The sequence below is a fragment of the Mytilus trossulus genome, chromosome 4 (assembly GCF_036588685.1).
Source record: "Mytilus trossulus isolate FHL-02 chromosome 4, PNRI_Mtr1.1.1.hap1, whole genome shotgun sequence".
Lineage (NCBI taxonomy): Eukaryota > Metazoa > Mollusca > Bivalvia > Mytilida > Mytilidae > Mytilus > Mytilus trossulus.
In genome coordinates, this window is record NC_086376.1 from 39,385,881 (window position 1) to 39,457,969 (window position 72,089).

General features: G+C 32.1%; 5 protein-coding genes and 2 long non-coding RNA genes across 9 annotated transcripts; 4 read left to right on the forward strand and 3 right to left on the reverse strand.

The window, feature by feature from the left end:
* Window positions 1-346: 346 nt before the first annotated feature.
* On the reverse strand, window positions 347-1,977 carry LOC134713913 (uncharacterized). Its single transcript, XM_063575195.1, has 3 exons — window positions 1,865-1,977; window positions 1,263-1,490; window positions 347-824 (listed from the first exon to the last, which is right to left on the reverse strand). The coding sequence occupies exons 1-3, from the start codon at window positions 1,922-1,924 to the stop codon at window positions 753-755; spliced, it is 360 nt and encodes a 119-aa protein (XP_063431265.1). The 5' UTR covers window positions 1,925-1,977; the 3' UTR covers window positions 347-752.
* A 1,882-nt stretch (window positions 1,978-3,859) lies between these two features.
* On the reverse strand, window positions 3,860-11,165 carry LOC134713914 (uncharacterized). Of its 3 annotated transcripts, none has more exons than XR_010106422.1 (3): window positions 10,985-11,165; window positions 6,069-6,196; window positions 3,860-4,498 (listed from the first exon to the last, which is right to left on the reverse strand). It is a non-coding gene; the product is annotated as an uncharacterized LOC134713914 (long non-coding RNA). The 3 variants fall into 3 exon arrangements; XR_010106421.1 differs by having other exon boundaries at window positions 3,861-4,498; window positions 10,989-11,162; XR_010106423.1 differs by lacking the exon at window positions 10,985-11,165 and adding an exon at window positions 6,555-6,696 and having other exon boundaries at window positions 3,861-4,498.
* Window positions 11,025-17,394, forward strand: LOC134713916 (uncharacterized). Its single transcript, XR_010106424.1, has 3 exons — window positions 11,025-11,165; window positions 16,549-16,679; window positions 17,282-17,394. It is a non-coding gene; the product is annotated as an uncharacterized LOC134713916 (long non-coding RNA).
* A 216-nt stretch (window positions 17,395-17,610) lies between these two features.
* Window positions 17,611-21,086, forward strand: LOC134713917 (uncharacterized). The gene is made up of 7 exons (XM_063575197.1): window positions 17,611-17,710; window positions 18,055-18,280; window positions 18,879-18,985; window positions 19,294-19,396; window positions 19,735-19,861; window positions 20,147-20,236; window positions 20,708-21,086. Exons 2-7 carry the CDS (start codon window positions 18,242-18,244, stop codon window positions 21,079-21,081), a joined length of 840 nt encoding a protein of 279 aa, XP_063431267.1. The 5' UTR covers window positions 17,611-17,710; window positions 18,055-18,241; the 3' UTR covers window positions 21,082-21,086.
* Window positions 21,087-22,910: 1,824 nt separating this feature from the next.
* On the forward strand, window positions 22,911-25,528 carry LOC134713918 (uncharacterized). Its single transcript, XM_063575198.1, has 4 exons — window positions 22,911-22,988; window positions 23,479-23,536; window positions 24,014-24,214; window positions 25,284-25,528. The coding sequence occupies exons 2-4, from the start codon at window positions 23,506-23,508 to the stop codon at window positions 25,424-25,426; spliced, it is 375 nt and encodes a 124-aa protein (XP_063431268.1). The 5' UTR covers window positions 22,911-22,988; window positions 23,479-23,505; the 3' UTR covers window positions 25,427-25,528.
* Window positions 25,529-33,888: 8,360 nt separating this feature from the next.
* On the reverse strand, window positions 33,889-37,586 carry LOC134713919 (uncharacterized). The gene is made up of 2 exons (XM_063575199.1): window positions 37,356-37,586; window positions 33,889-34,776 (listed from the first exon to the last, which is right to left on the reverse strand). Exons 1-2 carry the CDS (start codon window positions 37,558-37,560, stop codon window positions 34,109-34,111), a joined length of 873 nt encoding a protein of 290 aa, XP_063431269.1. The 5' UTR covers window positions 37,561-37,586; the 3' UTR covers window positions 33,889-34,108.
* Window positions 37,587-63,570: 25,984 nt separating this feature from the next.
* Window positions 63,571-67,503, forward strand: LOC134716603 (multiple inositol polyphosphate phosphatase 1-like). The gene is made up of 4 exons (XM_063579615.1): window positions 63,571-64,331; window positions 65,168-65,289; window positions 66,578-66,693; window positions 67,131-67,503. Exons 1-4 carry the CDS (start codon window positions 63,596-63,598, stop codon window positions 67,501-67,503), a joined length of 1,347 nt encoding a protein of 448 aa, XP_063435685.1. The 5' UTR covers window positions 63,571-63,595.
* The last annotated feature ends 4,586 nt before the right edge of the window (window positions 67,504-72,089 follow it).

Here is a 72,089-nt window from a genome sequence, read left to right on the forward strand (position 1 = left end):
CTTGACAATACATTAACTAGTAATTACTAGTAACACATATGTGAAGTGTTTTGTGTTTTAGACAAGTTATTTTTTCCAAGTCACATGACATACTCATGAATATGATGAATGAACTAACCTGTGGCATGGTAAACTGGTATTTGCTGCTCATTCTTTGTACAACAGTTTGTATTGGTATGACTGTGTGTATCCTACTGTTACTGAAATGAAAGAAAAAATATTGTAATTGCGTACGTGATTTTTTGGCATTTTAGAGAATGTTGAATTTTCATCTACCAACACTATTTGTGCGAAATTCTATTCATTTCCCTTATTTCTTCCCTCCGCTTGCTGTAAATATTCCTGTCATTTCATGCCCGTCTTTTGGTTCGTCCTTTACATAGTAAAATCTTCATTCTTCGTTTTGGCTTTAATATAGTCTCTCTTATCCTTTTTCTTTCTGTTTTTTTTTTACAATAGTTTTTAATTTTGTGATTCACATTTGCCTTGCAGACAGCCAGTCAGACAGTTAACATTTACCGTTTGCACTTTTGATGATCGTGTATTGGTTATTTGCTGACTCAAGACATTTGTTATCGATATTTTGAAAACCTTTTGTCTTTTTGTCATTGTTGCGTATTGGTACATGGAGAGAAAGAGATGTAGGAAAGATGCAAGTGACAGTAAAGTAACAAGAAAATCAAAGGTCAACATACTTCAATGATAATTAACAAATACATATTTGACTGTTCATCAGTTCATATGAAAATTACTTACACGGCTGTTAAATCTTGTGTCCTATCATTCACTTGGAATTCAATCATTTTGACTATGTCTTGTTCAAGCTAAACAAATAGAATTACAAAGGTTATTTAGAAAAGAACTAATGTTAATGAAAATAAAATTAAGGAAAATATTTATCTGTGCAGAATGTTAACATAACCTTAGATTATTACACTATAAGTCGTGAGATCTTATCCTATACTGTGCGAGGCAAACTTATTTACATCCTTTCTTGTACCCAGCACCAAAAAGTTGCCATACATTTTTCAGTGGTAGTTAAGTAAAAACCTTTGGCGTCAAATGATTCTTACTGTGTTTTGGCATTAAGGTATAATCTACATTTATGTGTGTATATTGGGTAGAGACGATCGCTGTTGTTACATCCAATAATTGTTCGACAATAAAGTCATACATGTAAGTTTTATCATTATTCTTAATTGTTATATCAAATAAAATGATTTTTTTTGTCTACTTTGTATTATGATATGGTGCATATTTACCTTTTTGACAGATGATCTTGTCATGGACTCCTGTTCAAGAAGATTTTGGTATTTTTGTTCCGTCCTTTTCGCTTGCTTTAATGTTTCCTGAAGATGTTTCTGAACTTTATTTACTGCTTTTCGTGTTGTGCGTTCTTCATGAGCACTTAAATTTTCTTTTATGTAATCATTTATCTTCTTTGAAGTATCCAACTTGTATGTAACTTTTCTGTTGGCAAGCCAACACACCTGAAATGTTATTTTTTGTTCAAATTCCAGAAATTAGGATGTCTTATTCAAAGCATTTGTTATCATTAGCATACATTTTTACAAGAAAAATGTTAGAAGGTCAAGACATATGATGAATTTCCTATTTAAAAAACAATGAATTATGTCCTTATAAACTTCGCTTAAGGGTGGGTTTTTTGGCGGACGGGGGGGGGGGGGGGGGGTTTGGGGGTTGTATCTGTTAGTTTACTCTTTTTATGGTAACTCTTTAAAGGATTGCATTTGACCATCCCTTTTCTTGAATCTTCAATTTCCCTTTTCTGTTTTATTAAATCTCACATTATTTTTTTAGTATATTTTACGGGGGAGGGGCTAAAGTGAATGATGATTATTACCTTTTGCTGATCCTGCAATTTCTTGTAAATTTGATTGTGTTTTTTAATCTCCTTTTCCATTTCTGTAATCTTCTTTTCACATTGCTTGACAATCTTCTTGTCAAACCTACAACAAATAATGTTAAAATATATTTTAACATGATTTAACGAAATTGTTGATTTCTATCAGTTTTTTAAGTCATCTATAAAATCATTATATATAGAAATATGGAAATGTGGTATGATTGCCACTGCGACAACTATCCACCAAAGTTCAACTCGGAAGTGGGTGTGGGCATTTATAGGCAACCGTAATGCATTCAAACATGAGAAAACCCCATATCGTAAGGTCGGCTATAAAACATGAAAATATAATACAATTCAATTTAGGCCTAAATCGTGAAACAAAATAGTTCCAAAAATTAAAACGAATTAACCTTGAATGGTCGGAAAAATTATAAACTCCCCGACCCCGAGAAAACTAATGATTTAGATCTCACAAGCTAAAACTATTTCTCAACTTAGACTAAGCGAATTCTTAAAATACTTACATTCCATTAAAAAAATAACCTATTCCGTACATCCTTGGAATATATATGGTCATTGTGACATCTGTGGCTTCCATTTCTATTATTTTTCTCTGCAAACTGTTGCTGAATCTTTGCGTGTATCTCTTTTCACGTCGTTGTGAAGGAAAGAGGAGTATGATGGGAAGGGCCGACGTCACAATGAAGACGTCTATCAGTTGGACGTTAAATCAACCCTACAAACTTTGTTAAAAAGACTGTTTTCGCCCTACAGAATACTGTCACTGGGAGTGAGTGCCTATGTACTGTTTTATTAACACAAACTAACGTTTAACTGGCAGTTGTAACCGCGGCTAAACATTTTAAAATGAGACGAATATAAGATATTTATACAAAGGCTTGGAAATATCTAGCTTGATGACTTAGAGAATGGAGATGGGAGGAGAAAACTCATGAGTATTGTCGAAAATCATTTGATTCAATATTCTTATACCTTTTTTGGTTTGCTCATCGTTCAATGCAGTACGGTGACGTATACTAAGTAGTTGATTATAGCTGAAAAAGTTTTGTGTTTGCTCAATTATGCAGGCCGAACGGTGAAATGTACATGTAGTTGACTTTACCGTTTCATTTTGCGTTTGGGTTGTCTCATTGTTGATGGCGGTACTGTTACATTTAGTTTTATAAAGCCGCATCATTTATTATGTGTTGGGTTGTTATCTTATTGAAAAGCATACCATATCTTTTTGTTTTATATTCAAGTAGTATTCATAATTTTGTTTGAAATTATTTTCAAAGACATTTTAACATACCTATGTTGTTGGGTTTTTTTGGTTTTTTTTTATATAAAAACACGTTAAATGTTTGAAACTAGATTTTAATGTTTCGTTTGTTTTTTATTTTATTTATGTATTGAAATTCTGTTCAGGTTGTTCTCTGACTGCTTATGACGTCTTTTTACTAAATCCATTGAATGTTGTATGTGTACTGATTGATATTTTAGTTTTAGATACATGATTTGTTTGTTAGTTGTTATTGGCTTTGAACTAACTGACAGTAATAGTACTCTCAGATCTGTACTTTGATAGTGTCTTTTTTTTTGTTATTAGGTATGACGGATGGATATATACCATTCAACGTCATCTCTGTTTTTTTGTTTGGTGTTTTGCTTTAAATCGTTCTGATGAGCATTTTTCCAACTGATTATTATATTCGGTTTTATGTTGTGCTGTTTCAGGTTAGAGGGATGGTTGAGCGCTCACATACATGTTAACACGTTCGCTTGCATTCTGTGCCCGTCCCAAGTCAATAGCCATTAGTTCAGTGGTTGTCGTTGGTTCATGTGTGTCATAATTGTTTTTTTCGTAAATTTGTTTTTAAATTATAATTTATTGAATTGTTTCTCAATTTTCATGCCACGGCATTTTAAGTATAACGTCTCATGAAACGCGAAAGACGGCCAGAAACAACAACTTTTTTCATGGATCTAAATTTTGAAATCAGATAATAATTTCTTTAGTTATTTTAAGACGAAATTAGCCAAATAAAATCTTCATGATCTTAAAATAAAAAAACAGTATGTTTAGTGATTTTTTAACTCGATGTCTCTGACAATTTTCAAAAAAATAAATTCTAAATGGACAGTAAAGCCGTCCCATCAGTTCAATAATATTAAATAAAAACACATCTCCTGGCAACTAATTACTCCAAATGTTTAGTAGGTACGTAAACAAATTACTCCAACTACTTAGCAGTTATGGAAAGTACTCCAACTGTTTAGTGGTTCTACAAACTACTCCAAATGTTTTAATAGTATTTACGTTATTCTTTGACTATCGAAATGTTCACACATTTATTGGACGACATGTTCACACATTAATTGGACGACATGTTCTGTCTTTAGTTGCACAACCTTGTGTGATGTCGCAATCTCTGCCAGGTTTTACGGTGATGCATTTTAACCATAAACTATTCTGTTCTACTATAGAGGTAGATATTCTTTTTAAAAATTCTGCGTCGGATGTCGCTGTGACATTTTTCTGTCTGTCTAATTCTGTTTTAACTCGCTGCAGGTTTGATGTAAGTTCCCTTATTATATTTTTATTTTCGTTTATACAGCAATCATATCCTAAAAAAGAAAATAAGATTTAAAATATGTGTTTCCTTCGACTAAGTACACAATGTTGTTGTATTGACTTAAGAGAGGGACGAAAGATACCAAAGGGACAGTCAAACTCATTAATCGAAAATAAACTGACAACGCCATGGCTAAAAATGAAAAAGACAAACAGTAGTACACAGGACACAAAATAGAAAATTAAGGAATAAACAACACGTAACCAACCAAAAACTAGGGGTAATCTCAGGTGCTCCTGAAGGGTAATCAGATCCTGCTCCACACGTGGCATCAGTCGTTTTTTACTTACGTGATAACAAATCCGGTAAATAGTCTAATTCGGTAGGTCACATTCATGAAAGGGAAGGGGATTGAAGTTATGATGTAATGAAAATATCCGATATCATTTGTGAAACGGTTATTCCATAACGGTCAACCAACTCGTGATGGTGTCCGTAGAATTTACGATGGGATGGTTTCAACTTCACCATTTGGAACTCTTGAATTAATAGCTTCCTTGTTAGCAGCAACCCTCTATCAAGAAAATCATGAAAGGAAAGCACGGGAATATCGTATAATTGGGAGATATATATCCCGTATGCAGGTGCTGCTGGAATGTTGCTGCTTAGAAATGGAAAGTTCACAATTGGAAAGCTTAAATCATCTCTTTTGTCGTAAAGTTTTGTTTTCAACCGACCCTCATTGTCAATTTCTCGATTAAGTCGAGATATAAGGCCGGCTTAACTGTATCTGTAGTATCCTTTATCTCTAGTTCGATGGGATAGATGCGTTTCACATAGTCATTAAAGGTGGTATGGGTGTTTTTCACTGTCTTGGATTTAAAAAAAAAAAATCTTAGGTCCAGATTTTCAATCAAATTAGCTACATTTGTTGCAGGATTGTAGATAACTAATGTGAATTTGCATTTTAAAGAACAAATTTCTAAGATTATAACTTAGAAATATTATAATTTTACAAGTGTTGATTATTTTTGCTTGATTTTTAATATTTTTAAATTGGCATTTTAAGGGGGGCAACTCTTAAATGGAATTTTGCTATTCTGTCTTTTAGAAGTAAAAAACGCACGGTGTCCCTTTTTTGTTTTTGATATTTTCAAAGAATGGTATTTTATTTTACAATCATATTGTTAAGTTTAGCTGCTAATCACATAATGATGCTTTTTCCTACATATAATCCATACACAATGTGAGCTTGAGAAAATGCATAGTGACCTATTATTTTTATCATATTTTGAACATATATCAATTTTGGCAAATTATAATTAATAAATTCGATCATTTTAGATTTAGACTCCCATACCACCTTAAAAAGATAAAAAAAAAAAGTTGCTTAAATTCTATGTCATTAGTCCTTTAACAGGTGAGTACCTTTGCTGAGTCATTGTTAACCGGTACGGAAAATGTGTTGGAAGAAAAGTGTATGTTGTCTTTCGGATACTAACTAATTTATTTTGTTTGCTATGAATGCCCTTCTATGCATAATTTGACAAATACAAGTAAAAATTGTTCGATTGTACGATTTGATATCATTGTAAAAAAATATATATATAACTATAAATTACCTCTCTTCCAAGCCCAATAGTCCGGCCAGCACAAGTTAAAGTATCGGAAATTGTTCGTCGCAATCCCTGGAACAAGTACATAAAGTACGATAAGTATAACGAATAAAGGTCCCTGAAGACTTGGCATTCTGTAAAAAAAATCACATTGTTACAATTTGTTTGGGAAAATTTGCCCTTGAAGTAAATGCGCAACAACAGTTCTTGCATGTGTTTGTAAAACTTTTTGGTTGCATGTGTATATTAAGATTTTTCTTTCTCTTTCGTCATTTGGAATATGGGAATAGCAATTCTCTATGACATGCGGGTAATAAAAAAAAAACCTACAAGGCGTTTTAAACATTCCAACATTTATCATTATTAAACAGTAAATTTACAGAAAATGAAAATACCCATGATATTTCAAGACAGCACAAAATTGACAAATTGGTTGTATCAGTTGATGTTTCCTTTATAAATCAGATCAAAAGAAAAAAAAAAACGAATTACCTTGGTTTGCGATCTGTTCCAAGTCAAATTATATAATAATCTAAGTGTGGAATTTATAAAATCCAAATGCTATATATCCATATAAATTGCACAATTACTTCCGAAACTTACATCATCATTATCATATGAAGATAAAAACCCAATGAAACATAAGAATTTGTGGAAAATCCAAACTTCTCAAAATCACGAGTAAGATAAAACACTGAGAAATAGATAAATAAAACAATACTGTGCGGGTCTGGAGAGGGTTTATAGAGAAGATAACGATTGACAAAAGGTGCAGAATGAAGGGTCAAACAATTATAATAGAGAAAAAATAACCAAAATTTAAGAAAATGGAATTATGGGGTGCAAACATATATAGAATAGAGAATAATGGGCAAAATAGATAAAGAATAAAAAAAAAACATGGTAAAAAAAAAAGAATAAAGAAATTAGGAACCGCCATATAGACCCTCTAATATAGACACAATCATCAGAGGCTTAATTCTGATTAATTTACCCTTTGTTTTGTAATTGCTTATCAAGTTTATTTCTCAAGACTAGGGATAGTTTATATCGTTGTAGATGCTTTATATCAGCAGACAATGTAAAAAGTGGTTGTGTTTAAGATTTTTAATTAAAATATCTGACCTGATTTTATACACTGTTTAGCTTTTGAATGAAAGGGCGTATTTAACAATTCACTATGCCTAATGTTTTATAGTTTTGAAGCATGATTCAACAATAAAACACATCTCAATGACATCTCAATAGCGATCATAGTAAAACGAGTACTTCAAATTTTATATCCGAAGTTACAGTTTAATCTGTTCAGCAGATTATAGTAGTAAGGGCCTGTTAGAATATATAGACAATAACTGTTTAGTGTCTTTAAATATCAGCTGTATTTGTACGAGGCTACGAGACAAGGTGTATGCGAGCTTTAAGCGAGCTACTACACCTGTTTCGAGCCGAGTACAAATACAGCTGATATTTAAAGACCCTAAACAGTTATTGTCTTTATCCTGCAATTAATTCTGTATATTTTTTGTGTTTTGAAAGCCACAAAACTTACATATTTAGCATTTATTTTCTATTTGTAATCCCTTGAGGCCCGCGTAGTAATATCAAAATCACACATTACGCTGAAACGGGTTCGAAAAAAAAAAAAAGAATCTCGATTGGTCAACAATAATACATCGCTCAAGGTGAATAATTATCTTTTATAACATAACAAGTTAACCACTTATTTCAACAGTAAAAACAAATAACAAAACATTGTCAAATTTGAAACAGAAGTGTACGAGTTGTCCTACGCTTCAGACTTGACATTCACCAAACATGCATGCTGAAATTGACATGGTTGATTTTGTAACACAATCATACACGTTCAATACACGTTCAAGTTTTGAAATCGACAATTGTCATCGTCATTGGAATGCAACTGGAATACACATTCTGAGGTCACACAGGTTCAAACAGTACTCTTAGTCCGGCAGTGGGCGGAGCTTTAAAGCGATATCTGTATAGTATACAGATACAGCATATCGATATCTGTAGGGCTGTATCTGTATAATAGGACACCCAATTGCAGGTTAAAAGATAATTCATACAGTTCTTCGGCTGTTTCGGTTCTAATACATCCTTGACATTCAAATATTCGGCTTTGAGCGTTATTCATGAAAGAAAATCACAAGAAACACTTCTGACACATTTTATATCTTTATATAGAGTTGTTTTAAAATTTAAAAAAAATCTTGTTAAAATTATTTTCAAACTTTATTTTCAAATTACATGTCAGAATTGGCCATGGTTTAAATATGTTGGTGCTGAGAACGTGTCAAAAAAAGTTCACACTAAATATTATCTGTCTCAAGATCTTTCAATTTTAAAGTGAAACTTTGGTAACATATAACTACGGAAGCGTATTAGCGCCACACATTTTTTTTTTTTTTCCCTATGTTTGCGTTATAACGCAAACCTTTGCGTTGTAACGCAAACCTTTGCGTTAAACGCAAACATTTGCGTTATAACGCAAATCTTTGCGTTACAACGCAAAGGTTTGCGTTTGCGTTATAACGCAAAGGTTTGCTTTATAGGTTTGCGTTATAACGCAAAGGTTTGCAAAGGTTTGCGTTATAACGCAAACATAGGGAAAAAAAAAAATGTGTGGCGCTAATACGCTTCCGTATATAACAATATCGATTGATAAAAGGAAGATGTTCTATAAAAAGTGGGACGTAGTACTATGGTGAAATCAGGTATTACAAAATAATGCATGAAATGTGGCATGGTATTATTGGTTGCAAAATTTTGATATTTTTTATTCAAATGCAATATTTTTAATTTAATTGGTACATTTTTTCATTTAAATGCAATATTTTTATTCAAATGGTATAATTTGTCTCGTAGGTATTTTTTTTTATATAGTGGTAGCACCCTAGTTCTAGGCAAACAGATTAGAGAAAAAAACATAAACAACAAACTGTTCATAGATACCAGGTTTTACATTTTGAATGTGTGCCAGAAGCGCCTACAAAAGACTCATTAGTGACGCTCGAATCCAATAAAAGATTGAAAAGCCAAATGAAGTAAAAAGTTGAAGAACAGAGGACCAAGTCTAAAAGTTTAGCAAAATACAGCTTAAGAAATCTATTCATGCGGTAGAAAAACCTTAGTATTTAAAAAAAAGTGTTGGAAACCGTTAATTTATAAATAGGACCCTTGGATAAGTATGCACCTATGAATCTTGACTTGACGAGGAATCTCGTATGCATGTAGCCTCTAAGCCTTCATTCTCACTATATATATATATTTTTTTACGGCGGATGACCATGAGGGCATTCCGATGTATTGTTGCCGGCCCACAAACATTTTACTCAAGTGACTTGTGTTTTTGACTGATAACCAAACGTATTTCGTAAAATTACGCGGATATTATCGAGTGTAAAATAACATTCCTTATCGCTTATTATACAATAATTTCATTACTAAAGATTCAAGAACATAATTTTTAAGAACATATAAAATGGTATGAAACTGTTTTGTCGTGAGAAATGTATATGTCAATTCCGAAAGTTTGTGTTAACGCTCGTGAAAATATAGTAAAAAGAATGATTTGCAATAAACGCGTGAAAATATGAATGACTACTCAAATCAAAATTATTAGAAAAATGAAATATTACAGAAGAGTGTCCATAAAGTCATAGGAACTTAGGAACTTACAAGTTACAAGTGTATACATGTTCTTCATATACAGAAAAACGTGAAAATAATTGAAATTAATAGAAAACGAAAACATTGCGGATTTGGGAAAAAAGGGGGAGGGCAAAAAAATATTGTCCTGTCCCCAAGTACCTTTGACTGTACTGTCCTATTATTAGAATTCTGAATAGTAGAATAGAATGATAGAGAAACGAATGAAAATTATATATAACTGTTATACAAATATTAATATAATTCATGATAACAAACCAGAGTATACTGATAATAAAACTAAATTAAATGATCATACCGCTGCAATATCAATTATAAAGAGTTAATTACAGTGAGGTTGAATTCCCTGTCATTTGTTTATCATCCGCACACCAACTTGTCTCATGAAAAAATATGTACCATAACCTTATCTTCAGTTATACAAACTGTAGAAATGTACCTTGATTGAAGTCAATACGCTATTGTTTCAATTTGTTATGTATTATAAAAAAAACCATAAACATGTATGATTTATGATAATGTACTTTCCCCTGTGTCTCATACAGTTTAATTATATCCTGTTATTTTATAGAACATCTGTTAAAAACCGCAATAGAGTTTTTTTGACGATTAAATACTAAATTGTACTAATTAATAAATCTTGTATTATTTTAATTTAAGTTTCTTGTGTACAATTTGGAAATTAGAATGGCGTTCATTATCACTGAACTAGTATATATTAGTTTAGGGGCCAGCTGAAGGACGACTCCGGGTACGGGAATTTCTCGCTCCATTGAAGACCTGTTGGTGACCTTCTGCTGTTGTTTTTTTTCAAGGGTCGGGTTGTTGTCTCTTTGACACATTCCCCATTTCCATTCTCAATTTCAAACTTAAAATGCCACAAACAATATAGTTATATATCCCATTTTCGAGACCCATGTTGAAACAATAACGCTTTTACACTGTACAACTTCGTGACAAAAAAATCCGTCATCTACATGATCTTTCATATATCTTCTTTAGCATTTTACCTTCAAAGGCTGCAGACATGAAACTAAACTGGTTTTGGCTATTCAAAAAATGTTTTTAATCGAAAACTGTAAGCTTACATACATGTAACATTAAAAAATATACCCTATATCATCATCACGGGTTGATGATACAGAACAACGTTTTTTTCATTGATTTTCCTTCCCATAAAACTAATTCATATTGAATTCAATTCTAAATATAAAATAAAACGAAATACTCACTAACTCGAATAATTCAGCGCCCTCTTACGGTCTGGAATATAACGACTGGATTATTCAGGTTTAATTCTAACTAACTTCTTGACACGTACTTCAAGAAAACAGGATATTCACAAACGTTACAGACCAGTTGTATGGTATACTGATAAACATTGTATGGTGGAGTGGAATGGAATGATTCAAGGTTAGCACCTTTGTACGGTACATTTCTTGATTTCTGTAGATTTTGCAGAATTTTACGTTTATGAAATTAAGTAAAAATTTTCAGTTATATTCAAGAAAGAGTGTGTTTGTTTTGTTATATATTTATTTACTCCTTCAATTTTTTTTTTAGATAAATGCCCTCAAAACTTTCAGAAAGTTTGTTAATAAACACTAAAGATGAACTTAATGGGGGAAAATGTTACTTAAATAATGTAATAATGAGTAAAATTTCAAAATTTGCTCTACTTCTTTTTTAATTTGAAAGAAGTTATCATCTCGTTTTACACACACAGATGAAAGGACAAAACTCACTGAAGGAGAACAGTATCTACGACTACGAATTGACCAAATACAACCTTAGTAAATACATACTATAACATTTAGCGGAATTATTTTCAGACATCCGATTGACTTGTTGCATAATTGTATAAAACTATAATGATTAAGTTTATATCTGATGCACTATATATATATAATTATATATCATATCAATTTGTCAATTTGCCTGTTATTAGTGTCATAAATGTGAATATTATTCTACATGAGCAAAAGTACAACTGGGCATAATGTTAAACATTGTACGGTCTACTAGAGTACGTTTTTACAGTACATATACAACGATACAATGGTAGACGTACACAAATGATTTGTTTTTACTATACAAGAGAGAATGGCTTTTGAAAACATGAACTTTGTTCCAATTCAATTTAGATGATCTGAAACAATATTTAAGATAACTTTTTCTAAATTTATTTAAGAAGTGAACATATATTTGAATAAATATGAATGATAAACGGCATAGATAGTCTAGAACACTTATCTTCACATCCTTATCTTTTCCGCGATATTGACACAAATCGACGATTTTAAGGTAGAATTTTTAAGAAAAATTAATATTTCGATTTTCAAATTGTAAACTTTCCCTTTCTCACCAATAACATACCCTATCCAATGCTCCATTGTGAAGGGTTTACATACATTAACTTATACACAACGCTCGTGCAGGGACTTTCTATACTCCCTGGCTCGTGCTATACGAAATTCGTCAAAAGCTAAGTTTCCCTATTGTTAAATTTTGAGTGTGGTTTCGCATGGTTGATTATTCGTGAATATCACCACATGATTAACCTGTCGATGCACCACGTGTCGCTCCTTCTGGAGTTCCCGATATGTCATTAATTTTTGTTTGCTACCTTGATTTGTCTGTTTGGTCGATTAATGAGTTATAATGATAAAAATTACTGTTTCCTGATAGTCACAATCGCAAAATTCTTCCAGGGTTGAAATCAACATCGTAGCAGCTACGTAGCGGCTATGTAGCGCAGTGGCGGATCCAGAAGGGGGGGGGGGGGGGGGTCCGGGGGTGCGCACCCCCCTTTATTTTGACCGATCAATGCATTTGAATCGGGACATATATTTTGCACCCCCCCTTTTGCCCTGGGCTAGCACCCCCCTTTCGAAAATTCCTGCATCCGCCACTGTAGCGGCTACGTAGCTGCTATCTATATACATGTAACATCTAGTATATAGCTACACGTTCAATAGTCAAAATCTATGTAGCATTACGTAGCTGCTACGATATTAAACTTAACCCTGGATTTATGATAAAGCGACCATGTTGATAAAACTAAAGCCATTGAGCGCTTTTTCTTTTTCTTGAATACGAGACACTTTCGCAAGAAATACAACAATCAAGAAGAAGAAGATACACAAGGTGCCGTCATATCGGAACTGATTTACCTGGTTTGCGTTTAATATAGTAGCGGCTACGTAGTGCTACGTAGAATTTGACAATAGAACGTGTAGCTATAGACTAGTTGTTACATAGCTATTGATAGCAGCTAAGTAGCCGCTACGTAGTTGCTACGATATTGAACTCAACCCTGCTAACCATTATATAAACATAAACGATCATGTTCTCCTAATTAAATTTGCTCATTTAAGGAAGAAAGATGTCAAAATGATGATGATGGTGAAATGAAAAATTATCGTACAGTTGTTGCTTTGCCTTTAATTTGAATAAATGTAGTTGGTAATATTCGTTACCGCAACACTAATTATCAAAGGATACAAAACAATGACATTTAAAAAAAAAACTGGCTACCCTCTATTCTCATTATTCTCTGCATAGATTTGAACATTAGAATTTCAAAACGAGCTATCCTATGTCATGCATATATTCCAGACCATACGAGTATTTGGACCGTATACGTATACTCGTATGGTCCGAACATACGCGTACGGTCGGACCGTATGACTATACGCGTATGGTCCAGTACGAGCTGACCATACATGTAATTGGATCATATGAGTTAAATTCGAACAAACGTAATGACGTTACAGTCCGTATTGTTGACATTCATCTATTGCCTCTTTTCATTTCAGTTCCTGAGTACTAGTATTTTCTGCGGCGTTTTGTTGAAAAATAAACAATGAAACACAACAACATTAATAGATGACGTCGCCATTAACGCGTCACGAACCCCATATGAAACTTACTAACCCCATACGGTCTCATAGGGGGTCACCACGTGACGGCGTTTAACCAATCACAACGTGATAATTCATCTGTGGTCCGATAAGTTAAATTTAAAGCTTTATTTTTTCCATATGCATATGGAAAAAATAAAGACATATTCGTCTAACGGGATCAAAATGTACAGGAAAAACTGGTGCTCATGCACTGACCATTTATTAAGTGCATACGCAGTGGAAAAAGTTAATAGAAGAAATCGGAAAAGTTCAAGAGACACCGAACGATATCCGCATGTCAACGACGTTGTAGTCGCAACATTGTGACGTTGTCCAGCTGAGGTACCTTGGCGACGTTCAGTATAGTTGTCGCTTTAGTAGTAAAGAGAACGACGTTTATAGTAGAACTTAAAAAAAAAAATAATAAAAAAATCTACTATTCTTAAAGATGGAGAGTATTTCAATTTCAAGACTTGACTTAATCTTGAAGCAGTTTATTATGTATGTATTTAGTTACCATTAATATGTGGTTATTAACTTTATAAGTTTGTATTTTGATATAATATTCTTCAAAGACTAAAGGCGAAAGAAATGAACGTAGTTTAGCATGGTTTTCGAAGTAGAATGTACCAGAGGCTTCAAATAAGATAATAATGTTTTACTCGAAAAAAAATGATCATTGATAGTTATACAGCTTATGATAAAAAAAACCACCGGTAATTGAAACATCTAAGACTAGCTTCTTTAGATAGTAATTTAATAATGGCTGTCTCAAAACAATATACAAATAATGCTGTAGCAACGTAACGTAATAATAAGAGTTGCGGATGTGTATGATGTGAGTTCCCGGGTTAATCTGGATACTACCGTCCTCCTTAACTTATAAAAAAATAGAAGTTTGAAATTAAATAAATAAAAAGTATTTCACTTTGTTTGTGTTGTCTTTGATTAGCAGTCTGTATAAATTCACGTGTATTTCATATCATTGTCAGTTTATCTCCGTGACATAATGTAGTCATTAAAATTTTCTGGTACCCTACGTTCGCGTTGGGGTCTCTGATTTGACAATTGATTTAAACTTTGTTCATTGTTAATATTATTCTTTTGTTCTGTATTCCTTAGCAGTTCCTCTCTCCAATTTGCCCCCTCCCGCGCCTGTCTTGCGGGGGCCCATATTCTTCTTCTTTTACCAGTTTGTTTGCTATTTTAAATTTACTAGCATCCCTACGAATCTCTCTTTCATCTGATACTCTTCTTGCACCTATGGTTGAGCCATTTACTACAAAAACTACATAGAATACTGGCTCATATGCTGTTGTCCGTTTGTCTCTCTTGTTTTGTTCCAATAACACATACTCGCCTATCTTTAAATTGTGTTTTCTGGTGTTTCTGTTCTCAGCTTGATGTTTTATTTTGTCTTTGTAAGATTTGTCTTTTTCATTAATTCTTTTATCATCTTTGTTTGTTCTTGGAATACATCCTAATTTAGTTCTGACTCGTCTTTTCATGAGTGCTTCATATGGTGGTACATCTGTTGCTGGATGAGGTGTGGAACGACATCCCACAAGCATTTCATGTACAGCTATTGCACTATCCCTGTTTTGTAAATTTGCTATTTTTTCGGTCTTGTTTAATACTTTCATGAAGGCTTCGGCTTCTCCATTAGCTCTCGGGTGTAAGGGTGTAATTTTATGGTGTTCAAATCCTTGTTCTGCGGCAAAGTTGGCGAATTCAACAGAATTAAATGGTGGTCCATTATCACTTTCTAGCCTTCTTGGAATTCCATGTGTCGCAAAGATCCTCATAAGTTTATCTTTTGTTTGTTTGCAAGCGGTTGTGTTTACTTTTTCTACTTCAGGATATCTTGTTCTTTTATCAATTACCACTAAATTATAGTGTCCATCTGGATATGGTCCTCCAAAATCTACAGATACAACTTCCCATGGATTTTCTGGTATTTCTGTCATCTTCAATGGTTCTTTTCCTTGTTGTTTTGTTGTTACTTGACATTCAAAACAGTGTTTAATGTTGTCTTCAACCATAGCATTCATTGTGCTCCCAGAAGATATATACTGAATCTATTCTTTGCCCATCGAATAGATAATGCATCTTTTTCAGTCTGGCTATACCTCTTTTCTGTATCTGACAAAGATCGACTAATGAAATGTACTGGTTGTAATCCTTTCTCTGTTCGTTGAAATAATCCTGCTGACAGTCCTTCATTGAAACTTGCTTCACAACGTAACACTATCGGTCTCATCGGATTGAAAAATACCATTGTACTTTCATTTGTAATACTGTCCTTTAGCTTCTCAAATGCTGAATTCTCTCCGTGTCCCTGAACTGTGTATCTTTATGCGTTAGTATTCTAAGTGGTGCTGTTAGTAGTGTGTAGCTCGGTATAAACTTTGATAAATATCCAATCATTCCCAAGAAACTTCTTACTGCTTCTTTTGACTCTGGTGCTTTTGCTTCTTTTACAGCTCTAACTTTCTCATGTGTTGGCTTCAATCCATCCTTTGTAAATTTACATCCATAAAATTCTAACTCATTAACTCCAAATTCACATTTTTCTCTTTTTAGTGTTATTCCAAAATATTTTGCTCTTTTTAATACTTCTCTCAGTGTTTTGTGATGTTCCTCTGTATTGACACCCCCTATAAGTATACCATCCTCGTCGCCAATGAAACATCTAAGACTAGCTTCTTTAGATAGTAATTTGATAATGGCTGTCTCAAAACAATATTTTTGCTGTAGCAACGTAACGTAATAATAAGAGTTATACGGATGTGTATGATGTGAGTTCCCGGGTTAATCTGGATACTACAGTATCTTCTGTATAACTTTATTTCATTTATTACGAATTATTAATTATAATTATTTTCGTTTAGAATTGACCAGTATAAATGGTACTGTAGGCTTTTGAAGGAATTTGCAACGGAAACATTTACAGTAAATGGAATGCCAGCACCAATATATGTAGCGAAGAGAATGGCTTATTCCCAGGAAGATGACAATTTCGGTATTCTTTTTTATCATTGTAATGTTACAAACATTGTTTAGAATCTAATAAGTTAATAATTTTCACCTTTGAACATATATCTTTGAAATAATTCAAATATAATGAATTCGAAATGTGACAAAAAAAGTATAAGTGATGATTAACTTAAGAATGAAAATGAGGAATGTACCAAAGAGACAACAACCCGACCATAGAACAGACAACAGCAGAAGGTCACCAATAGGTCTTCAATGCAACTAGAAAATCCCGCATCCTTCAACCTTTTTGAGCCTTTATGGATAAAAATCGTTTGTAGTACTAAAGAAATGGTCCGTCATATGTTTGAAATCTCTTAAATTATATATTGATTTGTATGCTCCTATATGATTTGGAGATGATTTCTAATCTTTGATTGTTTTAAACATACTATCCACACTGATATGTGTCCTCACTTGTTAAGTTAGTTGTATAAAAATAAACAAAAACAAAAACAAACAGAACATTGCTATAATTGAATATGTAGACAGCTCTGCAGTCTATATAAAATTATGTCATATATTTTGTATGGACTGTGGATTATTGATAACTTATTTGTGTATATAATGTGTTATTTTTTTTTACAGGTATGGTTGAAATGAAGGACTTGTTGGTGCCACTTTGTAACACCGCCTATCTTCTAAACTGTCAGACACCAGCCAATGCTGTCATAAAAGAAAAGAAACCAGACTTTGACGTTACGTGAGTACATGTATAAGATGAATATACAATCACAAATGGTATATTGTTAACATGTTTGTATATTATCAAATGTTATATATAAGCTAGCTTAAATGTTGTAAGAACTTTGCTTTAACAACACATTCAAGAGACAGTCTTTAGATACAGATCGCAAATATATCATTGACACCAACAAATTATCTTAACCCGCATTTCATTCTTCTTTCAGATTTGATCCTAGTATTTGTCAAGATATTATAATAATGGAGAAGGAAGTTAGTCGTAAAATAAGGAGTCATATCATATGTCTGGAGGGACTCAGGGATTTACAGAAAGTAAGTTATAAGAACTATGATACATGTTAATAAAATAAAGAAAAGGAAAACACAAGACTGGACATAGTACGATAATTATACATTCAGTTATTCATAAAACATTAAATGAATTACATTTTTAAAATTGGACTTGTACTCAGTATTCAGGAATCTGAAACATTATCGAAAATTTTTAAATGTAATAAAGAGAAATATTAGGGGAAAAATTCCTCATGAGGACGTAATCAAAACGAGCTTGGAAAATGTAATTGAGATTTCAATGATTTTAATATGCATGTATATATTTGGATACAAACCTTTATTTCTTAAACTTATTGTCAGTGCTTGATTTTTATTCTTTCAAGGATTGTTGGTTCTGGGAAAAACGCCTTAAACACAGGAACAATTAGATTGGACACTTTCTTGAAGAAAAACATAGATGAAGAACAATCTAATACTAGTAAGCTTCAAAGCAAATATGATAATCTAGCTAAAAAGCAGAGTGAGGCAGCAACACGTTACAGAGCTATACTGGTTTGCTTCCAAGAAAAAATGGAATATGAGAAGAAACTGAGGACAGCTGTTTTGCAGGTAAATTTATTAATTAAAATTAAATTTAATTTGCTGTAAACTATGTCTATCAATTTTCTGTTCCAGATTATGTTTTTTTTTAATGTTTAATGCCGTTCAGTATGGAAATCCTATTTAGTAAGGTTGTCAAAATGAACACCAGACAACGAATTTGGTTTTCCCATTTAAAATTTGTTGTTCCTGCATTGTAGAAATTTTTACCAACTACTTGTAAAAGATAAGAAAATAAAATTTAAGTTACTAGTAACCAATCAAAGTTCAAAGGCGAACGCACAATCTGTAGTAAGCCTTTTGAAAACATTGACTTGCATTTACTTAGTTAAGGAACTTTAGGATAAATTCGTCCCTGTTATTCCACTGTCGGTACTAGTATTATCAAAGAGGAGCGGGGAGGGAGATTGAGGCCATTGAAAACATAATGTCAATAATGAATGGAGCTGCAGCAGACAACACACATTTTTGGCCAGAGGAAGGAGCCTCAACAACTGTTTGTTGTAATTCCTTTTGAGTTCGTTAGTTACTATCATGTTTCTTAGGTTATAATTATTAATTTTTTGTTTACAAAACCCATATTTTCAAACTTATTATTTTCTTATAGAAAGTGGCTGCCATCCGAGAAAAGTTGTCATCTGTCATGAAAGAAAGCTTAACCCATGCATACAGTGACATGATACAGGCTGCATACATGGCAACGGAACAAGATGGGTATGAACTTGCATCGTTTCTTAAGAAAAGTATGATAGTATGTAACAATGGTATAACACATCTTATATTGATCTATATCTAGTTGCTTAAATATTCATGGTGTTTAACAGTTTTTTTTAATGTATTGCCCAATGGACATATGTCTCAACTAGATGCTTTCTATGAACCCTTAAAAATATCACTTCACTCTACAATCTAACTTGACATACATGTGTATTAAAAGAGTACAATAGAATCAGTAGGATCTCCAGTTTCATGCGTGGAACTGTAGACGAATTTGATCTTATGCAATGATTTTTTTTTTTCAGATTTAACTTGGTAGATCAACAACTAACAGCAGTTAACATTGATGGCATCGTTGAGAAGTTATATGAGATAACATCATCCACCTACAACACACCAGTACCTGAGGTTTGTATACTTCAAGTACGACCCCGAAATACTTATCTTCACATTATCATTCACACAGATACAAAATAAATTCAATAACGTCCGTATTTAAACAGGCGGGTCGCTTGACCCAACCCCCTCTTTTGTGGGAAAAAAATTGTTGATTATATATAGGGAATCATTGGTAATTGTAAGCAATGACTATTTGTTATAAATATAACGTGTTGTACAGAAACACTTCAAATTCTTACAAAATTTTTAAAGCTGTTTTAATATCTTCTAAACTTATGTAATTTTCTCCAAAAATATCATCAGTTTTCAGTTTTAATTGAAAATAATATGCAATATTTGTTTTGTAGGATTTTATCCAAGCCTCTGAATCGGACGAAAAGTTGTCAGAGATATACTACAAGGAGAGTGACTTTGAAGTACTGGGAAAATCAAAGATTGAGAAATCTTTGTTTAACAAAACGGAGAGTGGTAAAGGTATAACTCTTCTTTCTTGTATATTTACAATATTTCTGGTATAGCTTTTATTTATATTTTAAATGGAAAGTAACTCTAAATAAAGAAAATCTGTCCATATATTTCAAATATTTCGTTTCTGAGTAACTGCATATGCATTTACATAGTAGTATCTGTTGATTGTTATTTACAGACGAATACAGCTAGATTTATAGTGCAAAGATATTCAAGCTGTTCAAAGCAAGTAAACATATTACTACAATTTAGTTTCATTTATTTAATATTTCATTTTAATAATAATTTTAGAAGGCTGTTTCTTTCCCATAAATGGCGGAATTCGAATAAATCCAGTAACACGTGGTGAAAAAAGAAGAGGAATTATCAACATCAAAACAGGTTTGTTAAGTATTTACTTTTAGAATGCTTCAACCGACCGATTTTGAATTATATCCCGAACCGAATCGAATCGTTAAATCGATTTTCATAATAGATATTTTTTTTAAACTGAGAATGCGTTGTTAAAATTTCTGATCACACAAATTCCCTATACCAGTATCCTCCTTCTTCATACAGAAGCAGGGGCGGAGGATGATCGAACCAAGAGTTTGGAAAACCTACATTTTGAGTGAACCTAATCAAGGATTACTTCATTTAGATAAATTTCCAAATTATAAATCATATCAGAATGAGAAGATTTGGTGAAAAAATAAGAAGATGTGGTATACATCTACGTCTCTGACTTATATATATAAATAAGGAGATGAGGCATGATTGCCAATTTTACTACTCTTATTACTTTAAGCTTGTCAATAAATGAATTCATTTTAGTTTGTAGTATGTATCTTATGTTTTATTTTATAACAACAGGTTACCAAGTGAAATTAAAGTTGTCTTTAATGGAAGGAAATATTGGTTTTGGATGGGTCAGACAAAATCTATTCTTTAGAGGGAAGACATGGGGATTTTATTTCCTGACATCAGAAGATTCACCAACAACATCAACAATAGGTGTGCCATCAGTTTTATCCATTAAAGCTATTCCAACAATTGAAGTTACCGATTGTTCTGACGATTACAGAGGACAGGGAGATAATCCATGTGTTATAGTCCAGGAAAACGACAAGCATGAAAATTCAGAAAAGAAAGAGCAAGAAGATGCAGTTGTAGTGCCTATGATTGAGAAACTTATTGCCGAATGTATTGACGAGATTGAACTTGAAGAAAACATATTATTAGTTTGAATTGGAAAAAAACAATTTTAATTTATAAGCCAAATGAATGTTTGAATTGTACATATAGTTTTAATTAATCTAATAAAATTTTGTTTCTGTTTTTGAAATCTTAGATTTATATATAAGAATAAAGAGATGTGATACTATTGTCAGTGAAGCAGCAGTTGAGCCAAAGACCAAAGGACAATGATGTAGAAAAACAACAGATCATTGAACGCTTTCAACAATAAGAAAACGCATATCGTACACTAGTACAGTAAGCAAAACAAGACCGTACCATCTTCAACAGCGAGCAAAATCATTCTGCAAAGTATGCAATAAAAGGGCCAAAATAAGAATATCCTGCAACATGATCTGCATTTCCGAACGAATGATTACAAAAATGTATGATCACATAAAGACACATTGGTTGCACCTGATGTTTGGGCACGACCCTCCTTTTTTCTTTCTTTTCTCTCTCTCTCTCTCTATTTTGTTGTTCTTTTAGTGCCAAGATTGTTTAATAAATATTTTTGGAACAAAATTATTTCAAGTGTTCTTAAGCTTGCTTATCATGATATTTTAGATTTTGCGCAACATATACATTCATTTTATTAAAGCTGAGTGTTTCCGCATAGTTGGATCTATTATATATACGTATCCCATCTTATTAAAATTATATCTTGTCTAAAGTTTTGCAGAACATAACACGTTTACAAGTTATGTAATGCTTCACTAGGGTATTTCTTTTAAATAAGTTTGTCTTATTAATGTTATTTCATTGCTTTACCTCTGAATATCTCAATGATTTCCCGATCAGGATAAAACTAAATTTGCCAGCTATAAAAAGTATTCCTAACATTTACTTGGTTCTGATTAATTGACTTTGCAATATCTGAGTACCTAAAGTGAAAAACCTTTGAATAAACAACCAATTTTAAGTCTTGAAAAGTGAAGTTTTATACTAAATTTCAAATACATGTACAAACATACTATCTCATTTGTGATGCGAACATTCTATGTATTAAAATTCGACAAAGAAAAGGAAAACTTGTTATCAAACAAGTAGTAACAGCTGGCTTGACTGGAATTTAGAATAATTAATTGTGTATTATTAGAGATATCATCAAAACCCCTAGAGTGTTACATGTACTAAACATTAAAAAGTATTTAATACTTGTAAAAACTCCACCAAACAAGCGTTCAATATAAACAATGTCTTGCATAGTTATGCTTATTTTCAGATGTAACTCGATTCAATTTTTTGTTCCGGATATTATCCGATGCAATACAAATGTGTACACATTTAAAAAAAATAATGCCAAAAACTGAGGGCAAAGCAAGTTATATTTTTAATTTCAGGTCTACAAGCTGCTACAATATATGTATGAAACATGACACTAGGTCGACTGAAAGTCCCCGAGAGTATCAACAGCATTGTACTTAGTTACTGTCATGAAAATACGTGTTTAATATTATTAAAAGTTGCTGTTAAAGAATAGTGGCTATTATTTTAAATAAATTAATATATCTCCCTCACGCAAAGCTTTGTTTCCATGTCTAACTTTATATCTTTGTATCATTTTTGGTTTATAGGCTCCACATATTTTAATACGCTTTGGATGTTTCAATATTATGACCTTGCGCATCACGGAGAGACATTTATTGTCGGAATGCTCCCATCTGGTGCAAAACACTTTGCACCGTTCATGTTATCAAATTTTACTGCAAGTTACAAAATAATCATCAGTCATCAAACGCCCCTAGAAAGTATAATTTGATGCAAGCAAATGAAGCGGTGACACATGCCTTGAATGGATTTCAGGATTTATTAATTGTAGGCTCAAAACCCCTGGAGTGTAAAATGTATAATATAAAGGTAAATGTATACGTAAATCTCCACAAAACAGACATTCAACAGAAACAATTTTGAGAACGTGAGTATTCCTGCTGTATATATATATATTGTTATTTACTAAACAGAACAAGCGATTCAGACTGCATTCGAAACCATTTAATTTAATCGGATTCTTGTACTTCAACCTTAGTTTTTGTATCTTTTATTAAATAACTATTGTAAGCTTATGAGTAATTCCTCTATGTTAAAGCAATATATGATAAACTTGATCCGACTTTCCCTGCATTCTAGTATTCATAAAAGAAACAAGAAGCAACAAAGATGATGGCCACTATAATACTTTTTTTTAGAATCTAAAGGACTTGGTAATTGCATTGTACGTATGTACCAAAATGAAAAATAACGTTACATCAGTAGTTGTATTTCTATTGGTAATTACGTTTTAAACCAAACACTTTATTTTGGTGTATTACACTTTTGAAATTATTCCACAGATTGTTTTGAATTCTGAAACGGCAATTTGTTGTTGTGTTAGTTGTCAATGAGCCATTTAAATCATTTGTTTTCAGATCTCAATTAAAGCAGAAATAACAGAGATGAAGTTCCTATTGGCCTTTTTCTTGCTTGGTAAGTTAAGGAAGACATATATATGCGTCATTAACGTAAATAAAACTGCTAAATTTTCAAGAATAAAGTTACATTTTAATGATTATTTCAAACTTTAAACTATGACAACTGTTACGAAAACGTATTTCTACATACGGAATTTATAACTTCGTTTTTTTTTCAAAACCAAATCAATAATGAAGTTAAAGATACAACTCTTCCATCAAACCTTCATAATTTTAAAACAGAGAAGCTCTCACCACGGCAGTATTCTCGCCATTAATGAAATCGATGTAAAGGAAAGTTAATTTTTGACGGAGAAGTTTAAATTTTTAAAGTGATCAGAATTTTACCATACTAGATATAACTTGAAAAAAGTAAGTTTCCAAATGGATTTAAAAAGTGATGACTGACGATCGAAAAAAACTTTTTTTAAGGCTGGTTATATTTGCTTTGAATGATTGTTTTAATTACTAGTAACTAAGTTTTAATTAACAGGATTCTCGTGTATTCTGGGTGACAAATGTGTTGTGTATAAAGAAGGTGAAACAATACCAAGTCTTCCCACTGGTTCTAGATATGGCAGAACGTGTCATAGTATTTTTAGAGACAGAAATAATTACTGTGTTGAATGGGATTGTCCTAAAACAGACTGCGCTGATCCAATTGTACCAGAAACAGGTTGTCCCTTTTGTAATGGTAAGTAAGAGTCGGAATATTTTTATTAGAAAATGTAACTGCATAGCTGGAGTGTGAATGCAGGTTTGCAGAAGGGAGAATAAAGGGGAGATATAAAGAATGGATCAAAATGGACCAAAATGTAAAGAATAGAGAACATGAGGTTCTAAAATATTAACAATAGAGAATTCTTGGCAAAAAATATTAAGAATAGAGAATAATGGACTTAATAAATTAAGAAAAATTTCAGAAATGAAGGACACCGATCCAAACACTCCTTTATAAATTTGAAGGAGGCTGAATGTTCATTTCAACAACAAACACAATCTCAATTTTAGCGCCTGTAACCTGTCAACGTTACCATTTATTTAAAACTGATGTGGATAGTAGGAATAAAAAAGATGTGGTATGATTGCCAATGAGACAACACTCCATAAGATACCATAAATGACACAGGTCACCGTACGGTCTTCATCAATGAGCTCATACCACATAGTCAGGTATAGAAGTCCCAGATGACAAATGTAAAAAAATTCAAACGAGATAATTATCGGCCTGATTGATATATAAAATAATAAACGAAAAAGAAATATGAGATACAGCAACAAACGACGGTTGTATAACTTGACTTCTATTTAATTGTTTTAATTTTGGTATGATTTAAGAACATGTATTTCATAATTTAAAATCCCTTTTTGATATAATTTAATTTTGGATGTAACGCGTCTTCTGATTGGCTGACGTTATTATGCTATGAGCCCATAGACATAATTTAGTCATGAGACCGTGACGTCAGGAACGTTTTTTCATGGTTTTCTACGGTTTAAAATGGAATTTAGAATTAAATCATAAGAAATGACTGTAATATTTTTTCTGTCTATTCGAAATAACACAAAAAATTTGGTACACACTGTTAAATAACCTTCATTGACAGAAAAAATATTAGTCATTCCTAAATCAATTTCAAATCTAATGTGGAAAAATTTCGAACCCTTTTATCTATGCTGAGTTCATTATTATACACATTTCCGACAGGGCTGTTCATTGTTACTATATGAGACAAACATAGTTACGAATTATTTTGTTTCAGGTACATGTGTCAATGGAGGAAGAGTATTTAGAGAAGACGAGCATTTCACCTGCGATGATGGATGTAATGGATGTACCTGCCACTCGACCACACTTATGATGTGCTACATGCAGGAACCTCCAGAATTATGCAAAGGTCTATGAAGAACAAAATCGAACACTTTGAGAAAAATTCTCTGAGAATGAATATCTCGTTATTCCTGTTATCATATTATTATTCTAATTTCATTAAAAAGTAGCAGCGACTTTTTCTTAATGTTTTTTTTTTAATTTTTAAATTGGAAATTGTAAGTCAGAAAAATTGTGTGTTGGATTCATGAAAGTGCATACAGGAATGTTAAACATTCCTAATATTTGTCGATTTTTTTTGGGGGGGGGCGGGCATGGGAGTATTGCATCTTACACAGATTTTGTACGAATTGAAAACTTGGGTATCCAACAATAACATTATCAGAAGGACCCTAATTTTAAAAGAACGATGAACAAGGGCAATAAGTAAGTTTCGTTTAAATCCAAGGGAGTACATTTTTATTATACTATTGTAGTTGAAGATCTTGGATGCAATAGGTTTGTTGTATGCTAAAGAATTGGAAGTTCTAGTTTAATGTTTGGATTATATTTGGAGACTGAAAATTGGATACGTACACCTAACAATCATTGGATATACCAACTAAAGTTGACATATTGCCTAAAATATCTGAGAAAAAGATCTTAACTTAAAACTTTGTATTTACGAATAAACCATGAGTATATCAATTAATATCTTAAATTAATTAACCCCGCCACATTCTGTATGTATGTGCCTATTCCAAGCCAGAAAACCTTTAATTTAGTGATTGTTGTTTGTTGTAGTGTTACATTTTTCATTTTTCGATCATTATTGTATATAAATTAGGCCATAAGTTTTCTCGTTTGAATAATTTTACATTTGTCATTTCGGAACCGTTTATAGATGACTATGTGGTGTCGGCTTTGCTCATTGTTGAAAGCTATATGGTGACCTACCGCGTTGTTAATGTTTGTGTCATTTTGTCTTTTTTGAAGAGTTGTCTCATTTGCAGTTATACCACATCTTCTTTATTGTATGCATCCCTCATCAAAACTCTGTTTCCTTGTCCAATTTTTGCTATATATTTCTGTACCTTGTTTTTTAGTTTATGTATAGGCTCCTCATATTTTAGATTCGCTTTGGATTTTCAAATAATTTGGCTTCGATATTCACCGAAGAGACATTTATCGTCGAAATATACATATGGTGCCGTTGATGTGAATTTAACTGTAAATTAGCAGTCGTCAGTCACCAAACGCCCCGGAAAGTATAATTTGATGCAAGCAAATATATCTATGACAGATGGCTTGAATGGATTTAAAAATTAATTAATTGTAAGCTACTAGTAAGAGATATCATTAAAAACCCTGGAGTGTAACATTTATACTTTGAAGATAAATGGTTTACGTAAAACGCCACAACAAAATCCCTCATCTGAAACAATTCTGAGAATGTAAGTATTTTTTTTTTATGTTTGCTGTATATACATATTTTGTTATTTACTAAATAGAGCAAAGACACATTCAAAACAATTTAAGCTGAAATTATCCTTGTCCCTCGGTTCTTTTTTTACCTTTTAGACAACTGTTGTCAGGTTATTGATTCATATTCGAATATTTACTTTCCTAAAATATTTCCTCTGTTTTAAAGTTCAATAAAAGGGATTGAAAATTATGGCTCTTTTGAAAACACAATTCTATTAAGAGTACAGACAAACTGATACATTTAGAACAGTTTTAAAGCATAGCCGAACCTAGATATGTACAAGTATATGTAGTCTATGTTTAAGAAAATTAAAACCTTATTTTGCATTTGGTGTTTCTTGTTAATGCACCCTCTGCAGAAACAAAAACAAAAGGAATAGACAAATCCAGAAAAGTGTATTGTTTTCTGGAACATAAAATGCATTTAAAATTTAATTATCTTATTCCTGCCATGTCTTATAACTTTTCCAGATGTGCTTGTTTGTCTGTTCTCTGAGTAAAATTTGTGTTGTAAATGCAGCCATACTAGCCAAAAAGATATGATGAACCTTAAACAATGGGTTTAAGTGTGAAGCAATATATGAAACACCTGGTGCGACTTTCCTAATAAATCCATTTTTAAATGGGACAATATTCCATACGGAACCCCCGTGGCTGGGTTGTCTAAGTTGTATAACTATTGCAATATGTGCAATAAATTTTATCAAGACAAAAACAACTATTGTATCACTAGCCCGTCTCAACACTTATGTTGTAAGGTCAATCCCGCGCTTATCAGGTGCACTCGACACACAATGGTAATTAAATAGGAGTGACAGTTCTCCTATCGAATGTCGACTCGTAGGTTCATTCCAAGCACTGCAGCTCACTTCGCCAATATAAATTGACCAACACGAAATAGCATAATAATTCACATTTATAAAATTCCTCGGTGATAAAATTAAGAAAGTATGAACAAGTATGAACACACTTATGATTCAACTCCTCAAGCACATGTACACTTATATACTTTATTCTTTGTTTGTCTCTATGTTCATACACCTGTTATTGTATGTATGTATCCTGCCCATCAAATATTTAGAATTGAAATTGATAAAGGGATGTTTTGTACAAGCAAATGAATGGAATGTACAATAACTACGGTTACTAATGACAGAAATCAAAATTAAATATCGCAAGTATTATTAGACTTGAAAACAATTTATCATTGAGAAAAAATAATTTGAGATTAATGATGTTTGCTGAGAATGATTGTTTTTGATAACAAAAAAAATTGTATTCACAGGATTCTCGAGTATTCTGGGTGACAAATGTGTTATGTACAAAGAAGGTGAAACAATACCAAGTCTTCCTACTGGTGCTAGATATGGCAGAACGTGTCATAGTAATTTTGGACACAGAAATTATTACTGTGCTGAATGGGATTGCCCCACAACAAACTGCTCTGATCCTATTATACCTGAGACTGTTTGTTCTTTTTGTGAGGATGAGTATATCATATATGGGTGTGGGTAGTTTTGTGGACTAATGAAAATATCGAGACGCGCTATGGATTTAACAAACATAAATAAAATACTAATATATAAAAAAGCCACGAATGAGGTTATCAAGTTTGATATATAACTTTTTGTGCTTCTTTGTGAAATATTTGTGTTTGTTTTTATTGTGATTATTATTATTATATAATGTTTACTGCTGTATCCCTCTTTTTGACATTTTCACCTTTTAAGTCTGTTTGTTTTGTTCACGCATCGTTGTCAATATTATGAAATTTCATGCGACTGTCACATAAGTGGGAGGTTTAGCTAGCTATAAAACCACGTGCAAGCCACCAATTTCTAAAAAAAATGGTTTTACTAAGTCAGCAATAGCTATCATTCATACGTTTGATGTGCATAATCTTTTTATTTTGCAATTTGGTTAGGGGCTTTTTGGTTTGAATTTTCCTCGGAGTTCAGAATTTTGGGGATTTTACTCTTGAATCCATGGGAATCAGCTTATTAGGATCTTTGGAAAAAAAGTTCATTATCATACAGTTTGGTACAGAAAATGTAATGCTAGATTCCACTTTCATGCCTTTACATTTCAGAAAATTGTTAATTTATTCAGTGCATATAATTCGTTCCTGCGGATAAATTTGCCATTGAAAATCAAGCAAATAAAATCCTTCGCGAAACACCAGAAAATTTCTGATGATGTTTTGATAAATAAATATATAGACAAGATATACATGTACCAATCGGAGGAAAATGTATGGATAACTAACTACACATTAAAATTTATTAGGATACTGCCCAATTCAGCTTAAATTTGAGAGCAAATAAATGGAAACCAGTACGGAAGAACGAAAGGACGCACATACTAAAAAACATAATGCCCCTAAGTTGGGCATACTAAATAAAAATTGGACACATTTTAACGCAGCACAGTTTAATTGTTACTGCATAAGCCAAACATAGTTATTAATTATTTTGTTTCAGGTACATGTGTCAATGGAGAGAGTTTTCAGAGAAGACGAACTTTTCACATTTGATGATGAATCTAACGGATGTATATGTTGCTCTCCTACATATAAGATGTGCTATTTGCAAGAACCCCCAGTAGTCAATGAAGGTCGTATATTATGAACTTGTACTATCGTTACATATTATTTGAAGCTTGTTAGCGCTACGCGATAAGGCAGATAGTATGAAAAACTGAGCAAATAAGCTGAAAAGTGGAAAATTGAATTCAGCATTAATGTTATAGGTTCTAGTATAAGGTTGTTTTATCTGTGGTTACTAGTATCGAGGAAATGATCAAGATAAGAGCAAACTTTTATGCACTTATGGTGTCCTTAATCTCATTACAAGTTCATTGTATATATGAAATACAATCACTCACTTAATTGTTGGTTACTGAGTAACAGGACATTATCAATAGAAATGAAGGGAAAATCAAAGAAGCATGCTGATTGTGTTTTTCATTTTCTTTGAGAAGGTTTTGTTAGAATTCTTCACATCAATACAAGACAAGTCAAAATAGGGGTGCAAAACTAGAACCAATGGTGATACCTAGCTACTGTCTGTTGAAATAAAACTCCTAGCAAACTGAAAAGATATTATATCGTTTAAAAAGTGAAGCGTTTTGATTGAAACATCCACTGTATAATTGTTGGCATCATAAGGGTTCTTCATACGCTGAGATTATTAGTGAACTAATCAAAGCAAGGATTTGCAAAGTAAAAAATCTTACTGTGCAAATCCTTGATACAAGTTATTGTTACAAATATGAACACGATTTTAATTGTCGTAGACAACGCAGCTCATTTTGATGAGATGATGTAGTCGATTTGTATTTTTAATGAGTTTATTTTCAATTGAGCATGGGGACAAGTCGTGTAAAGAATAGATACACAAACATTTTGGCTGGGGATTTGTCTCATTGACATTTATACTCCATCTTCTTATATCTAATAACTGCAAAAATCTTAAGTTTTTATGATTAAAGATTTTGGAGTAGAACTTCAGAATTTTAAAGAATTCTACTTCTTAATTATTTACATTGGTATGTGATAAATGTATCTCAAATCTTTTGAAGACAATCTCACTGTAGAAAGAATGGCGGAAAGAACTCTACATGATATCACCCCTAGTGTTTGGTGGGGTTCGTGTTGTATATTTTTTAGTTTTCTATGTTGTGTCATGTGTACTATTGTTTGTCTTTTTCATTTTTAGCCATGGTGTTGTCAGTTTATTTCCGATTTTTGAGTTTGACTGTCTCTCTGGTATCTTTAGTCCCATTTTAGTAAAATGTTTAGTCAAACATTCTGTTACCCAATAACAGAGCAATCGTTACAAGAATATCTAGACATTCCAAATCATGATTTTTGAACGTAAAACAAATTTGTTAAAGGCTTTGTCTGCTGGAACATCATTTTACTTTTTAAGAGAGGTTGAAGCATCTGTAACCTCTGTGTAATCCCAATGTTCGATGTCCGTGTGCTCGTTGCACACTGTATATTTGAAGATTTGTATTAGTAGATTTTCAATGCGCTTCTGCTTACATGACAGAACAGCTTTGGTCAATTTTGTTCATCTGGTTCGAATTTAACCAATTTCTGGTATATTCCTCAACTGCATACACCAGTCATTCGAATATCTTACAGTTGATGGGGTTGGGAATATATATTCCTAGCCTTTTGAGAACAACCCTCAATGTTTTTCATGGCAAACTATTCTGGGGGTATCCTACTTTTGTATTATCTGCAGAACTATACTTTTTAGGGGACAATACACGTGTGCAATTGGTAGATTTCTTTTTACATTCATTTGATTAAATATATCTTATACCATAGTAATTGAAGATATGGGATGTAATAGGTTTGGTGAATGTTTAAGAAATGACAGTTCTATTTTCATGTTTTGAAGTAATTCTTCAAACCTTCCAGACACGGACATATACAACTCATAATCATTCTAACGCCAAATATGGTTGACCCTTTGCTTGTAGTATCCAATGTTTTGATTGATCAGAGTCTGGATAATATGATTGATCAGAGTCTGGATAATATGATTGATCAGAGTCTGGATAATATGATTGATCAGAGTCTGGATAATATGATTGATCAAGTCTGGATAATATAATTGATCAGAGTCTGGATAATATGATTGATCAGAGTCTGGATAATATGATTAATCAGAGTCTGGATAATATGATTGATCAGACAGAGTCTGGATAATATGATTGATCAAAGTCTGGATAATATGAGTTTTCTACTAGCTTGCAGTAATAGTGAGAACTCTCAGATTGGCAATATGTGTTGTGATAGCTTTTTGTGTTTAGTGTCGATCTGGTGAGTCAAGCCAATTAGAACTTTGTTATTCATTGTGCTGATTCACCAATGTCTCATGTAAGAAGGAAAATATGATTTTGGTTTTATTGTTTGAGTTGATAAATTTTGTAGTTTTCTGTCTATGTTATTTTGGTTTCTGGTGGATAGTTGTCTCGTTTGCATTCACACCTCATCCTTTATCAATTGTTACAATGTTTACACTAGTATAAATTAGAAAAGAAAACTAACACTGTGTTTCAATCACTTAATTTATTCTTGCATACTGACAAACATGTGGTCTTGTAAAATTTTAAAGGATTGTATGAACTAGGCAAATAGGATATATACTATTAAATGTTTTAACAACTTTTGGAAACTGAAATTCCTTTTTTCAAGCCCATAGAATATTGCAATATAAACAACACCTCAATTTCTTCTCATACTGTCCTAAACTGACCGTTATCTTATATTTGTTGTTTAAGTTAACAATTGTTGTACAGATATGTATTGCTCATTTTAATCATTTACCTGATTACAATTATAACATAAGAAAGTCTGAAACATTTTTTTTTATCATTGTTCTGTTACTTTATAGTTTCTATATATATCTTTATTCTCATAAAGCCAATGCATTACATCGGTACAGAGATAACAAATACAACAATAAATATTTACAATATGTACAAAACAAGCGAGAGAGGTTACAAAAGTTACAAGCCAGGAGTACAAACACTAGTATTTATATTTTTTTTTATAAAAGAACAAAGCTTCTTCAGAACTGATTTTCTTGTACTTGACATAAATTCAGAGAATTAAACTATATTTTGCAGTTTTGTTAAATATGCAGTTAAAAACTCTTTTCGTTTTTGATGGAAAAAATTGCATTCAAATATAAAATGATATTCGTCACCTATTTGTGTTGTCAATTGTTAAATAGACTGCAAAAGCGGTTTTCTCTGATCACGTTTAGCCATCTTCCTGTTTCAATCGGCAACTTAGTATTAGTCATTCTAAATCGACAAAAAACAATAGCGTCTTTGAAGTCCAAAAATATTAAAATATTCTTAGAATTCCAAGTTTTTCTTAAAAATTTTGTAGTTTATACCTTTTGGCGAATTTTGAATGAGGGAATTCCAGTTCTGAATATATTGATCTAGCAATCTCTGCTTTATAACAGTTTTTAACCATTCTTTATTATTTATCTATTATTCTGTCAAGCCTTCAATCTTTTTCAGGTGAAAAATTTGTACTTAAATTGTGTAGAGTCAAACTCAGAATGGTATACTATACATAATGTACTAATTAGAAATTAGTAATTATAAAGAAATGTCTTCTTTCACATAATAATACATGTAATAGAAATAAGATGAATGCGTCTTTCAAAAAAAAAACCACATTGAATTCATATTTACAGTCTTACTGACATTAAGCTTTAAAATATTATTACACATGTTAAAAATTAAACAGACACATACATGTATATGTTATCCCCAAATATAATGGAACATGTTACTGAAAACATAGATGATTAACCAACACACATGTTACATCCGGTTGAGATCCGTAGTTTAGAAATCGGTCAATGGCGGACGAATGCAAGAAAATTTACAAAAATAAACGATGTTTGACGATGTGTGACAAGTTATTTGGAAGGGAACATTACGTTTATAATGCAATAAATGGATTAAACACTTACTGGAGACAACTTGTATCACGTTTAAATGAAGAAACAAACTTATTTAGCCGCCGAAATATAGGTTGATGTACGTTTTCGAGTAACAAGCACCGGAACAAGCGGAAATGCACGAAGTGATAACAAGTTGTATTTTTTATCAAATAACCTGCTTCAGACTTCAAAGACAATGCTTCAATCTCTTTTCTTAAGATAATGAATCGTTTATGTCTAAAGTTCTTTAATATCAATAAAAAAATTGATGTTTCATCAACTTGGTAAAAATTGAAAATGTCCGATGACGGAAGCGACTGAAAGCGAGTATCGTCAAGAACAGGGCGACTTCTTTTCGCTTTTGGGGGTCGGGGAAAGCGAAGTGACGGTCGGGAAAGCGACTTCTTCGCCCACTTCGCCTGGTAGCGTGAGCCCTGATTGTATAAACAGATTTTTAGTCCCTGCAAATTTCAACTTGAACACATTGAAAACAAATTGCTGAATTTTTTGTCCATATCAACAGATGAACATTAACTGCAGCTGATGAAATCTGACAATTTATTGAAAAAGTACTTCAGAAATGATATTATGTTGTGTATAGAGTCATATTTTTTCCGCCTCTAAACCACTAATTTGGTTGCAATGATTTTCATTATGCAGCAATACATGCAGAATAAAGACCCCCATGTAACTAACGGGTCAATAATGTCACAGAGAATCCTTTTCCAGTGAAGGACTTATCTTGATATTTATAGATCACAACAACGATAGCTTTTTCTTTATCTTTAAAAATTTGCTTTCTTTCTAAACTCTTTTAGTAATTCGAAAGTTTTTCAATATTGATATAGTAATCTGTATCTCCAGAACTTGTTGTTGGTTTCTGTGCCGAAATAAACTCAGATTCAACCTCATTTTCATACTCGTTTAGGACACCTAATTCAATAAGGCATTCTCTGAAACCAGATTTCTTATAATCCTCATCTATAGAATCAACAGTAAACGTTTCAAAGTTTAATGCTATCCATAGAGAAATGATCGTGTCATAATTAATTTTTCCTTTCTGGAAAAAAAGCAAAGGCTTGCTCTGTGCAAGTAAAATATCCTTACTAACATTGTAAAAATTGATAAACAAACAATGAGCGGTAACAAAAAATGATGGTATTAGATGATCCTGTAATTGTTTGTTTTGTTTGACAGCAACAAAAGCATTCACAATTGTCTGAGTTATTGTTTCCATGTACTCTTTTTCTGATAAAAGTTGGTGAACTGCTTTATCCTGTATATATGATGGTTCCACTTCTGTTAAACCATTTGAATCAAAGATTTCTTCAACATCCTGCTCAAGTCTTGCCTTTTTCAAAACAGGTTCACTTTGTTCTTCTAAATTTTCTATCCAATCAATTGCCACCGTTACAACATTTCTGCATTTTCTAGTGTTCTTTACAGCTATATCTGCCCTTCCATGCCACAATTTTGTGCATCCTGTAATAAACAAGACATAACTGATACATGTATAACATTTATATTAAAAGTGTCATGAATAACCTAACTATTAAGAAATCAAAATGGACAAAACACTTACCCTGGAATATAACAACTGCTACTTTTATAGCAATGTGTCATATGAGTGCATGCAAACTTTTTCAGGAAAAGGGGTAGGGGGATATAGTGTGTATATTCCATAAGAAGTTTATTCATCTTAAGAAATTTAATGAAATTTTATGAATGCATGATCATCTGTTTGTCACATGGAACAGTGGAACCACTCCAGAGGTAAAAAGACCACAATGTCTCCTATTTGTATATCAGAGAGAGAAAAAAAGTATAAAAACAAGGTAAAACATTAGGAATAATTATTATATTGAGATATGATAATCTGCATCTTATATGTAATTTGTAAGCCACATGTAAACACAAAATATGAGATGCATTGTTGCCACATCAGAGTGTCATTTGTGGCCGATACATTATTAACATTCACATGTTACATGCAAGACTGATGAACTTTGACAAACTTATAAAACTATACAAATTATTTTTGAAAAGAATTTCATTGTTAAAATAACTTAAATTTTTGTTTATACAAACATTCTCAACTAGAATCTCAAAACAGTTCACAACTTGCAGCAAAAATGGATAATTCTAAATGACACCAATTAATCGAATCTCAAAAAATTTATTAAATATGAAGCCTTTAATTTCTGAACAAAGATCAAATGTGAGTTAATTATCATATTATAGTACTGTTACCATATATTTATAAATAGATTATTGTTGATCATCTAAAAATGGATAATTCTAAATTTTATTTCAGTACCTGCTAGAATAATCGTTTTTTCATCAATTCCAAAATCATAAACAACTCTCACCCAGAGCACCAAAACAAATATTTCTGACGTTCGACGACAACAACATTTTAACCTCCTTTCAAAGAAACACATTTTTTTACATCTTTTTACCCTGTCATCAAATATTTTCTCAAACTGTTCTGTTTTCATTTTTAAGTTTATGTTCATTACTTTCTGTTTTAGTTCAGATAAATCTTCGAACCTTTGTCCAAGGAGAAAAGATTTGATATGCAGGAATACTGCAAAATCCATTGGCGCTAAGTCAGGGCTATACGGAGGATGTTTCAGACATTCAAATCTAAGTAAATCAATTTCTAAACTAGATTTCAAAGAAGTGTGGGCCGGTGCATTGTCTTGATATGTTTCTCAGACTGTTATGAGAACTTGTGTGTTTCTGTTGGCATTTTTGCAATGTCTACACAAAGTTGATAACTGTCTGCTGCTCCACCTTTTCTGTAAACGTCTGTTTTTTCAGTGAGGTCGATTCTGGATTCAATGATTTAAACCGACATTTCGCTGCCATTTAGAAAATTTGGTCATTCAAATTTATCAGGTGTACATGTAGTGTCAAGACTATTGCCGATGTCACAATGAAAGTGTCATGTATTTTTGGTGAATTTTGAAACTAAAAATAACAAAAATACGAAAACACCAGCCTGCATATTGGGTCTCATTGGGGTCTAAGCGTGACGCGGGATTGCCCATTTTCTTATAAGCGTGACACGTGAAAGTCAAATGATTGTGGCGTGAAAACAGGAAATAAGGTCTTGAGGGACCCGGGAAATGACAAAAAAATGAGAATTGCTTACATACATAGTGTAAGCAGGATACAGGAATCTGACAAAACAGTAAGCGGGATCCAGGATTGGAACCCCCCAATGAGACCCCTGAATGTTATGTGATATTTTTGCCGTGCTCCGGTTCCCTATTGCTAATATTTATATGAAGTAAAATTTATTATTTTGCATTTAAAATTGGACAAATATCATGAATATTGATATTGCACTAGGATAAAGTACAGGATTACAAATATATGCAAAAATATTTCCCCTAATATGCTATTTTTATGCAGACTGCAGCTTGTCCACAAACTTCATGGACAGCCCTTGTACACTAGTCATTTTGGGGGCTCTTTATAGCTTGCTGTTTGGTGTGAGCCAAGGTTCTGTTTTGAAGGACATTCTTTGACGTATAATGCTAAAAAAAGTACCTTTACAAAATTGAAAGTTGTCTCTTTGGCACTCATACATCATCTTCTTATATCTATGACATATAATAATGTAGTACTCTGTATAAGATTTCTAAATCGTCTTTAGTCTATTTATTGAGTTTGTTATATGGCATTTTATTTTCCCAATTTTTGGCCAAAAAAATGCTGAGAAGTTTCAATAAATTTATTCTTTAATTATTACGGAGATATAAAGCAATAACTGTTGACTGATTGAATACTGCCCTCACTGATAACAATGGAAGAGTCTGCTGTTACAAAAAAATGTAGAATTGGTCATTCTATTTAAGATTTAATCTAGTTTTATCCGTTAAATATAAATTGGTATAGAGGTGCCCAAATAAGTTCCATAGATTTTTTTTAACTGTTAATGAGGAATGCATGTAGGCTAGCTATAGACAAATGTTTTCCCAATAAATTTTGTTTGTAACTGCAAGTTTACAAATTGAAATAGACAGCAGAAAACAGAGCTCTGCTAGACTTACCGAAATTTGTGTTGCCTGTATTAACACTTTCGACACAATATGGACATTCAGGTTCTAGATTAACATTCTTCATTGAAGACTTTTCACTTTTGTAGGCTAAACTATCAGCAATAACTTCACCTTCAAATAACAGAGGAGTGAAAAGATGTACTGCTAAAACAGCCTGAATATCTTCCTTTTTCAGTTTTTCTGATGTCATTGTCATTTCTCTCAGACATTCAGAGCGATGTGTTCTTTGAAAGAGAAAAATAAATATTACAACCTTAGTCTCATGCCAAAATGGATTATAAAGTTAACTACATGTATGTCCTCATGATTCTTGGTTGTTCATCTGGTATCCATCATTTTTAATATTCGGAGGAAAAAACTTTTTTTTATTATAAATATAAATATTATAAATGGCTTATTGAAGTTATAGTAAAATTGTTACTTTTTGTGGTAAATAGTATCCAGTGCTTACTTCAATGTCTGTACACCCTCCAAAACGTAGTACAGGGACTTAAAAATTATGGTCATTCGTTCAATCTGAGACAGTTTTCCGTGGCCTATATTTAGTCCAATTAATTATGCTGTCTTGGAAGGCTAGTTAAAATTTTTGCTTTGACGCCTTCCTGAGACTCTAAAGCGTCAAAGAAAAAAATATAATAGCTTTTCAAGATGTCATAATTATTTGGATTAGGCCTATATTCAACTTACAAATTAATCTAATTTTTAATGGATTAACTAAATAATTAAATTAAGATTACCTTCATCAAAACCCCTCAAAAAGTCTTCAAGACATCGAATAGTGTTTTGTTTGAAAATGTCAACACTGTCTGTTTTCTGTGTTTCTACTAGTAAATCGATGAATGCTCCTCTGAACAATTCACAAATAGACTTTCCGACAACTTTGGGTTCTTTGTTATTGGCAAAGTCTACCCATGTGTCTGTTGAAAAAACATGAAACTCATGTGCGTTGCAGCCCTGAATATCTAAGTTCACGAATGCCGTCGACCACAAGTTACTTTTTTAAAGATCTCCTAAGAAATCATTTTTAATAAATCTTTGTAACAACTTTGCCATGTTTGCCATCGCCTTTCGTCTTTATTACCTTTGTTTTGGATGGGGAATACAAGTAACGGGGAAAGAATTCAATGCCTTTACATGCAATCACATTCATCATGTCCTAGACTACTCCATTATTCGGAGCACCCTTCTTCTTCTTCCAGTTAAGCGGCCGCAATCAACTGTCTGATTATTCTGCCACTGTGTGTTGCGCATGAAAGTCCAAAGAAAGTTTAATCATATTTACATTACGTGAAAGTTAAAATCCTATATACAGCTGCTCATCAAAAACAAGTGTTACTGTCTATTTTGTAAGCCGAGCCTTGAAGCATTCAAGACTCGGAGCGGTGGTAGTGGAAAGTGGTAAGGCATTCCATTCCCGTATAGATTTTGGGTAGAATGACATTTTCCTTATATCTGTTCTACAAAGAGGAACCTGGAAACATCCACTCCTAGTTGTTCTTGATGCTCGGCTTGTTGGAATTAGCCTAGATGTTGCATCTATATTTACTAGGCAGTTAGTAATTTTGTACATCATGCACATCCTTGTTGTTGATCTCCTCTCTTCTAGTTGTTGCGATTCGAGTTGCTTTATCATGGCATCTACTGATGATGTGTTACGGTATTGGTTGGTAACATACCTAGCCCCTCTGCGTTGTACCATCTCAATTTTTTTCTTGTTGTTTTGTTGATGGGGGTCCCAGACTGCACTTGCATATTCTAGTGTTGGTCTGACTAATGACTTGTATGCATTTTCTTTTAGTTGTTTGTTATTGATATTAATATTTCTTTTTGAAAACCCAATAGTTTTATTTGCTTTTTGGCAGATGTTATGTACATGGGTACTCCAATTTAAATCTGAGCTGATTGTAACTCCGAGATATTTTGCGTCTGATACTCTCTCCAGTATGTGGCCATGAAGGATATAATCTTTTGTGATTGATTTTTTTTTCTTGCTGATGGTCATGACATTGCATTTGTCTGCGTTGAACTTCATGAGCCATCGTAGTTCCCAGTCTGATAATTTGTTCAGATCCTCCTGCAGTGTTGTGGTATCTGCATCGGATGTTATTGTTAGATAAATTATTGTGTCATCGGCAAACAATCGTGTTCTGGATCGGACCCCCTCTGGCATATCATTAATGTAGTAGAGGAAGAGTGCTGGTCCAAGGACTGAACCCTGTGGTACACCTGATTCTACATCAATGAAGCCAGAGCTTACACCTTCAACCACTACTGACTGTTGTCTACCACTTAGGAAAATAGAAGCGAAGGTACATTGGAATCGGTGTGTCGATGAGTTATGAATAATGTTCCCTATAATTGATTTGTTATCGCCCTCTCCCCCAAAAAAATATGGAGGGTACAAAATTTGAAAATAAATAATTAAGCTCTTCATCATGCCATGATCATATACAAGGACTAAAATTGTGATTGAAAGATGCGCGTTGCGTCTACAAAAACGGACGCATCAGTAATGCTCATATCAGATAAGACAAGCTATAATTTACAATAAAGGCTAAATAAAGTAAGTTTAATCGTGGAGACCACATGTCGTTTTATTTATACCTGGAAGATTTTAACATGTTTAATAGATTAGGGACTGTGCAATATTTATCTGAGGGTGGGGCCGGTGCAAACATGGACGGGGCACATACTTTTTTTATGCAAATTATGAGCGGGGCGACAAGGTTTTTTTAAGAAACATTTGGCGGGGCGCACACTTTTAAAACCCCTTTGCGTGTGCATAAAAAATAATTAAATCAGAGTAAAAAAGATTAAAACTATTTATTAAAATCAAATTAAATAACAGCACATTTAACATATCGATGGCTTGAGATAATGTTAGTTCATATACTTATATATTATCTGAATGCAACATGTTTAAAGGTCTAAATGTTCTTTTCAATACATATATTTGTGATTTCTGTGAGAAAAAAATAACTTAAAAAAAAAAAAACACAATATAATCTAAAACAAATTAGCCTAATACAGTGCTTCAATATATTTTTGTGTGTTTATGCTTTTAATTATCATTTAAAAAAATGAAATACTGACCAACATATAAATGTATAAAATGTTCATGTACAATGTATATACAACCTATTTGTACACATGTACATGTATATTGAACTCACATTTTTGTTTATAAAAGTAAAGGAGAATCAAAACATTAAACTCAAATGTATTAAAATGAAAAAAAAAGAATGTTGAAACTAAAACAATGTAAAATAAGAAAAATAAATGTTTGGCACTTTAAAAAAATATCAAATTGCTTTTAATACAGTACATTATTATTATCTGTATAAATAAAATATCTGGAAAACTATTAACAATGGTTTGTAAATTAAACATAACATCACATATGGAAAATAAATGCTTAAACTTTAATAAAATAACAAAATTAAATTCTTAAACATTAAAAGAATTACAACTTAAATTTGGGTTGTGTAAATACCACTAGAGGATTGAACACATAGCTATTTGACTGATAGTTTGGAATTAGCTTCAGAAAATGTACAGTTGTTCTTTAATAGCAAAGCAAAGCAAGAAAAATTTGAAACTAAAATATGAAAAATAAATGTTTGTCACTTTTAATTTTAAAGAAAGTATAAAATTACTTACATAAAAATTAAGGATTTTCTTCCTCAGGCATAGATAATTCCTCAGCCTCATTTGGGATACTTTTTGGTATTTTTGGTCCTCAAACTCTTCAATTTTATACTTGATTTGGCTATTTTACAATTTTTTAAAATTTATATAGTTTTGTCAATATCTCAAAATAAATACTTCTTCAAAAGTTTATAAAAATTAGTAAAAATGTTGGGTAAACCCTTATTAAAGTTGAATTTCATAATTCCAAGGAAAGTATATCATGTATATCAATGAATATAAAAAAAATGTATAGAAACATTCTAGTGGCAGTATAAAATATTATTTTCAAAACACAATTAAAATGTGTTATAAAATCTTTATAATATTGAAATATATGCATTTGAGTTGATATATTAACTCTGATATACATGTGTTATTGAATGTTGTGCATTTGAGTTAAAAAATATCATGTTTCCATATGTGTGTTTTATTTTTTTCAAGCGGGGCAAGGACTTTTTTTGTAATTAATTTAAGCGGGGCAGGAACTTTTTTTTAAATAAATTTTGGCAGGGCATAAAGTTTTTTTTTAATAAATATTTGCTGTACACCGGCCCCACCCTCAGATAAATATTGCACAGTCCCTTAACTGTTCCCAGTTTATATTAAAAAAAGTCGCGGATTCCAACGCGTGTGCTTTCCACGAACTAATTTATATATGTTGTGTGCAGATTATCTTTGATCAGAATATAAAGGGATACCAATAAAGTAGTATATACAAAAGATATATTGAATAACACCCCTCCCCTCCAAAAAACAAAAATGTTTATAATGCAGTTAAAAATACTTTAAAAAAATACCATGTGCAGGGGCGGATGCAGGAATTTTCGAAAGGGGGGGTGCTAACCCAGGGCAAAGGGGGGGGGGGTGCAAAACATATGTCCCGATACAAATGCATTGATCGGCAAAAATAAAGGGGGGTGCGCACCCCCGGAACCCCCCCTCTGGATCCGCCACTGATGTGTCCCACAGCTATATATAAGGGGGGGCAAGGGGTTTAACTGTTATGCTGTTATGGGGCAATTTAATTCTTTGTTATCTGTTATTTTGAAAATATATTTGCTGTTAGCTGTTATTGTCTTATTCTTTGTTATCTGTTATTTTGAAAATATATTTGCTGTTAGCTGTTATTGTCTTATTCTTTGTTATCTGTTATTGTGATAATGTATTTGCTGTTAACTGTTATTATAATTAGAATGTTAGCTTTTTTTTTACAGTCAATATTCGGTATAAATTGAAGATCATTGGACATTGGGGTCTTCCACTACTAATATGTTTGTCCCATATTCAGAGAAGGACTCCATTAAGTGAGGTCCAGGACAATTCAAGTATATTATCTTATGATTATCCTTTGCAATAAATTCCATATTTTTTTTATGAATGTGTATTTAGAATTATCTTAACTTTTTGTATGGGAATAATGTTTCTTGTTTTCCGTACGAACATATTACAATTAAAACAATTCTTAATATGACAAAAAGGAAAACATATGGCCAGGAATATCTGACAAGGACCTCAATTAAGGACTAGGTCCTAACAACCACTTAACCTTTTATATAATATGGTACATAGACTAAGCTCTGTGATTCTTTTCAAAGCAAAACCAAATGCATTGTGCAATGAAAGTTCCAACCATATACTTGGGTCTGAAGCTGCAAATAACTCATTACAAACAAAGATTTTTTTCGTTTCAAGCCATTGTTTCCCTACTAAACTATGTATTCTACTTACTAGTACACTTGGTACAATCAAAAACCTCAGCTGATAAAAAAATGTTCAAATAAGGCCTTTGAAAATAGTTGAATAAATTGCTTTTAGAGTGTCAAAATTCGTTCGAAGTACTTGATAAATTGCATGCTTATAATTTGTGCTTTTGATTTTTCCACCCTATATACCACTTTGCCTCATAGTCTTATTAAAAAAAATTCACACACCTCATTAAATAGTCATTTAGAAAAAGTCAGAATATTCAAACTCTTTTAGGTCATTTATTTTTATTAGCAACAAAGGGAGCTTCAGTCAATATATATAAACAATACACCAACATTTCATGTGAACTGCTGAAAGCATTTTTGAGTTGGTTTTGAAATCTAGAAAATACCACCGTTTTCAAATGAATAAAATCCATCAGCTCAATAACATAAAATCTCAAAATAATGAAAATTAAAAGGGAGTTTACAACAATAGATATAAACATTTCAGCAAAGTTTCATGAGAACTGCTGAAAACAATTTTGTGTTAATGTCTGAAAACTGGAAAATCCCCCCTTTTTAATTAATAAAACCCGTTAACTCGGAAACGAAAAATCTAAAATTTATAAAAATTAAAAGTGACTTCATGTTAATAGATATAAACAATTCACCATAATTCCTTGCTTTGTGAAAGCATTTTTGAGATATTATCAGAAAACTGAGAAAAACCACCAATTTTATTGAATAAAAACCCATTACCCAGAAACTTAAAATCATAAATTTATAAAAAAAAAAACAACCCAAAAAGGAAACTCACGTCAATAGATTTGGTTAAAGAGTTTTTGAGTTAATGTCAGACATGTTGACAACAGACGGACAACATTATACCATAATACGTTCAGTAAACGAGCGTATAAAAAATGTTATAATATATTGAGTAGTAATTTAAACAGATTCTAGATACAGAAAAAAATATTCTAGATACAGAAAAAAAAATGCAGAAAAAACAAAAAGAAAGTTTTTAAGGCAGATATTTTAGAACAGTTAGAAACTCTTCATGAGGACAATCCAAAATTATACTGGGGATTGATTAATAAGTTACAGGACAAAAATCATGATTCTTCAGTTAACAATATATCACCATCTGATTGGCTTCATCACTTTCAAGATTTAAATAAGGTTAATGATAATTTTTTAGATAGGGTTAAACATCTTGAGGAGAGTTTAGAATCTGCAGAGATATCCCCGAAATGTTTTAATGAATTAGATTTTGTAATAACTGATAATGAAATTATCACTGCCATCTCAAAATTAAAGTGGAATAAATCCCCTGGCTTGGACAATATTACAAATAATATGATTAAATGCAGCCAAAGTATTTTAGTTGGTTGCTTCAAAAAAATATTCAACTCTTGTTTGAGTAATGGCATTTATCCTGAAAAATGGGCAGAAGGATATATAGCACCCTTACATAAGGCTAATGATATTCTTGATCCTAATAACTATCGTGGTTTGACCATAACTAGTTCAATAGGAAAATTGTTTAATTCTATTTTAAATTCCCGACTAGACAAATTTCTAGTCGAACACAAAATAATTGATGGCTGCCAAATTGGCTTCACAAAAAAAGCTAGGACCTCTGACCACATGTTTGTAATCAAGACAATCATTGATAAATATTGTAATAACCCTGGTGGTAGACTATATGCCTGCTTTGTTGACTTCAAAAAGGCCTTTGATACTGTTATTCACACTGGAATCAAATTGAAACTACTAGATATTGGGGTGGGATCTTCTTTTTACAACATCATCAAAAGCATGTATGAAGTAAGTAAATCTTTTGTAAAGGTAAATGAAAACTTAACAAATTCCTTTTCAACGCACCTGGGGGTGAAACAAGGAGACAATTTGAGTCCAAACCTCTTCAAGATCTTTATTAATAATTTGACAAACTATTTAAAACACTCTGAAGACCCAGTTTCAATAAATGATCAAGATTTACACTGCCTTATGTATGCTGACGATATTGTTTTATTGTCAACATCTCCGAATGGTTTGCAAAAAAAATTGGACATTTTGCAAAATTACTGCAATGATTGGTGCTCAAGTGTGAATACAAACAAAACAAAGGTTCTTATATTCAACAAGGCAGGTAGATTGATTAACAAATATGATTTTATGCTAAATGGTGTAAAACTAGAGTGTGTTAAAACATATAAATATTTGGGTATACATTTTTGTGCATCTGGCTCCTTTACAGTAGCCCAGGATGAATTGTATAAAAAGGCTCTAAAAGCCTATTTTAAGTTATCTAAAGATTTTTTATCCTTGCATCCTTCAGTCAAAACAAGCATGCATGTTTTTGATCATACCATCAAACCCATCTTGCTATACAGCTGTGAGATATGGGGTGCCTTTAATCCTATGTCGTCTAAATATAGAAATGGAATTTTTTCATTTGACCATATTTATTTTAAATAACCTGCTGAAAAACTTCATACTAAATTCTGTAAATTTATTCTTGGAGCTCCAAAAAAAAGCACCAATTTTGCAGAATTAACTGAGTTGGGAAGACTACCAATATATTTTAACATGATTAAAGCAATGACTAAATACTATTACAGATTAGAAAAGTCAGACACTAACTTTCCATTGTTATACAATGCATTTATAGAATCAAAGAAATTGTATGAGTCAAAGAAACCATCATGGCATATGTCATCTGAAAAACTTCTTTAACTGATTAATAATTATCAAATACCCTCAGACATGGCTAAACCAATTGACAACAGAAAACTAGGAATTGCCATGTTAAAAGATTGGGAAAAGAATCTCAAAACTCACTCAGAAGGAAAGCTTTGCACATATGTTACGTTTAAAGTCAATTTTGGTTTTGAAAAATATCTTGATATTGTTAAAAAATTTCAAGATAGACGGAGTCTAACAAGATTTCGCATATCTGCTCACCATTTACTTATAGAGAGAGGTAGATATAGTAATACTCCCCGACACAATAGAATATGTAAGAGATGTTGTAGTAATGAGGTCGAAGATGAAACACTTTTTCTTTTTAACTGTGATAGTTTATCAGATCAAAGGAAAGACATGATAACAATGATAAATAATTGCTGCAAGAATTTTCAATATCTTGACCCTAAACAAAAACTGATATGGTTAATGAATAATGAAGATGAGAATTTATTATCAGAATTATGCATGTTCATTAAGAAATATGAAAAGTTTTAATGGGATTTATTTCCCTCTACTACTTGTAATTTGAACTTTTGAACTCTAGAGCACCGTCCCTTGATGAATATTGTCCAGTAGCAATGTTAACCCTTGCAATTGTGCATTAGTCATGAGGAGAATCACTATTGGAGTAATCTCATGTATCTGTAGCTAGTTCTGAAGGATCCCCCCTTGATGACCTTTGCATTGTTGTGATGAAGTCCCTCACTACTGTGCACTGGTCATGAGGAGAACTACTGCAGATTGAGATACTATATTCCCGGTTCTATTTTTGCTATTTTTTAGTTTCCGTATTTTAAAATAAACTTAATATCATATCCTTTTAATATTAAATCGGCCTCATTGCACTCAATGTCTCTTACTATAATTATATCCTACATTGCTCATATTATCAATTTATTATTTGTGTATTAATTATTGTGTATTTCACTAATGTTTATATAATCATTGTATTATGATGTTTTTGTATCTTGCCTGACATGATTGGAAAAATAAATAATGTCTAATGTCTAATGTCAAAAAAAAAAAAGATACATAGATTAATACTAAAAACATAGTCATAGAAAATGGAATGCATTACAAAGGATTTATATCCGTAATAAGAAATACTGATTTGTCAAAGACCGGATTATTTTAATATTTTATTTAAGTACTGTTATCTGTATTTGTCCATTTTAATTCCTTGTTATCTGTTTTGAGCCAAATCAATTTGCTGTTTTGCTGTTATTGGGACCCCCTTGTCCCCCTCATATATTTATCACTGAATACCGAACTGAACAAATGCTTAACGTTAAAAGAAGGAATGATGTTCACGGGTTTCTCCCATTACATGTCTCTCACTTTGAACAACCCGGCCTTTGGTCAATTATAAATTATCCCAAAAGTGTGACCAATACATGTAACACTGTCACAGAAAGAGGTATATTCACTACTGGTATTTTCGATTTTGAAATAATTGTTGGACAGTTTGAACAGTTTTTTTTTTTTAGAGCGGCCAAATATTGAAGTGGCTTTTATAATTTGGCACACGAAAGCGTGTCTATCGTGAACTAACAAGTGAAACTGCGAGCTACTGCTCACTGATGATACCCCCGCCGCAAGTGGATAATATTAATAGTGTAAAAATATGCAAGTGTTCGGTAAACAGGAAGTTGTCAAGTGATCAATCTGAAAACGCATCACACGGTATAGCTGACTTATATAAATCCTGAACCAAATTTCAGAAATCCTTGTATTGTAGTTCCTGAGAAAAATGTGACGAAAATTTTCTACTTGTCTATCATGTGTAAAATCATACAAGTGTTCGGTAAACAGGAAGTTGACAAGTGATCAATCTGAAAACGCATCACACGGTATAGCTGACTTAGATAAACCCTGAAACCAAATTTCAGAAATCCTTGTATTGTAGTTCCTGAGAAAAATGTGACGAAAAATTTTCAACTTGGCTATCATGTGTAAAATCATTCAAGTGTTCGGTAAACAGGAAGTTGTCAAGTGATCAATCTGAAAACGCATCACACGGTATAGCTGACTTAGATAAACCCTGAAACCAAATTTCAGAAATCCTTGTATTGTAGTTCGTGAGAAAAATGTGACGAAAATTTTAAACTTGGCTGTCATGTGTAAAATCATTCAAGTGTTCGGTAAACAGGAAGTTGTCAAGTGATCAATCTGAAAACGCATCACACGGTATAGCTGACTTAGATAAACCCTGAAACCAAATTTCAGAAAGGGTGGATGTGTAGTTCCTGAGAAATATGTGAAGAAAGTATCATGGGACGGACTGACTGACGGACGGACTGATGGACGGACGGACTGACGAACAGACAGAGGTAAAACAGTATACCCCCCTTTTTTAAAGCGGGGATATAAAAAGCGGACACATCGGATCGTCTACCTTATACAGGCGATAATTAATGTAAAACCTTTACTTACGATATCTGTCTTATTTCGTATAACACTGGCCGCCAAAGAAACTCTTCTTTTAATAAATAGATATAAGAAGGTATGCCAAGGAGACAACTTTCCATTCAAGCCACAATTTGTAAAAGTAAACCTTTACAGGACGAAGTACGGCCTTCAACACAGAGCATTTGTTCACACCCTACATCAAGCTTTAAAGGACCAACAATAACAAGTGTATTGAAAGCATACAAAGTGGACAACCAACGGTCTAATCTATTTAAAAACGAGAATCGAGGAACACTTATGAACCAAATCAACAAACGACAACAATCAAACATCAGATTCCTGGCTTAAAACAAAGGTAAACAAATGTAGCTTGCACGTGCTTGAACGTTTAAACAGGCGCCACCCAACCTGAATCAATAGAGTAACGAAATTAAGACATGCGCACACTGTCAAATATCAGTTGAAATCACTTAACTCAATCAAAAACACATTTAAAACAAAACAAATGATCATAAACTGAAAGCCAGTAATATACACGCGCGGAAACGTAAACTAAGGAATGTACAATTGACTATTCAAAATTATCATAGCTACGTTTTTCCAAGTTGCTAGTTTGAAGTGGTCACACCAATTTGAGGTAAAAGAATCCGACCAGAAGCAGATGTTCAATGTTCGTGAATATATTCTTAGTGTAATATATATATGCACCTTTTTACAAAATATTAAAATCAAGTCGGTCAGTAAGTTACCATGCATGCACATGCATACCGTCTAGTGGAATGACCAGATTGTCTAATAAATGATCACATATGCAAATAATCATTGACATAAAACAAAAATATATATAAATATAGAATCCATGCATGTCATAATGAAAGCGAAAGCTGAATTCTACAAACGTTAGTCTTAGTACTGGAAGAGTAAGGGCACGCCTCCGGGTGCAGGAATTTCTCGCTACATTGAAGACCTGTTGGTGACCTTCTGCTGTTGTTTTTCCTATGGTCGGCTTGTTGTCTCTTTGGCGATCTTTGACACATTTCCCATTTCCATTCTCAATTTTATTGACAACATTATAATAGTTTATCATTAAACAACACATTTTAAATCAAAGCAAAACACCTGCATGAATGAAGACTTCAAAATCGTGTAAAACAAATCCTTGTTGGTGTTAGTTCAGAACCAGATCATTTATAGTGGGCATGTCTCTAATGACAATGTCCTTAAACTAAAGTCATATAGATATCTTTGTATCATTTTACAATACAGGTCATACTGGTGAATCCACTATGTGAAGATTATATAAGAACTGTCTATCCAACATTTGGAACAGTTTTTCCTTCGGCATGTCGATTAGAGACTACACAATTTCCGACTTTTTAACGTATCTATATTCCACATTGCTGTATCAGCTGAATTATATATATACATTAAAGGATCGTGTCTAGTGTTCTAGAACAGACATGACTGCTTTTATAAAACAATGATACGATTTTATTTTTTTTGCATTCCTGGTTTACTGAAATTAAAAAAGAATCCACACGGATTCAACTTCGAAAACTATATAAAAAAAAGGTCGAGTTCAGATTGTTAAATTCCGAATTTTCTAATAAATAAATTGTGCACTCTTCTCAAGAATAATTTTGTCACTCTTACCAATCAATTTTATTGAAAGGAAGTAATGTTGATATAATTTTTTATCTCAAAAAGTAAAAGATTTTTTTCTATGTCGCATTATATTACTAGAGAAACAGGTACTAAGTTGAAATACGAAGTTCGGTTTACTGTCGGTTCTTTTTAGTTTGAATTCTTGAAGTTTGTATTATTCTTTTATTTGAATATTAAAAAAAAATTATTCGATGCATCATTGAAGACGCAGAGAATATCAAAATGACCATCTGATGCAGTCTATTTGCTGAATGATATATTCAACATCATTAAATGATGACAGCAGACTAAATATGAGGGTATGGTTAGGGGATCCTTCAATTCTGTATTCTCTAAATTATTAACAATTTTTCTCTGTTCTACAAATAATCTTTCTTATCATTCCCTTATCTTTATATTCCAGCACCCAATTATTTTCTTTTCTTATTTTTTGTTTGCCTTTTCTCTATAATTCATAATGTTAGCCATTTATTCTACAGTTATTTTTCGTTATTATCTATTCTGTAAACCCCATCCAGACCCTCAAATATAAGTGAGATATTTTTTAAACATTTCAAGCAGTAACAAAAGATGAAAATACGGTGTCTTCCTCGAATGCCAACATTTTATATGTAACCTATTCCTTCAATGCCAACAAAAATATTTCAATGGATGTTTATATAATAACAATAGGTGTTTTTATAAGTATTTACATGGTAAAAATAGCTAGTGAACTTGACAAAATTGCAACATTTTATCACTTTTTATTAGAAAAAATAAAAAAATTAGGGTTTGATTTAAAGAAATAAAATGAAAACATTTTATGACTTTTTATTGAAAAAAAAATCAAAATTTTGGAATGGAAATGTTTATTAACATAAGAAACATTAGAAATATTAAAGACATTTAAGTTAAATACAATTATTTCAAACTAAAAAAAGGTATTAGAGATTTATCTAATTTCATATCAATTCGTATAGTTTCATGTACATGTAAGTATATACATGAACTATATGAAGATTTCAATTCAACAGTAATTGTTAATTAAACTTTAAAAATCATCAGAAATAATTAAGTAAATTTTATAACTTCCAAACTGGCACTCTGCAAAGCTTGAAGAAAATCCATAAAATAGGGTAACAAGAATTCAGTCTTGGTGGCATGATTTTTTTTATTAGTATTCAGTGGGTTTGTACTATCTGTCCGTAACTGTGAGTACTCGCAGTTAATGTCTTTTTGTTGTTCGTATAAAAAGTACACGGCCACGTCCACTCTGCGTAATATTTCTATTTGTATCCATCCGATGAGTTAAAATTGAGAATGAAAATGGGGAATGTGTCAATGAGACAACGACCCGACCAAAGAGCAAACGAACAACCTTTTTCAACTGACTTGTATTTTTCGTTCTTTATATGCTGTACTGTTACAACACTGTCCCAGGTTAGGTGGAGGTTGGGATCGCGCTAACATATTTATCCCCGCCACATTCTGCATGTATGTGCCTGTTCCGAAGTCGGAAGCCTGTGGTTTACCCCTTACCAATATCTATTTATGAATCATAATCTACAAAAGAGGGTGCAGTATTATAACAAAGAAAAATATCCTGAACAAATTGAACATACTAAAACATAGTAATCAAACACATCAAACAAAGTTACAAGAACTTCTATCAATATGGGAGGATATTACAGCACACACAACTATAGAAATATTGAAAAAAAACTTCAAAGTCCAAAGAAGCAGTTGTAGAATTTGTGTTAACTGGAATTCCTGACAATATGACTATGTGCATATTGAGTTTGTGATGCAAGACTTTTCAAAGTTTCATTTTAAGAAAATCCATATTTGTTGAAGCATTTACAGCAAAAAAATATTTTCAACAACTTGGAAAACATGAATTAGATATTACCTATCTGTTTAATTAGTATGGGGTCTCTAAAAACACCGCAAAGGACCTCCTTTGTGCACAAAGGAGCACAAAGGAGCACAAAGGACCACAAAGGAGCTTCATAAGAGCACAAAGGACCTGAAATTATTTTTAAAACATAAAATTATTTTAATTCATGAAGAAAAATGTAAAAAAAAAAATCAATTTCAACAAAATTTGGGATTTTTTAAAATAATGTACGAGTTGAAGTTTTTACCGGTATCGGTTTGGAACCGACTTTATATCCGGGTTAAGTGATAGTTCATGTATGTGAATTTTTAGATAGTAAAATTGTAACATAACTGATAATAACATCAATTATTATTCTTGGTATCTCATTGTTGTAATTTTCAAGGGTAAAGCGTTACCAAAACTTCGAAAATGATAGAGGATAGCAATGTGCTGTTGTTTTTTTTTTGGGTCTCATATATCATCACTTTGTATTCTTTATACGTAAGATAATACTTTTTAAAGTGAAGTAAGAATACTTGCATTATAACAAAATAGTCAGAACTTTATATTTTCAATAATGATTTATTAAGATTAAATAAACATGATAAATAAATACATATGATTTAACAATAACATTTAAAATTTAGGTTTTGTCCTCACTGCAGCTGTTCTTGGTCGGTGGCGTTGACCAGGCTTCTTGGCGAGACGTTTTACTTTTGGTATTGCAAAACCATTTGCTGCTCTTAACATATTGTCACTAAACTTTTTATCACTGGCAAGCTTTCGGTAAAGCACTTCTTTTTCAATTTGGGAAAGACTGTGCCATTTGGAATGTTGAATTCTGTGTTTTTTGAAATTTCCGAAAAGTTCATAATTGCCGTTTCCAACTATACTGCGTCTTACATCTGTGTGGTGAAGTTGTATAACATTGTAGATTTTGTCTAAAAGTTCTGGTAATTGATGTGGTTTCCAGTTCAGTGCTACCTTAAACCGATGGTTCATGGACTCACAGTTATTGTTTGTCCAGAGTCTGTTAGAATCATATTTGCGAAAGGGTTGATTAACATAATTGAACAAGCGGTTTTTAAGTCTTATCTCAAAATAATTGGCAAAACATGGAAAGCTGTTGCAAAGTTCATTGGATTTGGTATCGAAATCTATAGTGTCATCAGCTGTTGCTATGCCATTGTCGTTAAAAATGTCGGACATAATCTGCGATCTTTGATTAGATGTTAGAGGCAGTTTGTTTTTTATGTAATCTGTCACATTGTCTTTTATGTGCTTTGTGCAGAGTAATCTGTCTGGCTTTGAAAAAACGCTGTCTAATGCAACTGTCAAACCACCTTCATCGTCGCTACCAAGTTTGACGTCGAAACATTGCACCTCCGTTAGTATCCGAGCTTTGAAGTGTGAAAAGAAAGTGTGGTAAGTCTCCATGGAACCGTCCCAATGGAAAAACACTGGCCCAATGAATATTGGATGGTCACGGGTAGACTTCGAAATGACCTTTTTGTTTTTATAAACAAAGTTTGTCACAAAAACTGAACCTAAATTGAAAGTTCTGTCAACACCAAGGATTGTACTAGGATCAGCTTGCAAGTGTGTTTTTATGTCAGCGTGTAGCATATGATGGATGGTGGCTTACTGTTATCCTGTGTATATACAACCTCTTTCACAAAGTCATGATCATTCACCATTGACAAAATTTGAAGCACTTCATCGGCTATGTTGGCTTTGGCAGCATGAGAAACTTGTTTCTTGTTGTAATGTTTTTTTGTATGGACTTGTTGAAAATCTTTAGGTGCGTTATCAGGGTCTTTAAGAACCATGTCCTGATATATTTCGATGCAGGATTTCTTATTATTGAGTCCCTCGGTTATACGATTCATTACTGAAGGGTCTGTACGTATAAACTCATGCGAGACGTGTTTGGCATTACCATGTGTTGTGTTGGTAGTTGGACATGAACCTGTATACTCGATAACGGCTATATGTTGGCGATTCTGAAATGTTGATGGTAGTTTGTTAAATGCACTGACTCGTTTCTTAAACGTTTTGTCCCTTTTAAGAGGGATGTAGTAACGGTTAAGTGTCAAAACAGATTCTTGATCTGGTTGAGGATTGTAAGGCACGTATGTTTTTTTGCCTTTCACTTGTTTCTCGAAGCAGTATAGTCCCTCTTTAATAAAAGCAATGCGAAGAGTGTTATTAGATTGCACAACAAAAGTAGTGTTCACTGTATGACCACCATGACTGTCCCAGGCACCACAGTCGTCAGAGTACTGAGAAGGCTGACCATTTAATTTGCGTTTTACATTATCTGAATTGTCTATAAGAAAATATGCATTGTCTTTCTGGCCTTTTGGGATACTTGTCAATGGAGTTGTGTTAACATCGATAATTGCATGATACAAGTCATTTACTGATAGATTTTTGCCATTTGTAAGACTGTTAGATGACTGTTGCACAGATGAGTTTGCAGTTTGAGTCAATAATGTAGAAGCAGAATGAGTTGGTGTTGATGTTTGCATGGTGTTTGCTTTTGTTGTAGAACCTGGTATAGGTGATAAATTTGGCAAAGGTGATAACAATAAATTTGAAGGTGTGCTTTTGACTGCACTTGGAGGAGATAACGCCTGAACAGAAATCGGCGAAGTTGGTGTTGGTGATGACAATGGGTCACGTTGAATTCGTCGTCTTTTCGGAGCAGACGAACTAAGTGTTGGAAAATCTGTTGTGCTACTAAGAGAAGGAGGCGACGGTGAATCAACCCGATAGCTTCTACTTGTCGTTGTTAGAGTTTGGAGGAGCGGAACAAAGTGGTCAGCATACCAGTAGTGTTTAGTTTGATAGTCTTGAAGACGTGTCCACATAACTGTCAAAGTATCAGTATCTATTGATGGCTTTTGTGGCATGACAGTCAAGTTTAAAATTTTAAAAGGACGATCGTTAATGCCGTTCATAGGTGGATACACTGATTTTATAGGCGCACCAATAACATTTGCCAGAGCAAATATTGTCCACATTGATGAGTAACCCCCTGGAGATGCACAAGAAAACACAGAGGCAACATAATTGGGTGATACTGTCATCAAACTTGGAGTAATGGGTAAAGACATGATACGGCTCTGAAGTCTTATCATTTCTATGGCTGAACGGACACGCAACTCTGTTGAAAATTCTTGAGTTCCGCACAATGACACGGACAGGGAATCGAACAAGCAACCGCCATTCGAGAAAACCTCATACGGAGTTCCAACGTCGTGAAGTTGGCAATTTGTCAGAATATTGTGGGATGTCTGGTCAACTATGAGTGACCCTTGATTGCATTCAGACGGACGCACATAAATTGGCATATTTCTGTACTCTGTCTTTGCAGCTGTAACTAAATTAGCATAGCCATTGGCTGCTTCCTGAAGAAGAAGAAAATAAGAGTTAAATTATGTATTTAGAAAAGGTTTTTATATTGCGTATACGTCAACCGGTCTGAAAATGTCTGAAATATCTGTCACTGGTCTTGAACATGGCGCATAAAAAATGGTATGGGAGAAAAATCTTTAATTGCTATAACGAACTGGTTTTCATACACAAGAGGAACGGTACGGGAATAATTCTAAAGATCGGAAATGGGGTTGATTTTTTCAATCCGTTTTTCAGAAATTTCAATATATACTTTGTTTTATCAAAATTTATTCTGCACAAAAACAAAGTATTTACCGAAATTTTCTTACTTGACGAATGATATATTTCTATGAGGAAAGGAAAAGGTATGGTTATAATTCTAAAGATAGGAAATGGGGTTGAATTTTTTAAATCCGCTTTTCAGAAATTTCAATATATACTTTGTTTTATCAAAATTTATTCTGCACAAAAACAAAGTATTTACCGAAATTTTCTTACTTGACGAATGATATATTTCTATGAGGAAAGGAAAAGGTATGGTTATAATTCTAAAGATAGGAAATGAGGTTGAATTTTTTAAATCCGCTTTTCAGAAATTTCAATATATACTTTGTTTTATCAAAATTTATTCTGCACAAAAACAAAGTATTTACCGAAATTTACTTACTTGACGAATCTTAAATAGCTATGATTGAAGGAATATAAAGGCACCAAGGGGAACGGAATGGCAGTAATTCTAAAAGTAGCAAATGGGGGTTGAATTTTTTCAATCCGTTTTTCAGAAATTTCAATACATACTTTGTTTTATCAAAATTTATTCTGCACAAAAACAAAGTATTTACCGAAATTTTCTTACTTGACGAATCTTAATCAGAACAAAAATGTAATTTCAGCACAGTGAAGAAAAGTCGGTAGAGCTGTCATTTGGTAATTTGTGTCGTAAGTTGCTTGTTACAGACATATATACATATGTGAATCTCATTTTATGTTTGTATGTGGTGAGACTATAATAAAATATTGAATCTACATCTTCTCAATTTATTTATTTGTATTTTATTAGCCCGATTAATGGATAATCAAAATTTGAAATAAAAAATGAAAATTGAAATGAAATTAAATATTTTAATAAATATTTTCTGAAATTTATTCTTTCTGCTATGGAGGTGTTAACTAAATTCACACATAAATGGTTAATATATATGTTCCATACCATAACAGTATATATTAAATAAATGAAAAGAAACACTTGCAATAGCAAGTAGATATTTTACATATCAACTATACAAATAATTATACGAAAAGAAAATGCAATGCTGATGAAAATAAAATATTGAATTTAAAATTTGTAGATTGCTTTCAAATTAAACATTATTTTAAAAAAACTTGAAAAAAAGTATACCTGATGAAGTCTAGATAGACTTGACACGTAGTTGTATTGAGAGGGATTCATGTTGAATTTGTATAGCTTTGAATGTTTCAGTGAAGAACTTTCTTATTTTATATTATTTTATTTTTGATAAGATTTTGAGTAAAATGGTTTATATTTCTCATTTTTTGACTTCAATAGACGACGTCTTTGATCGCCGCTTGTAAGATCTATATTTAGAAACCTTGTTTGTCTGAAGTCGTTTTTGTGTGTTTTTTTAAATAAATTAATACATATAAATGTTTTTTCAACAATGCTATTGTTTTTAAAGATTGTCTTTGAACGCTGATAATTAACTGTAAAGAATATAACGCTTTGTTCACCCCAAGCGCAATCAAGTCCTCATTATGCAGAACTTATTAATTGTGTGAAATTGAAATCTTTACATACAGTGTTAGCTTATTTCTTTCTCTCCGGTTTAATGTCTAGTCTTTATTTATATAATTATGTCTTCTCAATACTTTTCAATATATAGTTTTAAGTATATTAACATCTTATCGAAAATGGCCGTAATCTTATGCATATCCGTACCGGTTACGGAACACGGTTTTATAAATCTTCAACTTTTAATTATATCAATTTAACTCGAGTATTTTTATAAAAATCAATATTTTTTTTCGTGAGAAATGCTTTTTCCCCCATTTAATAAACAATTTTAGGTCCTTTGTGCACTTTTCATTCTCCTTTGTGGTCCTTTGTGCTCCTTTGTGCTCCTTTGTGCACAAAGGAGGTCCTTTGCGGTGTTTTTAGAGACCGATTAGTATGATTGTTTTCATAAGCATGCACTTTTGTTGTGATAAATTCTTGCACCTATTCCTCGAACGCCAACATTATTTTACAGGTAAATAGTCGGTATATCAAAGAATGTTGGCATTCAAGGAATAAACCGAAAATACTGTCTATACCACTGTTATGACACCGTTTAGGATTACATAAAAAGGAACAATGGCAACAACAAAAAAAGAAATAACAAAGAGATAAATATGACCCAAATATACCCCCCAAATAACGGGGGTGCAAAGGTGTAAAAATTAGGGGGAATTCAATACTGATTACAAAATAAATATACACCTTGAAGAATTCATAAAGTCATATATATTTTTATTATTCAATTTTTTTTTAAAGTAAGTAAATAGCTATTGATGTGTAGCATATTGATTGAAATAAGCAACCGTAGACAAATATATACACATCAATCAACCAATAGTCAGCCATAAAAAAAATTGTCGGACTTATGAGACGTTATTAAACTTAAAAATTCTATGAAAATTACAAACAAGTCAAAGAATTGTCTATTAAAATAACTGATGCAATCAAATTGATATCCTTTATATATTTGAAATTACATATCTAATTCATACTTTTTTCCTGATCAAATTAAACTAATAAAGCTCCCAGGCTATTAAAAAATAAATAAACAACTGCAAAAAAATCTAGGTCAGAAAAAAATGTACATTTTTTTTTAAAGCAACGTACAGTATAAAACATTTCAGTAAAATGCTGAAGAAAACTATTTGAATACTATAGGCTGTTCTCGTATCTCACATTCTTAGGAGACTTCCATTTGATATTTTATGGGGTGAGTGTGAGGGGTGTCATCCTGGTTTGCCCACTTTTAATTACATGTATATGTAAACATAGAGGGAATTGTTGTTTTAACAATTATAGTTTATTTCTGAATTATAGTCATATTTTTTACCTTTTATTTTACCTGTAAATGTTCAAAAGAACATTATATTCTGTTATTAAATCAAGGAAAGTGTGCAAAACTTTCTAAATTTTATATATTTTTGGCAGGAAAATGTATTTTTATTCATACAAAAAATAGGAAAAATGTGCACTTGAAATGAACTATTTTTCCAATTTATCAACAAATAGTTTTAATTATTGGTACATTCTGAAAAAATGTAAAAAGTAAAAGAATGAAACTAAAGATTTATTAGAATAAATCTCATTGAATATCTTTACTTTATTTAACTTATTTTTTTTAAATTTTAATAAAATACACTTCTGAAACTTAATATAAAAAATATCCAATTTATTCTAACAACTAGAATATAAATGCAACTGTTCAAGAGCCAAGCTATAAATATAACACAATTTACACAGCAATCTGCATCCAAGCTAGCATTTTTTTTACAAAAAAAAAAAATAACAACAATAAAATATTTTTCGATTAATAATCATGATTGCTAACAACACCAGTTAGAACTTCAACCAGAAAGGCTATTTACTGACTATGAAACAACAACCAACAACGCAGCACGAACAGTGTGGCCAAGGGTTAATGTGAAAGTCTGCTACTTCAACTTCACCCAGTGTATTTGGCAATAGTTACAGAAATATGGACTACAGTCCTATTAAAGAGATGAAGACATAACTCAGCTGCAACAAGGAGCCGCAGTACTACCTCTTGTTCCACCCCACCTTGTTGGGGAAGTTTGGCTAAACACTAAAGAAGACATTTAAGAAACTGAAAACATACTGGCTACAACTTCATTTACATAATACATGACAGAGTTCAGGATTGAAAGCTACCGTTTTCTATGGAATCACTATTACACAGAAGGACCCCCACCACAAATCACTTGGAAGGATGGCACGACAAACTTAAGAAGAGACTCAAACATGCCCACGCAAACATCTACGAGATCATTGAGCTACTGAAAAAGACACAGGCACTTACAGAATGCAACATTATCCAGTATGCAGCAGGAGGAACCCGCCCCCAAAAACATAACGATACAGAGTATAAGAACCAGACTCCAACTACTGATAGAAAGATTCCAACAAGGACTAATCAGCGTGGTAGATTACTCGGACGCAGCTGATGATCGATCCCATCTCCTCCATTTGAACTGGACAATGAAGTGAAGATTTGTGAATATCATGTTTTGTGACTTTTGTTGTGAATTTAAAAGATTGTATTTATCCTCATTTTACATATTTCCTTATGCAATGCATTTATAAAATTGAGAATAATGAGAAAAAATATTTGATTTTTTTAATAATTTTTTCTATACAAAAAAACAACCTGAATATGCAGAAAACACTTACTAACAATATACCTGACCATACCTAAGTTGGAACAGACTATACAATTGTATGCTCATTAAACCTTTTGTCTTTTTTGTTTTCTTTACTAATAGATAATTGGTAGAATACCGTGTGAGGCATAGGGGTGAAAATAAATTCCCTGATATTACAGCTAACACAAATAATCAATAAATGGTGTAATACCACCACTGATTTCCCCTATAAGTCATTGTAAAATTTTCACTTTTAAAAAAATTGCACAGAATTTATCTTGGTTTCAAATACTGGCATGAGGTAAAGTAAATTTGTCCAGTATTATATGCAAAATTTCACATCACATTTAAATGCGTATAAGAAGTAAAAACATCACTGAAAGTTAAACAATCAAATGTTCACATCTTTATTATAGTACGTGTACAAGCTTTAGTAACCATGATGTTTAACCTCAAGTTTACAAAATATTCTATAGAAATCCCAAATATAATAATGATAGTGCTTTGAAATACCCAAGCTATATGATTATGACACATGCACGTTTTACTGCAATGAAATGTGGGATTGATTACCTACAGATTGACAATTCTAGGGGATATTATTTCCGATTTATTTTGAGGGGGGATATATATCTTTATTACCAAAGTATATATAAAATATAGGTAAACAATCATATCAACATCAATAATACATATAATACATACATAAACACAGACTATGTGACAGCAGCCGGAAGGTGTTGTAGTAATGAACAAACATTATTTTAACATTTCGGATCTAAGCTTAAAAGATCTAAATATAAATTTACCTAAATTTCACAATTCTTTTACATTATTAGTACTCATCAGTTTAATAAATTTGTACATCGACGGTTTTTTCCCAATAAAATGGCTCAATATAAATTGTTCTAAAACCATGAAAACATGGACATTTGAGGATGAAATGAAAATCATCCTCTATATAATTTTTACAAAAAGTACATATTCTATTATTTCTTGTTATACCATAAAATCTTCCATTTTCTATAGCTAAGTTGTGGCTACTTAATCTTATTTTTGTAATACGTTTTTTGTAAACATTTGGAATTGGTTTGCATAAATCAAATTGCAGACAAAAATTATCTAACATATATTTATAATTAGAACATTTTGGAGACATATGCAACTGAGCATTAACATCTTGTTTTAGACAATCGTACACACGTTGCTTTATGACAGCAAAATATACATCAGGCAAGTCACAAATAAGGTTTTGGCTATACCATACATCACCTAAACCAATAAGAAAAAGTTCATTCTTTATAAAATACAGCCAGTTACACTTATTATTTGGAAATCTCTCTAATTAACGATATAAGTAGTTATAACAATTTTTCAATATACAGTTTGAAGTATTTAGCAATTTAAACCAATATTTGAAAATCTTACATTTTCTTGCGAAAATAAGAGGCAATCTACCTAGTTCTTGATATATCATAAGATTGTTAGTAGACAACTTAGATAGGGGGTCATAATCTCGAAATCCCGGTCTTAAAAATACGAAATCCCGAGGTTCCAAATTTAAATAAAGTAAATCCCGAGGTCCCGAAATTTGAAAACAAGAATTCCCGGATCTCGAAAGGGTCAATCCCGAAATCCCGAGTTTAAAAACACCCGATCCCGGAGTCCCAATAAATTTCCTATCCCCCCTCTATTTTCATATCCCACCGGATTTGACGTAAGTTATGATTTGGTGGTATTACACCCCGGCTAAATGGAAGCTTCAACATTCAAATAATAACCCACTTAAGGTTGAAATATTTTTTCATACAGCATTGTCTGAACAAAGTGAATAATAGTGCCTCAAAATGATTAAAAATAAATGTTGATGATTATGGAAAAAATCCTCCTGCACCCTCTTTCATAAAATTTTCTTCGCCTTACGCGTTCTCACAGTTCAGAGAAAATATGTGTAATCGTAGTCCAAATAGTTCTGACGTCTAGCAAGGCTATTTTAATTTTTTTCTGGGACGCCTTCCTACGTATTTGGACTAGTGTCATCGAGTAAAAATAAACATCTTTCAACTATTACGGAAAACAAACTGGCGATGTTAGTACAATAGTACTATATATATGCGAACAGGTGAACTTACAATAACGTGGTCACATTTGCTATCACATGACAAATTTTCGATTGACTTTGTATTACAAAAAATCAAGTTGAAACTTTAGTATCTCTACGATTTCAAAATTTATAAAGGGACAATTTTAGGAATGTTTGTTAAAAATCATGTCAGAACCTTATCATTGATGACTGAACTGATGATATCCTTGGGACTGATAGAGGTATCAACACAGTGGTGTTAAAAATCAAAACAATTCCTCATAAAATTCATGCAAATATATAGACACAACATAGATCCATGAAATTGTATAAATAATTAACGCATATTTATCAGAAACACAATATCAGACAAGAAGTATCAAAAACAGAGTCTATTTTATAAATGCTTTGAAAATCCCACATTCATTCAACAAACTGGCACATTGGCTACTTACACTTATTAACTTTCCAGATTATTCAACATGATAAAGTAGCAGTGTATTGCAGAAGAAGTGCAGTGCCTTTTGAGGTACATGCTGTATGCAAACAGACTAATTCCGTAGCAATTCAATGCGAGGTTTCTTTCGTCTTTATAAGGTTTTATATGATATGAACTAGAATTGTTATAATATGGCTTTATTGTTATTGTCATCTTCTTGTCAAAGATGTGATCGAGACCATTTATATGAAACAAAACAAAATTTTTGTGACCTGAGTCCTCCAACTTGGTTTTGTCGTATGATATACTATCCGATCTCCACCCTCGACTTTAATGTATGGTATTGTCAAATTGTCCTTCACGATACGGCACTATGACCTAGGTTCATTCTCCTTGTCGTCTTATATTATGGCCACGAATTAATTACATGGACATATACATATATAAACTAACTTCGTAACAAATCCATTATTAGGAATTGCTTCACAGACAACAATTGTAATTTTTTGGAAGTAAGTTTTATTGAATTGAGTTTAACTTAAGCCAAGACAAGTGCACGAACACATTGTATGGATGTATGTGTTTAAACTAAGTCAGAATTCAGCCATTTTGATTTTCTTCAGAGACAGCAATTGCAAAAATTTTTTTTTTTTTTTTTTTTTAAAGTAATTCAGTTTTATTGAATTGATAAAAATCTAATTTCAAAGTTTTTACCTTGCCAAATCAAGCCAGTTGAATGGATGCTAAGTATTTTGTTTGTTTACTTTTAAAAACTGCTACGTATTTTAAAAAGTAGATGTGGTATTATTACCAATAAATGCGCTTTAAAATTTACTATCAGTATGCTTTATTCTTAACATTATAATACGTGATCACATATAGTAAATGTTGCAAAGTTGCAAGGTATTCTGGTTTGATCAGGTTAGTTTCTGTAGAATCATGTTCTTAACATGCACGCAGTCTGATAGCATACATTAACTGGTGCAAAAATTTCATATACATACTTATTTTACAAAAATATGTTTAAACTTTCAGGTAAGAATGTTCAAACTATAAATATCTTTTTCATTTAATTTTTTTGTTTATAATTTGCAATTAATGGGAAGTAATTTCTTATTAGAAATATAACATTTCGCAAACTCTCGTTTATAAATATTGTCTACAGCTTGATAGCAAATTTCTGAAACTTTTGCATCATATTAACTTCTTCAAATAAACTTTTTGGGTGCTCATGACAAAATTTACCATAACCTTTTAGCATCTGAAATTTGAATCAATTATCTCGACAATAATGATATGCATGAACAAATATTTCAGATTATATACATACTTTTCTTTCAAATATTCGACTTTGTACGTTCCTGATGAAGGTAAATAAAAAAAAGCGTTGTGATCATAATTATGACATTAATTACTTTTTTTTGGTATCATTTTGGCAGTAAGGGGTCGATACCGCTGCTTGTAGACTACCAGTCCACGATGGTGTCATCTGCTCAGTAGTTAGTACTACAGTTCTAACCTGATTTATAATAAACCATTCTAAAATTGACCGTTTTATATTTTAAAAAGTATAAAGAAATTAAGGGTTCAATTCCTTCAGGCAAAAATGACGATAGATGGATATGGCAATTTTTGTAAAGGTCCTTTTGGTCATATAGCTTTTGAACTGTTTCGGTTTTCCTACACCGGTTTCTATGAGTGCTCCAGAAAGTAAATCCAGAAAAGGGCATCGTAATCATAATTATAAGGATTTTCCACATTTTTTACAGAAATTGCACGGTACTTTTCATAATGGTACCTTATCTTCTCACTGCGACCTTGGTGATATTTCTGGTACACACGTGTTATGCTGATATGCTGACGGGACTAGGAAACAATCTGTTTGGACACAAGTGTTCCTATTTCTGGAGATTTCCCAATACCACAATGCAGAAAAATTATCTTATGCAAGTCGCGCAACAGGATGGAAAACTTTGCAATGCAGTGCAGTTCAACTATCTAAGTCGACATGGCGCTAGGATGCCTGCAACCGAAGACTTTGTCAACTTTGATCAGTTGAAAACGAAAATAATCGAAAATTCTGCAAATATTCAGCGTTACCCATTCATTAAAAACTGGCAAGATTATAGGCCCAAAACGCACGCCCATGTTGAAGATCTTGGACGTTGGGAATTGCATCATCTTGGTAACTTCTATGGAAGTGGTCTGTACGATTTGTTCCATGGGAATATTTCACCTGCAACTATAAAGCTGACGGCTTCAGAAAAGCGTAGAACAAAAACAAGCTCTGCAGAATTTTACAAAGCCTTTTCGAGACGTGTAACTGGAAAAGCATTGAGTGACATACACCCAGTTGTAAATAATACAATGTTGCGATATTGGGACAACTGTCCGAACTACGACCTTACTATCCTAAAGAACAAAACACAGATGCAGCAACAGTATGCCTTTCAGAACTCTTCTCTGTTCCAAAATGTTATAAAATCTGTGACAGAAAAACTTGGAATGAACGTAACATTAACGCCTGGTAAGTCTAGTATACTTGAATGATGTAAAATTTAGAAGATACATGTACGTTATGATCACCATTGAGACAACTATCCAAACTTCAGTTTATTGTAATCACCATTAGCATAATTTCTTTGACATCAATTTATGCTGCATAACATTGTAATCATCATCAACATAATTTCTTTTACATCATTGTATGCTTCAATACATTGTAACTACAATCCACACGATTATTTTTACTTCAACGTTAGTTTCAATACATTGTAATTACCATCACCACGATTTTATTTTTTTACTTCATCGTATGCTTCAAAAAATTGTAACTACCATCCACACGATTGTTTTTACTTCAATGTTAGCTTCAATACATTGTAATTACCATCCACACGATTTTATTTTTTTACTTCATCGTATGCCTCAAAAAATTGTAACTACCATCCACACGATTTTTTTTAATTCAACGTTTGCTTCAACACATTGTAGTTACTATCCATACGATTTTTGTTTTACTTCATCGTTTGCTTCATTACATTGTATAAATTACCATCCACACTATTTTTGTTTTACATCATCGTATACTTCAACATATTGTAACTACCATCCACATGATTTTCTTGAAAACACGGTATGCTTGCATCAGTATATAGTAATTTCTATCTGGGTGTCCTTGTACAAGTGATCCTGGTAGTCATACTGATAAAGTTTGGTATTTGAATACTTTGTCTCTCTACTGCAACCACCATTTAATGGTTATAATGGATGGGTTTGTTTTATTTGTTTCATGATATTGTTGGGCGGGATTGGGTTGTTAATTTTGTTGATAACATATACACGAGTTAATTGAATTTACAGATGACATAAAAGCAATGTTTATGATATGTGCAACTGATCTTGCTGTCCGGAACAATACAGATTGGTGTAGTTTACAGACGGAAGCTGAAAGGGAGATACTCAACTATGAAAGTGATATAGAGGTAAGTGTTAATATCTCAGTAGAGAGAATAATATACGAAAGATTTCTATATGAATACTTCTATGTAATTCACGTGCTGTAATACACGTGAGGGCAAATAGTGTTTCATCGTGAATTTAACCAAACAAGGTAACATCTGCAAATCTACGGGAATATTTTCCATTTCCTCAGTAAGACCTACTGTTGCCAATCTGATTAAAATCAGTCACCACTATCCACTTGCGTTTTAGACTGTACTTTGACTGAACTTTTGCCTAGTAATGACACATCTGCAAATAGAGACTTTGTTACACTTGACTAACGAAAGCTAAATATCATATACAGTTTAGTTGTCGAGTGGCTAGATTGCTAGACATAATACAGACGGCTTTGTAACGATATCAAAGAAGCACGATGCTTCAAATCCCTTTGATGGAAGAGCAAAACTATGCCGAAAAGATGTCAGATATTTTGTGATACAATATGCATCCATTTCATAAAGATATGGGTTTAAATCCGCCTGTGGAAAGTAAATTTTAACCATCTTAAATATCAATTATGAAATGTTTAGCTAAACTCAAGACAAAGTACATACAAACCTTCCCAGATTAGGGGCGGGGTTAGTGCCTTTTTAAAACACTTTTTACTCCGTTACATTATTTATTTGTCTGTTCTAATTCAGGAGTCTGTAGTTTGTTCATGTCTGTCATATTTGTTTAAAATTGTTTTGATATTATTTCGGCCGTTAGTATTCTCAATTGAAATCTTTCATACTCTTCATGTTGGGATTGGGACCTTATATAGCCGACTTTACTATATGAGTTTCCTCATTGTTCAAGGCCGTATGGTGGCCTATAATTGCTAACATACTTCATTTTACCTTGGTGGATATTTGTCTAATTGGTATTCGTATCATAACTTCATATTTCTATCTACAACTACTTTTATACAGTTAAAGTATTGCAATATGCCATTTACTATACCTATGACCACGACTAAAAAGACTGAAAGGTATTTATTCTTGTGGTGTTCAATTCAAAATTTAACATGAATCTAATAGTTGTTAAGTATATTATTGGTACTTTGTATAAGAATGGAACATAAACAAAATGCAAGGAAAAAATTTAAAATATTTAATTACAATTGCATAATTTGACAAGGTGAATTTGATATTTGATATTTTCCACGAAACCACTTTTATAACTATTTTGATCTGAACGTCACTGGCGAATCTTATGTAGACGAAACGCGCGTCTGGCGTATTAAATCATTATACTGGTACTTGTGATAACTATTATGTTTTATTTCAGGACTATTACTCCCTACTCTATGGTCATACTTTGATACAAAAATTGACATGTCCATTATGGCAGGACTTATTTGCTTCCATGGAAGATGCCATTAACAAACGCAAGCTAGGAGAAACGTATGTATTTATTTTCTGCTTAAGGAATTGGCAGCTCAGTATTAGAACATCAATACTTCCATGACTAAGTATATATTGTTTGAATATACAGTTAGTTGCTATAATTCAATCAAAATACCCATTCGTTCTACCACAAATCATTCCATTTGGAACGTATACAGAAGATTAGTACACTATCAACAACGAAGTATCAGAAATCCTCGAACTGTATTTCTAGCTGGTCATCTATCATTTTATATTTGTCTAGTTTTCTTTTAAATGTATTTTGTTTTAAAATGTCCGTGTTCAAAGATATGCTCAGTGATTCTATTTTATTGCGCCGAAGTTTAAATTGTTTGTGCTTTTGTGTCAACAATTAAATAACGCATATTCTTCCGTAAAACTAATTTAAGTAGCAATTTAAAAGTAGTTGATTACTTTCACATTTCTTTTTTAAGGTATGTGCTTGGAAATCTTCGTTTCGGACATTCTGATACTATGGATACTTTTTATTCCGCTCTCGGACTTTATCATGATAGCCAACCTCTCCGAGCTGATAACTATGCCGCCATGAAAAACCGGATGTTTTATGAAAGCAAAACTACACCATTTTCTGCTAACATTGCATTCATCCTTTATAATTGTGGAGGAAACGAAGGAGAAAATTATCTCCTGAAAATGATGGTTAATAATCAGCCTGTAACAATACCCGGATGTGACAGTGATTTTTGTCCTTACCTCAAGGTCAGAAGCATATATCGAAACTATATCGAAAACTGCAAGTGGCGAGAATTATGTCACGTAAGAACAATATCGGAAGCTGTCGGATGATCAAATCTTAAGTTATCTTTGAATACAATTTTTACCATTTCTATTGAACTGTTTAATCTATTCAATGAATTGTTCTTTTGTTTACCTTATGGTAAAGAAAAATAGTCTGACAACTTATTTGACGAATGCTTAGATAAATAGATCATTTAAATTTTAAACAAGACAACATGCTTACAACATTGTATGAAATAAAGAGATGTCACACGGCAACTGTCCACCAAACACTAAATGAAGATGATGTCTTTAACTATGTTGGCCATCATCCGGGTTTTACAATTAGCAAAAACAATACAGTACAGTCCAGACATGTCAAAATGTGCAACAATTAACCGAACAAGAAAAATAAACGGCCACAATAATGATAAAATAATAATAATAAAAAAAAATATTACAAGCCACAACTAATGAATTATAAGCTGGTGGCTTGATCTCGTGCATATAAAGCATGTGATGAGGTAAAAGTGTGAGCTCTAAACGCCTCCCATTACCAAAACAGTACTAGTAGTGTGGTAATACGGCATTGTAGTTCATGTAAAACAGTTAGAAAGGCTTGACTCCTATGATTGGAAAAGCTATGAAAAAACTAACATGAATACAAAAGACATTAAGAATGGATATTAGATTATTCGCAATTATTCGAAGTGGTTCATAGTCGACAACAACACCATGTCAATAATTATAAACTTTGTCAAGCAGTTACTTCGATATACGCAAGGAAAACAACATCCATAAGAAGGATGAGGTCATAAAGTAAAGCCAAATCTGGAAAGGTATCAGAGCTATGCACGAGGAATATATATTCAGTAATTTAAACTTAGGATCTGGTCAATCGTAGCTGTCATACGTTTAACAAATATGACAGCTACGATATTAGAGATCAATTTACATCAAACAAAAGTTAGTTAATAGACTCCTTTTAACAAACAGCTGGAGTCAATCCGTCAGCAAAATCAGCTATCGATTAAAAACAAGTTCAATCCACGATATTTTCTTAAAATGGCATGTACTAAGTAAGGAATATGGCAATTTTTTATCAAATAATTCATTTCTATGTATGTTTGCGTTTGTTTTTGTTGTACTTCGGTGTTGCTTTTATTCCTATGCTTTCCTCTGATAGTTGATGTTTTTCTCTTGGTTTTTTGTTTTCTCTTAATAGATTGATGAACAACGACATACTACTGTTACCTTTACTTAAAAAACATATATTTTACAAATTAGCAGGATAACCGATACTGCTGACTGTCTGAGTCTTTATGGAAAAGCATTACAGAAAAGATAAAAAAAAAAAACGATGTCCATTTCTGGAAAAGCAGGAACCTTTCAAATAAAAGTAAAACTTAAAAAAAAAACCACAAAAGTAGTCTGGAAAAGAAGGACCAGGGTATTGATTTTAATGGAGTCAAACGACAGCCTGACAACTTCATGCTTGAAAAGTGGTAAAAGTGAATAAATTAACATAATTCAATTAAAAATTAAAAAGCGTAACGCATATTTATCAAGATCTATTAATCATATAAAAAAAATCTGACCCACAATGAAACTATTCCAATCAACTTTTATTAGCGTGATTGATCCCTCAATTACATATATCACAGTCTTATGTCTATATCTTTAAACCGAACTCTTCGAACTTCTTTTATCAAATCCGCGTAAGTTCACTCTGGTTATATACGTGAAATCTGTCCCTTATCTAGTTCTATGTATAACAAATGACGACATCTACTTCATTTCATTTTTATGTTCAGTAATTTTTGTAAAATAAGATATGCTTTATTTTTGTAAACATCCAAATGAGGTATACAAAAATAAACTCATCAGTAATATACCAGGATTAAAACTATATATTTACTCCAGACGCACGTTTCAAAGATGGCCTTCAAATAAATGAAAAATAGGATTCAAACATATTTAGTTTTAGTTTTCAGTTTAAAAATATTCTATTATATAAATGTCTAAATTAACATGAATTACATTAGCTATAACAACTAAACATAATCCCTTCCAAATAAATACAATATACAAATTCAAGATGACAACAAGTATATAATTATGAACAATAGGAAAATTATATACAATGCATATATTATATGTTTATAACAGAAACAGTTGGATACAAGGACAATTTAAGATAGACATTACATCAATAATAATCATAGAATCGTTTAGAAATAGAATCAGGAATGGATTACCTTAGCTGATAGATTAAGTTATGTCCCTTATTGGATGTTTATGATCTGGATTATCACACTTTTCCTTTCTTCTCGAATGTCTTTCTGATGAGACGACTTATTGCAGCTTCTGTTTACACCTTTTAAAATCTTCCTGCTAAATTGCTTACATCGGAAATAAAATTAGTTTTTTTTTACATCTACATCGATTATAACCACATTATGTTTCGATCCGCAAGATGCGGATAACGGGATTCAATAGAGGATTTAGCTACATAAGAACATTGTTGAGAACACTGAATAGAGTTCCATTTACTACAGGACTATTTCCGTCTAAGCAATACATCATGACATAACTACGATTGAAACAAGTCATAGCTATAATGAAACTAAGTGTTACTACGTTTTACGTTTTCGTTTTTGCTTTAACGTCTGACTGGTCGTCTTTCCACTTGTTTGAACATTTTTATGTAAATGCAAATTTAAAAGAATAAGAAACGAAAAAAACTTATGAACCACATCAACCAAAAACAACCACTTAACAACGGGTTCTTGACTAAGGACAAGTGAAAACAAATGCAGCGCGTTTAAACGTTTAAACAGGCGTGAACCTTTATCCTAATCTAAAACAATAGTATAAAATTCAATATAGAATGACACAATATGAAATATCTTAACACGTTGTTTTTTTTCATTATCTACAGCTATCTAGCAGAGCTCTACCTCTACATGTTCTAGAGAGACTAGAAATAAAATATTTTTTTATTGATATTGTGAATAACAATGAATGATTTATTATTAGAACTTATAATTTCCAACGTTGATTCATACAAGAAAAGGTGACAATAGTGACATAACCAGGTCAATTACAATGTTTGAAATATGTTTTCCCAAAAATACAATATGACAAATTTTAAAAAGTATTTGTATCCATTTACAACTTATCGTTCACTCTAATGAATGGTAATTTTTCAATGTCTATCCGCTCTACTATCTATGCAGATATATTTTTTTTTATAAATTAAACATCGTGGGTTTATTTTTCAATTAAAAATGGTTTTAAAACATGTAGAAAGTCAATTGCATTCCTCTTTTATTCTGGCGTCTATTACCTTTAAGAATCACTATTTTTATCTGCTTAACAAATAAACTGTCACGTCTCAAATCTATTTTTCCTTCGTTTGTAAATTATAGACCTTGGCAATCAATGTCACAAATTAGTTAATATGATATCTATGATACTAGTGATTAATTTTCATAAGACGAATGTTAATTACATTACCTTTCACAAACAGCTGGAAATCAAGATCCTAGCACATACCAACTATCAAATCAAAAGATCAGAGAATGAGAAAAATCTTTTGATAGTCTAATAGATATAGGAAGATGTGGTGTGAGTGCAAATGAGACAACTCTCCATCCAAGTAACAATTTAAAAAGTAAACCATTATAGGTTAAAGTACGGCCTTCAACACGGAGCCTTGGCTCAAACCGAACAACAAGCTATAAAGGGCCCAAAAATTACTAGTGTAAAACCATTCAAAAGCTGTAGTTTCAAATAATAAATAACGATAAAACAAACGGTTTCCTTAAAGTATGATATTTAAAAAAATCAATTTAATTATAGGTAATATACATTCGGAGTAAATCACGTTTTTAAAATATAGAGTAATGAAATATGAGTATCTGCTTTAGAAAAGAGAGAATTATAATGGTACAAGAAAAATAATGAGTAGAGAAAGTTAGCCAAAAAATATATAGAGAATGATTTGATACAGTGCAATAATCGTCAACATTTTTTTTTTAATATTGAAAAAGTATATAAATTTAAATTAACGAAATGAACAACGTAAAAAATAAAGAAATCACAAAATTACATTACCACTGACACAAATAATAATGAAATAATTTTCAAGAGATTTTTAAGGAATAAGCGTTGTTTCTAAATTAAAATACCATAAACATTTAAAGAATACATAAATGAATGACCACCACCCAGACCCGTATGACACCCGATTACAAAAATTCATAGAAAAAAAATCAGTGTCCATGTGATGAAACGAAGAAAACTTTCAAATATTAGTAAAACTTTAATATTAAAAAATATCATATTTAAAAAAGAAGACCTAGTTGATTGCCAATGAGACCGCTCTATACAAGATACCAAAAATGACACAGAAATTAACAACTATAGGTCAACAATGAGCAAAACCCATACCGATAGTCAGCTATAAAAGGCCCCGAAATGACAATGTAAAACAATTCAAACGAGAAAACTAACGGCCTCATTTATACTGCTCGTATGGAATACTTTTCAAGAGGAATAAAATATTCTTTGGAATTTTATTTGATATGGGAAAGTTCAACAAATAAAGAGACATGTTTGCTGTCTAGACATGACACAGAGTGGAATCGAAA

What these genes read in the sequence shown, in the direction of transcription:
- LOC134713913 (XM_063575195.1), bottom strand. Translation starts at nt 1,924, where the DNA reads ATGGAAAAGGAGATTAAAAAACACAATCAAATTTACAAGAAATTGCAG. An exon ending in AATTGCAGGATCAGCAAAAG is followed by an intron (nt 1,491 to 1,864) that starts GTAATAATCATC and finishes ATAACATTTCAG; the next exon opens with GTGTGTTGGCTTGCCAACAG. An exon ending in CAAGATCATCTGTCAAAAAG is followed by an intron (nt 825 to 1,262) that starts GTAAATATGCAC and finishes CTATTTGTTTAG; the next exon opens with CTTGAACAAGACATAGTCAA.
- LOC134713917 (XM_063575197.1), top strand. Translation starts at nt 18,242, where the DNA reads ATGGAATATGAGAAGAAACTGAGGACAGCTGTTTTGCAG. An exon ending in TGAGGACAGCTGTTTTGCAG is followed by an intron (nt 18,281 to 18,878) that starts GTAAATTTATTA and finishes ATTTTCTTATAG; the next exon opens with AAAGTGGCTGCCATCCGAGA. An exon ending in ACAACACACCAGTACCTGAG is followed by an intron (nt 19,397 to 19,734) that starts GTTTGTATACTT and finishes TTTGTTTTGTAG; the next exon opens with GATTTTATCCAAGCCTCTGA.
- LOC134713918 (XM_063575198.1), top strand. Translation starts at nt 23,506, where the DNA reads ATGAAGTTCCTATTGGCCTTTTTCTTGCTTG. An exon ending in ATTGGCCTTTTTCTTGCTTG is followed by an intron (nt 23,537 to 24,013) that starts GTAAGTTAAGGA and finishes TTTAATTAACAG; the next exon opens with GATTCTCGTGTATTCTGGGT. An exon ending in AGGTTGTCCCTTTTGTAATG is followed by an intron (nt 24,215 to 25,283) that starts GTAAGTAAGAGT and finishes ATTTTGTTTCAG; the next exon opens with GTACATGTGTCAATGGAGGA.
- LOC134713919 (XM_063575199.1), bottom strand. Translation starts at nt 37,560, where the DNA reads ATGACAATGACATCAGAAAAACTGAAAAAGGAAGATATTCAGGCTGTT. An exon ending in TACAGGCAACACAAATTTCG is followed by an intron (nt 34,777 to 37,355) that starts GTAAGTCTAGCA and finishes TGTTTATTACAG; the next exon opens with GATGCACAAAATTGTGGCAT.
- LOC134716603 (XM_063579615.1), top strand. Translation starts at nt 63,596, where the DNA reads ATGGTACCTTATCTTCTCACTGCGACCTTGGTGATATTTCTGGTACAC. An exon ending in ACTATGAAAGTGATATAGAG is followed by an intron (nt 65,290 to 66,577) that starts GTAAGTGTTAAT and finishes GTTTTATTTCAG; the next exon opens with GACTATTACTCCCTACTCTA. An exon ending in AAACGCAAGCTAGGAGAAAC is followed by an intron (nt 66,694 to 67,130) that starts GTATGTATTTAT and finishes TTCTTTTTTAAG; the next exon opens with GTATGTGCTTGGAAATCTTC.